The sequence below is a fragment of the Amblyraja radiata genome, chromosome 8, assembly GCF_010909765.2.
Source record: "Amblyraja radiata isolate CabotCenter1 chromosome 8, sAmbRad1.1.pri, whole genome shotgun sequence".
In the NCBI taxonomy this organism is placed as follows: Eukaryota; Metazoa; Chordata; class Chondrichthyes; order Rajiformes; family Rajidae; genus Amblyraja; species Amblyraja radiata.
The window spans coordinates 24,834,374-24,906,462 of record NC_045963.1 but is presented as its reverse complement, the minus strand read 5'-3'; the positions used below and the strand labels follow the sequence as shown (position 1 = coordinate 24,906,462).

Here is a 72,089-nt window from a genome sequence, read left to right as displayed (position 1 = left end):
CTGGGTGCCCGCTCTACCACCCACCCAGGGCCGGTGCTAGGAATTGCGGGGCCCAATTAGAAAATTGATGGCGGGGCCCCTACTCTAGAAAAGTAAAAATTTATGTATGTTTATATTTCGTGTAGTATGCTCGTCTTTAACCAAAAAAAACAATAAATGCTTGATATACTAAAATTTTGAAAAACTATATGAAAGTGTCACACATCTAATAAAATGAGCGGCACTTTGAAAGATTGAATGTGTGTGTGTGTGTGTGTTTATGAGTGTATGCGATGGTGTCTCTGTGACTGAGTGTGTGTGTTTGTGTGTATGCGTCTGTGTGTGTGCGTGCATGGCCGGCCTTAGGGGGTTTAAACGGTTTAGAGATGTTTAGAGGGCTTCAGATGGGTTCAGGTGTGTTTACAATTGTTTAGAGGGGAATAGAGGGAAAGAGGGGGGCTAGAGGGGGTTTAGAGGTGTTCAGAGGGTCCCAGAGGGGTTTAGAGACGTTATAAGCCCCCCGTGAGAAATTGTATTTCTCTGAAATTGAAGATAGACATAAAGCTGGAGTAACTCAGCAGACAGGCAGCGCAGCGACTCTGGAGAGAAGACCCTTCTTCAGACCGAACTGAACTCGCGTCGGTGAGAGTACTTGTGATTGTCTGAAGAAGGGTCTTGACCAGAAACACAACCCTCTCCCCAGAGCCGCTGCCCGTCCCGCTGAGCCACCTTCAACTTCAGAGCCAAACAAAAAACACAGAGTGCTGGAGGAACTCAGCGGGCCAGGCGAATGCCTCACCAGCTGAGTTTCTCCAGCATTTTTGTCTACCGCTAAACATCAATGATTCCGGGAATGCTGATGGGACAGGGTGATAGAGAGGGAGTAGGAGAGCTAGAGAGAGACGAGACGGGGAGCGGGAGAGAGAGCGCGAGAGAAAGAGGGAGGGAGGGAGTGAGCAAAAGACAGAGAGACACAACGTGGGTCGGTAGGTGAATGACTAACCTGCACACCAGGAAGAAGCCCCTTCTCGCGGTCCGGGGCCCTCACTCATGATGGTGAGTTAAATGAAATTCTCAACGTGTCATCGATCTACATTCCTCAGTAATGTAATTGTGTTTTAAACAAGTATTAATGACGCCGCGTGAATTTTATTCAAAGGAACACGGCGTCATTAAATGAGTCTGAAGAAGGGTTTCGGCCCGAAACGTCGCCTATTTCCTTCGCTCCATAGATGCTGCTGCACCCGCTGAGTTTCCCCAGCAATTTTGTGTACCTTCGATATTCCAGCATCTGCAGTTCCCTTTTGAACACGGCGTCATTAATACTTGTTCAAAACACTATAACATTTACTGAGGAATGTGGATAGATGCAGATTCATGACATCGCATAACAAGGTGTTAACTACTTACCGTTAAGAAGTGCTAACAGCACTAGTTAACAAATCGTTTGTGTATGATGGCCGTGCAGCGGTTGTTATGCATGTTCGTTTAAAAAAAATCCGGATGGCGAATTAAAAAAATCTTTATTTAACAAAGAGAATTCGTATTTCCGTACGAAATACTGAACATTAGTGCGGGGCCCCCATTAGGCGCGGGGCCCAATTGGGAGCAATCGGTCAAATCGGCTTAACGCCGGCCCTGCACCCACCAAATGGAGCTCAGGGCCTGGCAGACATTGGCGCAGAGACAACAACCTGGCTGCTCAACACCCGGCTTGAGATCCAACTATTCCTTTGGTTTATGTTTCATCTGTTTCATCTGTGTGTATTGTATTTACCTTCCTGTTAAACTGCAGCAAGTATAAATTTCATTGTTCGTTGGTACAAATTGCAATTTGCCATTCTTGACTTTAAATGCTACTGTATTTAACTACTGTGGCCTTTAAAACAATTCAAATGATTAGATATGTCCTACATTCTGAATAATTTAGAACATGGAGCATAGAACAGTATTAGCAAAAGGACAGGCCCAGCGACCCACAAAGTCTGTACAAAGCCAAGACTATGCACATAACCCATAGCCCTGCACATAACCCATAGCCCTGCACTTAACCCATAGCCCTGCACATAACCCATAGCCCTGCACATAACCCATAGCCCTGCACATAACCCATAGCCCTGCATATCCATGTACCTATCCACAAGTGTTTTAAATCCCACTAATGTATCTGCTTCAACCACCACCCACAGCAGTGTGTTCCAGGCACTCACCACCACGCCGCACATCTCGTTTCAATTAGATTAGATTAGATATAATTTATTGCCACACAGCCAGGCTGGTGGAAATTTGGGTTGTCTGCAGCGATACAATAATTTTGACCCTCTCACCCTCAAGTTAATATTTGACTTTTCCATGCTGGGAAAAAGATTCTGACCGTCAAACCTATCTATGCATCTTACAATTTCATATACTTCCATCAGGTCTCCCTGCAACCTCAGGCATTCCAGAGAAACACAATCCAAGTTTGTTCAACCCCTCCCTGTAGCTAATACCACCTAATCCATGCATCATTCTGGTAAATCCCCTCTGCACCCTTTCCAAAGACTCCACATCCTTCCCGTAATAGAATGAACAGAACTACATATAAATTCCAAATACGGCCTAAACAAGGTTATTTAAAGCTGTAGTTTGATATTATTGTTTTGAGTTTGGTACGCAGTGGTCTTCACAGCTTCTAGGTTAGAGTTTTCATCAGGAGGGCTGGTGGCAGATTGCCTAGCAGTGGTAAATGGTTGAAACAAGAAACTGCAGATGCTGGTTTACTAAATAAGACACAGAGTACTGGAATAGCTCAGCGGATCAGGCAGCAACTCAGGAGAACATAGATTGGAGACATTTCAGGTCGAATCTTCTCCTCTTTATGTCCTGAGAAGCTGCCTGACCCGCAGAGCTTCTCCAGCACTTTGTGTCTTCAGCGGTAAATTGTTTCCTGGTTCAGTTATAAGAAGGAACCAGTTTGTCTGGTTTCTTAACAAGATGTAGAAACAAAGAACTGCAGATGCTGGTTTATACCAAAGATAGACACAAAGTGCTGGAGTAACTCAGCGGGTCAGGAGCAACTCTGGAGAAAAAGGATGGGTGACGTTTCGGGTCAGGATCTTTCTTCAGACTAACATTTCATAGCTCAGATTTGGTCATTTCCAGTTACAAAGCCAAAACAACTATCCTGCAAAATTACAAAATTAAAGAAATAGTTTAGATATACAGCACGGAAACGGGCCCCACAACCTCGTGAGTCACTGTCATCAGTCTGAAGACGTGTCCCAACCCGAAACATCATCCACCATTTTTCTTCAGAGATGCTGCCTGACCCGCTAAATTATTCCAGCACTTTGTGTCTTTTTTTTAATTTAATTTTTTTTAAATTTTATTTATTAGAAGTAAGTACAATACAGTGTTACCTTTTTACAGGTTCCCAAAATTATGTTAACATAATACATTCTCTGTACAACTTCCTTTTCTTTTTTTTTTTCTTTTTTTATTTAAAGAGAGAATTAAGAAAGAAAGAGATAGTAAAGAATAGCGGAAAGTCTAGTGTGTGTGAATAAAAATAGGCACTTTGTGTCAATCGTTAGTTTCTTAACAAATTGTCCAAACCCTCGACAAAGTATTCAGAATCAGAGCGTAGGCCGCGTCTTTCATGTGTGAGCTTCAACGTATACCTTCTCACACCTGACTGCGAATTTACGCAGCTTTTCCATTCTCCAGTCCAGGCACTCATTGACTTCATTCAGTTCAGACGACCGTCATCTTTCAAGGGCGAGGTGTCAGACTCGCCCAGGTTTTGCCTCAGGGTACAGACGCCTTCCGATAGCAGGTGAACAGAATTCATGTTGAAGTGCACAGCTCACATTTGGAAAACATTTCCAGTTACAAAGGCAAAACAACTGCACTGCAAAACTACAGAATAAAAAAATATACTGCTTGGAAACAGATCCTTCAGCCCACTGAGTCACTTCTATGACAATGTTTAAAAAACATTTGGACAGGTACGGAGATAGGAAAGATTTAGAGGGATACGGGCCAAAGGTAGGTAGGTAGAACGAGTGTAGATGGGAAATTCTGCTGGGTGTGGGCAAGTTGGGCCGAATGGCCTGTTTCCACACTGTATTATTTCATGAGGCCATACCAATCTAATTTGTCATTCTAGTTCTATATATTCCCACTCTCTAGGGTCACATTAAGGTTAATTCACAGAGAGCCAATTAATCTACAAACCCGTAAGTCTTTGGGATGTGCGAGGAAACCGGAGTGCCCGGAGGAAACCCACGCGGTCACAGACAGAACATACAAACTCCACACCGACAACACACAAGGTCAGGATCGAATGTAGGTCTCTGGCGCAGTAAGGCAGCAGCTCTACTCTGCAGGAGATAGCAGGGGACGACACAGTGGCACAGTGGCACAGTGGTAGAGTTGCTGCATTACAGCGCCAGAGACCTGGGTTAGATCCTGATCTCGGGTGCTGTCTGTGTGGAGTTTGCACATTCTCCCGGTGACCACATGGGTATTTCTCCGGGTGCTCCGGTTTTCTCTAGCATTTCCAAAAACGTTCAGGTTTGTAGGTTAGAATGTAGAATGTCTGACGAAGTATCCCAACCCGAAACAACACCCATCTTTTTTCTCCAGAGAAACTGCCTGACCCACTGAGTTACTCCAGCACTTTGTGCCCATCTAGATCTGTAGGTTAATTGGCTTCTGTACAAAAATTGTCCCTAGTGTGTAGAATAGAACTAGGGTATGGGTGGTTGTTGGTTGCCGCACACTCGGTGGGCCGAAGGGCCTGTTTCCATGCTGTATCTCTAAACAAAACGAAAGCACTGTAATAACTCTCAGGTTACGCAGGTGGAGGTGAAGGTTGCAGCTGACAGCACCAGTGACGTGTCAGAGTATCAGATACAAGCCTGCTCACCTCTACATATTTGATTCCTTGCACTTCAATAGAACCGAATGCGCAGGAGGCAAGTTTAACTGGCACATATTTATTGATAGCAACTAAAGAGGAGTTTCTCTCCCTTGACCTTACGGTTACCGAGGAAACAGAACAAAAGGAGCTATACGTTGAAATAGGCTGTAAACCGAATGTGGAATAAGAACTCACTCTCTGCTTGAATGACTAAACAAGACTAAGCATAGTTCTCTGATCCCACATTTCAGCTCTAGAGATTTCTGCCATCACGATGCTGGGTTTAGTTCTGTTTAGTTTAGAGATACAGCATAGACACACGCCCCTCGGCCCACCAAGTCCACGCCAACCATTAGTTCTACGTTATTCCACTTTCCCATCCATTCCCTACACACTGGAGGTAATTTACAGAGGGCCAATTAACCTGCAAATCCACAGGTTTTTGGGATGTGGGGGGAAACCCACATGGTCACATGTAGAACATGCAAACTCCACATAATAATAAAATAAATAATAAATATATTTTATTTAATGGGCGCCTTCAGAACATCTCAAGGACACCTTACATAGTAATCGGAATAAAAACATATAATCGGAATAAAATAAGTAATAAAGACATCACAGAGACACAAATTAAAAACAGAATTCAATCCAAAAACAAAATCAAAAACACAGTGTGAAGAGAGAGCAGCGGCAGCCAAAGCGCGCCAGCGTCCACTCTCTCTTCACGGCAGCCATCTTGTACACAGACATAGACAGCGCCTGATGTCATGATCGAACTCTGGTGCTGCGAGGCATCAGCTTTACCGGTTGCGCCACTTTGCCACCCTCCATCACATTTCCTGCTAACGATATTAGGTTAACTATTTCTTTTTTTTCTCTCATTGTGCCATCTGTCATCTACGTTTGTAAGCACTGTAATTATATTTGCCACCCTGCTACCTGCCTGGGCTGTCCTGCCACCTGTAAAACGTTGGAAGATGGCAACACATACCTCAATTAACCCTGCCAATGCGCTGGAATGTAGATCATTAACCTGGGCGATGTACCGGCCTTCAGTCCCATTAATTTCTCAACACCATTTTAGTACAGATTTTGTTTCATTCCTCTGTGCCAATAGCATTTCTGGGAGGCCTCCTCTTCCATGAAGTATTTAATTATTCTGCCTTTGCTTGATCCTCTCGCTCTGGAAATGGCAACATTTGTAATCTAGTTTTATTGATCAGCAAATAATGAGGACATAGGACTATTTCTGCCGGCTAATGAAAGGCCCATTCACACTACAAATCCTGCTCTAACCATTGACTTACAGCTGTGGTGTCTGAGCCCACCTTAAAACCAGGAAAAGCTGAAGGCAAAGTAAGTCAGCCAGCATGTCTGGAGAAAAGGAGTAAGTGACGTTTCGGGTCGGAACCCGAAACATCACCTTTTCTCCAGAGATGCTGCCTGACCCGCTGAGTTACTCCAGCATTCTGTGTCTATCTTCAGTGTAAACCAACATCTGCAGCTCCTTCCTACACAAGGCCGAAGCCAAACTCAATATGCAGGTTCATGAGCAACATGGATAAAATGAACGAATGTTTAAGAAAGAACTGTAGATGCTGGAAAAATCGAAGGTAGACGCAAAATGCTGGAGAAACTCAGCGGGTGAGGCAGCATCTATGGAGAGAAGGAATAGGCGACATTTCGGGTCGAGACCCTTCTTCAGACTGATGTCGGGGGGGGGGGGGAGGAAACAAAAGGAAGATGCGGAGACGGTGTTGTGGGAGAGCTGGGAAGGGGGAGGGGGAGGGCACCAGGGTTTCCTCTATATCCCGCAGCTCCGCTCTTACTCCCCATCCCCCTACTCGTAATAAGGACAGAGTCCCCCTTGTCCTCACCTTCCACCCCATCAGCCGTCGCATTCAACATATAATCCTCGGACATCTTTGCCACCTCCAACGGCCACATCTTCCCATCTCCTCCCCTTTCTGTTTTCCGCAGAGACCGTTCCCTCCGTAACTCCCTGGCCAATTTGTCCCTTCCTACCCAAACCACCCTCCTCCCCGGGTACTTTCCCCTGCAACCGCAGGAAATGCTACACTTGTCGCTTTACCTCCCTCCTAGATCATCCAAGGACCCAATCAGTGAGGCAGAGGTTCACCTGCATCTCCTCCAACCTCATCTACTGCATCTGCTGTTCCAGGTGTCAACTTCTCTACATTGGCGAGACCAAGCGCAGGCTTGGCGATCGCTTCGCCCAACACCTCCGCTCAGTTCGCACTAACCAGCCTGATCTCCCGGTGGCTCAGCACTTCAACTCCCCCTCCCATTCCCAATCTGACCTTTCTGTCCTAGGCCTCCTCTAATGCCAGAGTGAGGCCCAGCGCAAATTGGAGGAACAGCACCTCATATTTCGCTTCGGTAGTTTAAACCCCAATGGTAAGAACAATGACTTCTCTAATTTTAGACAGCCCTTGCTTTCTCCCTCCTTCCCCTCCCCCTTCCCAGCTCTCGCACAAAGCCTACTGCCTCCGCCTCTTCCTTTCTTTTTCTTCCCATCCCCCCCCCCCCCCGTCTTTTAAATGTTGTGATAATACCTGCCTCAACTACAGTATCTCCTCTGGCAGCTCTTATGATATACCCACCGTCCTTTGTGTGTAAAAGTTGCTCCTCAGGCTCCTGTTAAATCTTTCCCCTCTCACCTTAAACCTATGTGCCCTGGTTCTCGATTCCCCTGTGTTGGAAGGAATTGCAGATGCTGGTTTACTCCAAAGATAGATACAAAATGCTGGTGTAACTCAGCGGTTCAGGCAGCATCTTTAGAGAAAAGGAATAGATAACGTTCTGGGTCTCGACCTGAAATGTCACCTATTCCTTTCCTCCAGAGATGCTGCCTGACCCGCTAAGTTACTCCAGCATTTTGTGTCTATCTTGATTCCCTTACCCTGCTTAAAACACATTGCATTTGCTGAAAAAGAGTTCCAAATCTATCTGCTTTGCCAATCAAGGGACTTTCATTTATTTTTTATCTAGAGATACAGTGTGGAAACTGGTCCTTTGGCCTACCAAGTCCGCGCTGACCTCCCGGTCACACTAGTTCTGTGAACCCACTTTCGCATCCACTCCCTACACACGAGGGGCAATTTACAGAGGCCAATGAACCTACAAACCCCAACGTCTTTGGGATGTGGGAGGAAACCGGAGCACCCCTATAAAACCCACATGGTCAAAGGAGAAAGTGCAATCTCCACACATATAGCATCCGAGGTCAGGATCAAACCCGGGTCTGTGGCGTTGAGAGGAAGCAGCTCTATCCGCTGCACCACTGTGACACCCCACATGATTGTGCTGGTTGATAACAGTTCATGTTGTTTACACTCTTTGCATTTGGTAATCACCAAGCTCTTACTGTGCAGTGTTTAATCCTGCATCTGCTGCCCAGAATGCAAACTGGAGCTGTGTGCTACAATTTTAGGGAAAGGTTTTAGTAAATACTAGACGGTTGGGTCTGCTCCCCAACGCACCCGTTCGTGGTCGTCCAACTCAAGCCGTTCCCAAACGCAAGATTCCAGCACTCCCCTTGCCTTCCTCAGCAGTGATCTTTTAAAAAATTCCAATTGCACTTGCCCTGCGTGTTGCAATAGCAAATCGCCGTCCCCCTTCTAGTCGAGCCATTGTGATATCATCATTTGAAGCTGGTCAGTTTGAAATTCAAAGACGTCATCATTTGAAGCGGGTCGGTTTGAAATTCAAGGTAATTAATCAGTAATAAGTCGAGAAATAAAGCATAAAATGTTCATTGAAAGTGATCTCGGCCTCGAGGGGGAAAATGTGAATCAGAATAAGAAAAAATGTTGTGAAAGTTGGCATTTTAAAAATTTTAATCGCGAATAACATGTCAAATATAGGATGAAATCTTCATTCAGGCTGGTCTCTGCTAGCTGAGCCATTGTTTCGTCATCATTTGAAGCTGGTGTTTTTAATTTCAAAGTCTTTTGATGTTTTTAAACTTTAATCAGAAATAAGTCGAGAAATAAAGCATGAAATGTTCAGGTAAGGTGCTCCCGGCCTCGACGGGAAAAATGTCAACCGGAATATGTAAAAATGTTACCGTTACCGTGTAGTTTTTTCACGAAGATGTAAAGACAACCACATATACACACACACATATACACACTAACAAGATCAGAGTTTTAATCAGTATATGATGCAGCAGATAATCAGATATTAAGAAGGATTTTCATGAGTTTAAAGTCACAATACCAAAAGTTTATTTCCCATTTCAAGGCACAAAGTGCTGGAGTAACTCAGCGGTTCAGGCAGCATCTTTGGAGAACATGCATTGGTGATGTTTCGGGTTGGGACCCTTCTTCAGACTATTTCAGTGTTCTGTCTTTATTCCCCATCTGTTAATCTTGGAAGGTAGAATTGAATTGAAGGAGTAGGCAAGGTTATTTTTGGCTAATATACAGGATTGCAGGTGAAATTTGAATTGGAAGAAGGATCCCGACCCGAAACATCACCTATCCATGTTCTCCAGAAGTGCTGGCTGATCCGCTGAGTTACTCCAGCACTTTGTGTCTTCTTTTTTAAACCAGCACCTGCAGTTCATTGTTTCTGATCCATTTGGTTGACGCAATGTAATTGCTTTAAGGATTTTACTAAGAGACCACTCCATTCAGCACCTAAAGGGCCTGTCCCACTAAGGTGACTTTTCAGTGACTGTCTTCGACATTCAAGCTGAAGGGCACTCGCCTGAGGATCGACCGTAAGCGACGCACACGCACACACAAAAAAAGGTGGGGGCCAGGGAAAGCGGGAGAGCGCTGTCTGAAATTCACACCCGTGATGAACAGGAAGGTAAAAGACGTCTGGCACAGTGACGGTAAGTCCTTTAGAGAGCGCGGAGGGGGTGGGGGAGAAGGGGGGGAGAAGGGGGGGAGAAGGCGGGGGAGAAAGGTCAAAAACTTTATTTGCCATTTGTGCTTACACACATAGGAACTCTTGTGCGGTTGTTCAGAGTCAAGTCAAGTCAAATTAAAAAGACATACAGAAAGACACATAATCTATAAAAACATATACCTCTAGAAATAGAAAAGAAAGTGCCTAAAACCCTATATAAAGGGGAAAGTGAGAGCATTGTAAATTGCACAAACCCTATATAAAAGTGTCGATTGCATTGTAAATTGCACAGGCCCAGGAGGCAATATAATATGATATAATATGATATGCTATGAGGTAGGTCAGGACATCAGTTCATTTTGTTTTGGCCAAGAGTCTCACTGTGGCAGGGAAGTAGCTCTTAAAAAAGCGTGTTCTGTTTGTGGCGATGCTGTCCGCTCGTCTGTGCCTGAGGTTGTATGTGCAGTTTTTGTGTTTGAGCAGGGAGTGAGCTGGATGTAGTGTGTCTCTGATGATTCTCTCTGCTCTTTTTTGACAGCGCTGTGTGTAGATTGTGTCCATGGAGGGGAGTTCCGTTCTGATAATCCTCTCTGCAGTCTTTATGACTCTTTGCAGAGCCTTCCTCTCTGTCTGTGTGGTGTTTCCATACCACACCGTGATGCCTGTGGTGAGGATGCTCTCTATCTGTCCTTTGTAGACCTGGGGGGAGAAAGGGGGGGGGGGAGAAAGGGGGAGGGGGAGAAAGGGGGAGGGGGAGAAAGGGGAGGGTGAGAAAGGGGGGGGAGAAAGGGGGGGGGAGAAAGGGGGGGGGGGAGAAAGGGGGGGAGGAGAAAGGGGGGGGAGAAAGGGGGGGGGGAGAAGGGGGGGGGGGAGAGAGAAGGGGGGGGGGGGAGAAGGGGAGAGAAGGAGTGGAGACACTTTTAAGAAGCCAGACAACTTTTAATAAAGTTTAGCGTGCATTTAACATTACCGGTCGGTTTACTTACCTTTTTTTTCTCAATGAGCTTTACCCTCGATTGCCTTCGATTACTACGATCTACCTCGACTAAACCCAAGAGTAAAAAAATATCGATTTTTTTCCATGGCGACCTTTTTTTACTCGCGGGCATTTTACAGCATGTTGAAAAATACTCCGCGACCTAGCTGAGGCCTTGAGTACACGGGGACTACTCTCGAGCATGAAGGAGAGTTACAAAGACCTCCTAGGACCTCGTGTCGACCATGCTGCGAGTATGAGTCGAGGGCAAACTCTTCTAAACTCGCCAATTAGGTTGCCGCAATGGGACTGCCCCTTTAGCCCCTTTACCTCAACAGCAGGATACAAAGTTTGATTGCCTACCCCTTTTCTCCATCATAGAAAAGCTGTTTAATCTCTTGAGTTTAGACCAGTTGAGTTGTGCACCTGATTCATCTGTGGAACAGGTCTGTCAGCACACAAGCCAGCCCTGTTATCCTGCTTTAAAGATCTTGTTTAGAAAGGTGCTGTGGCTGCTCAGGCAATGTAAGGATCAGTGTTCTTTCAGTGTAAGGAGGTAGATCAAAGATCAAGCTTCACAAAATGTCGAGGGAAACTTTCTGCTTTGAGTGCAGCAGTGATCCAAGATCAAATTTAGAGCTTTAATAGATTTATTTAACTCCCACATTTCCACACCTATTCCATTAACTGCTCACTGAGTGCAACTTGATTCGCATAAGCTGAAAATTAATTTATAACAATGAAAACAGTTTTTAATGACTCTGAGTAACCCCATCAACGCTCATAAATTATAGGAGCAGAATAAGGCCATTAATCCCATCGTGTACTCTGGCTGATCTATCTGTCCTCCTCAACCCCTTTCTCCTGCCTTCTCCCCATAATCCCTGACACCCGTACTAATCACGAATCTGTCAACCTTCGCCATCAAAATATCTATAACTTGGCCTCCACAGCCAACTGTGGCAATGAATTCTACAGATTCACCACCCTTTGACTGAAGAAATTCCTCTTCATCTCATTTCTAAAGATATGTCCTTTCATTCTGAGTCCATGCCCTCAGTTCGTAAACTCTCCACTGGTGGAAATATCCCCTCCACATCCACTCTAACCAGGCATTTCACTATTCAGTAAGTTTCAATAAGGTGTCCCCTCATCCTTCTAAACTCCAGCAAGTACAGACCCAGTGCCATCAAACGCTTATCATGGATGCCCTTGGGGTTGCTCCCCTTGCCTAATCATCCATTGTCACTTGTGATAACAACTGCACACCTTCAAGGTTGTGAGGCATCAGAGAGTGTTGTGAGATTGTTTAGCACTGTCCACTGTGTGCAGATTTTGAAGTTTAACACGTAGGTGGTCCTGTGAGGTTGTTTTACAAACCTGGCACCTCATATCCCACCCAGCACCTCCGCATTGACCCTGGGCTGATCCCCTGGCTCTATTGTAAAGGTAGGGTGAGAGTTCATAGAATCATACAACACAGAAACTGGCCATTTGGCCCAACTTGCGCATGGTGACCTAGATTTCCCATCTACGCTAGTCCCACCTGCCCGCGTCTAGACCATATCCCTCTAAACCTTTCCTATCCATGTACCTGTCCAAATGACTTTTAAATGTTGTTATTGTACCTGCCTTAATTAGAATTAGATCCTTTATTTGTCATTCAGACCTTACGGTCTGAACAAAATGTCGTTACCGGCAGCCATACATACAATAATAAACAACAGAACAGACAGTAAACACAAATTAACATCCACCAGTGTGTCCAACAAACACCTCCTCACTGTGATGGAGCCAAAAAATCTTAGGGCTGCTGTCTCTTCCCTCCTCTGCGCTGAGGCGATACCCCACCGGGCGATGGTAAGTCAGTCCCATGGCTCACCGAGCTCCGCGAACGGGCCGGTTCAAACTCCGCGGCCCGGGGGTGGTCGAAGCTGCCGCCTTCCAGTCCAGCGGACGCAGCTGTTGACGATGTCGTCCACTGGCCCGCGGCCGAACCCCGGACTCAGGCCGCCGCCGCCAGAATGCCGTCTCAGCCACCGGAGCACCGTTCCAGCCCCGAGCCGGGTCACCCTCACGTGAGCGCCGTTCCACCCTCGAGCCAGGCCGCCCTCACGGGAGCGTCTCAGCCCCGCGCCAGGCCGCCCTCACGGGAGCGCTGTTACCCTCGAGCCAGGCCGCCCTCACGGGAGCGTCTCAGCCCCTCACGGGAGCGCCGTTACCCTCGAGCTGGGCCGCCTTCACGGGAGCGCCGTTACCCTCGAGCCAGGCCGCCCTCACGGGAGCGCCGTTACCCTCGAGTCAGGCCGCCCTCACAGTAGCGCCGTTACCCTCGTGCTGGGCCGCCCTTACGGGAGCGCCGTTACCCTCGAGCCGGGCCGCCCTCACGGGAGCGCCGTTACCCTCGAGCCGGGCTGCCCTCACGGGAGCGCCGTTACCCTCACCGTTCCAGCCCCGAGCCGGGCCGCCCTCACGGGAGCGAGCCCAGGACGAGTCCTGACAGGCTCTGCCTCCGGAGCCTTGAGGTCGCCAGCTCCGCCATTAGGCCTCAGCGCAGACGGAGGCAGAGAAGGGAGATACAACAAGAAAGTCGCATTCCCCCGAAAGGAGAGACAGAAAGCCCTGTCTAATCTAATCTAATCTGTTTCAACCCCCCGCCCCCCCCACACACATAACACAAACCTAAAAACTTAACTAAACAAGACGAAAAAAACAACACAAAAAAGTAAAAACAAACGGACTGCAGGCGAGCCGCAGCTGTTCACCAGCGCCGCCACTTCCGGTCCTACTACATCTGGCAGCTTGTTCCATATGATGTGTGGAAAAAGTTGCCCCTCAGGTTCCTATTAAATCTTTTCCCTCTAATCTTAAACCTTTGTCCTCTGGTTCTTGATTTTCCCTACTCAGTGAAAAAGACTCTGTATTCATATGATCTGTTCCCCTATGATTTTATAGCAGGCCCTGAAGATACAGGCTGTGGTGGTGGTAGTGGCATTTCTGCTGCTAATGAACTATAAGACCTCATGGTTGCTCAGCTTCAAGGTGAGATTCTATGAATGTACAATAAATGTTGTCTTTGTTGCAGTCCATCCCTGTTAGCTTGATGGCAGTACCACACATCGCAATGCCCTGAGTAGTAAAGGCACCCACAGGCCCAACAACCATGAGGCTAGTCAACACTACGAACGCCAACTAAACTTCGGAACTGCCTGATTGTACTCGCGATTTTGGGCTTTGTTTTTGCACAAAAACATTGATTTTTTTTTAAATGTATTGAACATTTTTGTGTTCTTTATTATTGTATCTACAAAGGACAGGTCCACCACCATTTTTCCAGCAACTGGAGGTCTGGCACCTCCTTTAATCCAGACAAAAGTCCTTTAATCCAGACTTGAAACCCTCCCCACTCCAGAAGTTCCCTCGAAAATGTGCACCCCAGGCCGTGTGAGGCGGCCAATCTCGACTTCATTACGACCTCTGTGGCAGATCGGCAGGTTGAATTTTCCCCCTGCAGCTGGGACTCTGGAACTCCAGCCTGGCTGGAGCTGGCAGATCCATCCCCACAGCTGACTTTGTGGCCAATCTACCGATCCAATTGTCCCCCTGCAGCTGAGGCTCTGGAACTCCAGCCTGTCCAGAGCCAGCAGATCTGTTCCCATAACAGACTTCTGAGGCCAACTTTGCAGGGTAGTATCTCGGCACTCCGGTGGCCTAAGTAGACTGTTCCAGTACCATTCGACTCCTTTTGGAGTCCGTGACCTCTGATGGTCTGGCAAAATGGATAATTCAGAAAGGCTCTGGAAAATTAGCGGTGAACTTGTACTTTGTTTACATACCTGTTGTCCTGCTTCAAGCAAGAATTTCTTTGTTCTGTTTCGGGACAGTAAAATATTCTCTTGACTCTTGTCTACCTTTTGACTGCAAGGTGGCCATTTCTACTAGTACTGCCATGGACAGACGCATCTATTACAGGTAGGTTGGCGAGTATGAAGTCAGGTAGTCTCACGCCTGGTGTTGGCACAGTGAAAAGCTTTGTTTTGCATGTTGTCCAATCAGATTAGATAATACGATACATAAATACAATCAAGTCAAACTCAAGTAGAATAGGTAGAGCGAAGGGGAAGATACAGATTGCAGAATATATCTGCAAGGAATCGACAAATCCCTTCACTGCTGAGGATGGAGGATATCCTTCCTGTTCCCTCGGTGTACGCTTAAAATCTCGTGATCACTTTACTGTCAACGTCCAATTTAGCAATATTGGTGCCACAATTACCTCGGTAGAATAATTAATATCATAATTTTTTAGGCTTTAGAGATACAGCGCAGAAACATGCACTTCAGCCCACCGAGTCCACGCCGACCAGTGTCACCCTGTGCACTAACCTACATACCAAGGACAATTTTACAACTTACCAAAGCCAATTTACCACTTTGGAATGTGGGTGGAGACCGGAGCACCCGGAGAATACCCATGCGGCCACAGGTAGAATGTACAAACTCTTTATACACAGCACGCGTGGTCAGGATCGAACCCGGGTTTTTGGTGCTGCAAGGCAGCAACTCTACTGTTGTGCCACTGTGTCGCCCGACTCTATCTACTCAATACATATTTCCCCATGTGTAAGTGACAGTAGATTGGCACTTTTTCAAATATGGCAAAAAGTTAATTACAAATTTATGTGCACCCCATATTTAGAAACATTTCGGCACCTGTAGCATCCAGCCTATGGCCACTTGATAGATTAACTTTTGCAGGTGTCATTCAGAAAACATTTTGACATACGAAATTGCTGAAAACTAACTGTAAAAAAGCCGTTCCTCATTGAATCTCCAGTTAATTCCCTGAGAAAGAATCCCGCTGTCTGAAGGCTGCTTCAACTCAAACACTTTTCAGTTAGTAGAGAAAAAAACTGAATGAAACAAACGCCAAAACATTGGTCTGCTATTTTCACCACAAATTCATGGTTTATTGATCAAAAAGAATTAGTTAGCAGAGAATTTTAAATTTCTGCAATTCCTTCATTACCAAATATGTGTCTTGTCTCTTCATATCTTCGCAGGTGGCTGACTATCTCTGAACATTTGGCTTCTGTTATTTTCCACATCGCGAAGAAGTACTGCAAAGCAAGTGGGAAAACACTTTAATAATTCACTTTTCTCAAGAAAGGTTCGACTTTGGCATCATTGCATCAGGTCTATTCTCTTAAATGCTACTTACGCTCCACGTGGCAGGCTGCTCTGGAAGGCTAGATCGCATGGGATCCAAGGATAGCTGAATGGATAGCAAATTGGCTCCATGGAAGGAAACAGAGGGTGATATGGTTTTGCAGATAGTGAAGATGGTTGTGGAAAATTGCAGCAGGATCTGGATCAATTGGCCAGGTGGGCGGAGGAATGGTTGATGGAATTTAATACAGAAAAGTGTGAGGCGTTGCATTTTGGGTGGTCGAACAAGAGCAAAACCTACACAGTATATGGTAGGCCTCTGGGTAGTGTTGTAGAGCAAAGGGATCTAGGAAGATGCATGGTTCCTTGAAAGTCGAGTCGCATGTATTGTAGATAAGGTGTCAAAAAGGCACTTTGGCCTTCATCTGTCAGAGTATTGAGTATAGAAGATGGGAGGTCATGTTGCATTTGTATAAGACACTGGTGAGATCGCATTCAGAATATTGTGTTCAGTTCTGGGCACCATGGTATAGGAAAGATATTGTCAAGCTTGAAAGGGTTCAGAAATGATTTACGAGGATGTTGCCAGGACTAGAGGGTGTGAGCTACAGGGAGAAATTGAGTAAGCTGGGTCTCTATTCCATGGAGCGCAGGAAGATGAGGGGAGATCTTATAGAGGTATATAAAATTATGAGAAGAATAGATTGTGTGGATGCACAGAGTTTTTGCCCAGAATAGAGAAATCAAGGACTAGAGGACATAAGTTCAAGGTGAAGGGGAAAAGACTGAATAGGAATCTGAGAGTTAACTTTTTTACACAAAGGGTGGTGGGTGTATGGAACAAGCTGCCAGAGGAGGTAGTTGAGGCTGGGATTATCCCATAGTTTAAGAAACTGTTAGACAGGTACACAGTAAGTACAGGTTTGGAGGGATATGGACCAAGCGTAGGCAAGTGGGACTAGTGTAACTGGGACATTGTTTGCTGCTGAAAGTTGCAACATGAGTAGATAGAGTGGTAAAGCATGCTTGCTTTCATCAGTCGGGGCACTGAATATGAAAGTCAGTTCGTCATGTTGCAGCTTTGTAAAACTTTGATTAGGCTACATTTGGGACATTATGTGCAGTTCTCGTCACCTCATTACAGGAAGGATCTGGAGGCTTTGGAGAGGGGATTCTCTAGAATGTTGCCTGAATTGGAGACTATTAACTACAGAGATTGGACAAACTTGGATTGTTTTCTCTGGAGTATCAGAGGCTGAGAGGTGACTTAATAGAAGTATATAAAATTATGAAAGGCAGAGAGTCAGATTCTTTCTCCCAGGATCGAAATGTCAAATGCTAGATAGCACGGCTTTAAGGTGAGAGGAGGAAAGTTTAAAGGTCGGCAACCTACGGCCCTTCGGGCGAATGCGGCCCGTAACCCGAAACCTCCGGCCCGCAGGCGTATTTTTTTCCCTGTAATCATCCGGCCCGCAGACTTCTGTCATCTCCGGTACCTCTCGAGCCAGAGGTCGCGGCGCCCAAGCGTGGTGATGCAAGGACGCAAGGAGGCCTGCGCTAGGGGCCACAATGGTGGAGACGGTGAGCGCGGCCGCGCACCTTCTGTGTCTGGGCTTCACTGTCGGTATCGGGGTTGTCAATAGGCCGGGGACGAGTGAGTGTGAGTATTTGAGCCACTGCCTTCAGGACAGAGCCAAGGTAATAGTCCGTGGGTGCTCCATGTTCGTGAGCACGCGTAACTAGGGGCGAGTGCTCCGGGTGGCGTCCTCTAAGGGGCAGGATCTATGTGAACACGTGATTTGGTGCCTGCCATCCGGGGCGGGATGGGGTCGGGATCCATGTGTACCAAGAAATTGTGTGTCCCCGGTCCCCCCCATGTTTTGATAGCGATTTCCGTGCCTTGGAACAGTGAGTGCAATATCATTGGGCTAAAGGCCCTGTTCCATTTGCTGCATTACCTATGTTCTATGTTCTAAGAGTAGCCATCTGATTGTTCCTACAATAACATGTTCATAAATTCTAGGAGCAGAATTAGACCATTTGACCCATCGAGTTTACTCCACCATTCAATCGTGGCTGATCTATCTTTTCTTCTCAAACCCATTCTCCTGCCTTCTCCCCATAACCCCTGACATGTTATGGTATCAAGTAGAGGGCAGGCTATTTTAGATCATGCAATGTGTAGCAAGACAGGGTTAATCTATGAACCCAAACACATAATAAATGATACACGCGAAAAGTTTGACCGCGGCATGAAGAATTCCAAAAAATCAGCTTGGGGGTGAGATATTTAAGTTCTCAATTAGTGTTGTTTCTCAGGACCAACAGCCTTAGCAGAGGAGGAGCCAGAACAGTTTTAAAGTTCACGAGCAGGTAAGTGTGTCCTGTTTTTCAGGACTGACAGCCACATCCACAGGAAGTTTGTCCAGCTGCTGTTCCTCTTAGAACGCATGGATCGGTTGGACAGGCTGAGGAGCATACAGGAGGCAGAGAGGGTTTATGAACAGAAGTTACAGTAAATGGCCACACTAAAGGTTTAATCAGAGAGAGGGATGACCACCAGGAGAGGCAGGTAGTGCAGACGTCTCCTGTGGCTATCTCCCCCCCCCACTGTCTTATTTTAGTGTTTTTGAGGGTGATAGCCTGTCAGGGGCAAGTAGTGGGAGCAAAAGACACAAAGTGCCACCAGATAATTACAGGCCAGTGTGTATTACATTAAAGGGAGGGAACCAATTAGAATTAAAAATTCTAAGGGGGCAGCGTTTATCTTCGGTGGGAAAGGTGGAAATTGATCTGCAATATAGAGGCCCAAGAGATTGCAGATGCTGGAATCTGGAGTAAAACAAACGAGAGGCTGGAGGAACTCAATGGGTCAGGCAGGGAAACAGACAAGGGGCCAAATCCCATTTCAGTCAGTCGTGCAGCATAGAAACAGGCCCATTTAACCCAACCCATACAAAATCATGAGAGGAGTACATCAGGTAGACACACAGAGTCTCTTGCCCAGAGTAGGGGAATCGAGAACCAGAGGGCATAGGTTTAAAGTGAGGGGGGAAAGATTTAATGGGAACCCGAGGGGTAACATTTTTACACAAAGGGTGCTGGGTATATGGAACAAGCTGCTGGAGGAGCTGGAGGTAGTTGAGGCAGATACTATCGCAACATTGAAGAAACATTTAGACAGATACATGGACAGGACATGTTTAGAGGGATAAGGGTTAAACGCAGGCAGGTGGGGCTAGTGTAGATGGGACATGTCCCCTAAAGGGCCTATTTCCACTCTGTAAGACTCTAGACTCTATAACTCATCTATGCCGAGCAAGATGCCCATTTAAGCTAGTCCCATGTGCCCGCGTTTGGCCATTATCCCACTTATTAATCCCTTAATTCGGAAAAGACAGTATGGGAAATCCAGTCTCACAAATTTTATAGTGTGTTTTGAAGCGCTAATCGGGTATATCAGTGAGTGCAGGATTCATATTGTCTGCATGGGCTCAGGAAAGCATATTTTTTAATATAAGGTTGTGCATGGCGGGCTGGAGCCAATGAGATCCAGATCAATCTGGCAAAGTAGACCCAAATTTGGCATAGAGATAGGAGGCGGAGCGTGTTGGGAGTGGGTTATTTTTCTGATTGGAATGTATGAGCAATTGTGTACTCCAGGGATCAGCATAGAGGCCTTTGATATTTGTGATATACATTAATGACGGATGTGAATGTTGAAGGTATGATAAGGAAGTTTGCAAATGATACGAAAAGTGGTATTTTGTAGATAGCGAGGAAGGCTGTCTAAGACTACAGTATGATATAGATCAGCTGGAAGGTTGGGTGGAACAATGGCAAATTGAATTTAATCCTGAGAAATGGTAAGGCAAACAAGGGTAGGACATAATGGTAGGGCCAATGGACAGAGGGACAGTGGCAGCAGGGGTGATGTATGGATGTGATGCCCTACAACTCTATGCCCTACAACTCTATGATGGCACATCCTTACATTCTCTGGAGGTTACAATCTCAAAAAAAGCTTACGTTTATACTGCTCAATTATATTATTACATCAAACTGCCATTTTCTCCATGACGGATGTTAACATTTCTCTACTACCGAGGAAATGTTAATAGGTCAAAAGTTTCCCACGTCATCTCCCTCCTTTCTTAAAATGCATATCTCCAGATTCAGGGACAGTTTCTTCCCAGCTGTTATCAGGCAACTGAACCATTCTATCACCAACTAGAGTGTGGTCCTGACCTATTCTTTTCTTCTAGAGATGCTGCCTGACCCGCTGAGTTACTCCAGTATTTTGTGTTCATCTTCGGCGTAAATAAGCATCTGCAGTTCCTACCTACCCATTCTCCTGCCTCTCTCTCTCTCTCTATACCCTTTGACGCTCTTTCCCAAAGACGCGGGTCCCGCTGAGTTTTTATTAATCATTTTGCACTATTGTTTGTTCTTTCTCTTCAATGTTCTAAATATCCTAACAGAAAAATCCATCAACTTAGTTTAAATACATCCACGGCTCTAGTTATTCAATTTGCTGGGGCACTGGTCCCAGCACGACTCAAGGGAAGCCCAAACCCATGCAACAGCTCCCCTTTTTTGCCAATTTTGGATGCCCCATGCAGAGAAATCTATGTCACTCACTGATCTCGAGCCGCTTTTTTATCACATTTATCCTATGCCAAATTTTACATGGTACCGTAACCAAACAGAATTGTTAAAGACCAGGTACTTACTGTCCAACATGGTCCTTCCCAAAATTTTCTTCTCTATCGATTTCTTTACCTCTCCCATCAGCCAAGGCAGGAACACATTCTCCACATCTAATAAAGAGCCAAGAGTGTTTTATTGTCATGTGTTCCAAAACAGAACAATGAAATTCTTACTCGCAGAAGCTTTACAGGTTTGTAAACATAGTATTCAGTAAAAATGAACAGTTATGTACAGCATGTTAGCAGGTACAGAAACAAACCCCAGAGATTAAGAAAATACTTAGTAACTTAAAAAAAAAATCTTAAAAGACACAACTAAAGTGATTATTTGAAATTTGTGTACTTTCAACCGAGGTAAAAATTTAGATGGGCTTTCTCTCAAAGCGTCAGCATTACACTGTCTTATCAGATACAAGAGGTGAAAGATTGGAAGTGGCACACCTTTTTGTACCACTTTTAGCCTTAGGGCATTAAATGCTGCACATCCATCCTTATCTCCCACGTTGGTGAAGGACATCATAATTCACTAATGAATGCAAATTAAAAATATCACTGGCAAAAATTGGGGCTGCACAATGGCGCAGCAGTAGAGTGGCTGGCTTACAGCGCTAGAGACCCGCATTCGATCTTGACCTCGGGTGCCGTCTGAACGGAATTTGTACGTTCTTTACTGTGACTACGTGGATTTCCTCGTGGTGCTCTTGTCTCCTCCCGCATCCCAAAGAAATGCGAGTTTATAGGTTAATTGGCTTCTCTAAAATTGTAAATTGCCCCTAGTATGTGGGATAGTACTAGTGCATGGGATGATTACTGGTCGTTGCTGACAGAGTGGGCTGAAGGGCCTATTTCCACACTATATCTATAAAATGTCTAAAATAAAATAATAATAATAATAATAACTTTATTTATAAAGCACTTTAAACAACTGCAGTTGCCACAAAGTGCTGTACATGAGAACTCATGGACAAAAAGCTATTACAAACCATTAAAAACCGTAAAACGAAGGACTATAAAAAACACACTAAAAATTAAAAGACATTAAAAGCACTAAGAACAGGAGCAATGCCTCAGCCAGTGTCGAAAGCCAAAGAATAAAAATGTGTTTTTAGGGAGGATTTGAAGATGGACAGTGAGGGGGCCTGTCTGATGTGCAGCAGCAAGGTGTTCCAGAGTGCCGGAGCAGCAACAGAAAAGGCTCTATCCCCTCTGAGCTTCTGCTTAGACCTTGGTACCTCACAGCTGACCTGAGGCACCGGGCAGGAGCATATAGGTGGAGCAGCTCAGAGAGGTAAGGCGGGGCGAGCCCATTCAACGATTTAAAAACAAATAAAATAATTTTGAAATGAACTCGAAAGTGCACTGGGAGCCAGTGAAGGGAGGCCAAAATTGGCGTAATGTGCTCCCTCTTTCGAGTTCCGGTCAAAAGGCGAGCGGCAGCATTTTGAACAAGCTGGAGACGAGCCAATGAAGCTCGTGCGACTCCAGAGTAGAGTGCGTTACAGTAATCCAGCCTAGATGTAATAAAGGCATGGATTACTGTTTCAAAATGCTGCCGCTCGAGGATGGGCTTCACCTTTGCCAGCTTCCTTAGGTGAAAGAAGCTGGACTTAACCACCGCGCCTATTTGTTTATCTAGTTTAAAATCACCGTCCATCCTAAAACCCAGGTTCAAAACGGTTGGCTTTACAGATAATGCCAGTGGACCCAAGTCAACAAAGGGAGGTTCACGGCAGCCATTGGGGCCAAACAAAATCACCTCTGTCTTCTCTTCATTAAGTCCCAGAAAGTTTAAGGCCATCCAGGACTTAATGTCCTCAAGACAAGACAGAATTGATTTTAGAGAATAGTCGTCTTCTTTCCTGAGTGGCATATATAACTGGCTATCATCTGCGTAAAAGTGAAAGGAGATGCCATGCCTTCTTAAAATTGAGCCCAGAGGAAGTAGGTATAAAGAGAAGAGCAGGGGCCCTAAAATTGAGCCCTGTGGAACCCCATATACCAAGGGAGTGGAGGAGGATTCAAAGCCAGCAAGGCTTACACGCATGGTTCTGTCTGCCAGATAGGACCTGAACCATCCCAGGGCACTGCCACAAATGCCCACTTGATGCTGTAATCGGGAAATTAAAATTCCATGGTCCACTGTATCGAAGGCGGCAGATAGGTCCAGCAAGACAAGAACCACATAATTACCAGAGTCGTTTGCCAGGAGGATGTCGTTGAAGACCCTTAGCAGAGCCGAATCTGTGCTATGCATAGCCTTGAATCCAGACTGGAAAACCTCCCGAATATTGTGCTCATCCAGGAAGAGTTTCAGCTGAGCATAAACTACTTTCTCCATGATCTTAGAGATAAAAGGCAACTTGGAGATCGGCCTAAAATTGGCCAGAACAGTTTGATCCAGGCCTGGTTTCTTAAGTAGTGGTTGCACTACAGCATGTTTAAAATTTATGGGGACAACCCCAGAACACAAGCTACTGTTTATGATGGCGAGAACCGACTGCCCTATACTCGGGAAAACCTCTTTAAAAAGAAGAGGAGGGACAGCATCACAAGGGGAACCCGACGGCTTAATATGCCTAACCACATCCTCTAGACCCGACAATGTCAGAGGCACAAACTTATCGAATGCCACCAGGCATGGGGCCGGAACAGAGGGGTCAGAGGCAGGAGCTGAGATGAGAGCCCTTATAGAAACAACCTTATTGATAAAGAAGTGCAGGAAGTCATTGCACAATTCGGACGATGCTTCCAAGCAGACAGGCTGTGGGGCATTTAAAACAGAATCAATGGTTTTGAATAACACACGTGGGTCGTGACGCTTAGACACTATTATATTAGACAGGTAATATCTTTTGACCTCTTTAACAGTATTTTGGTAATTTCGCCAGCTGTCCTTTAGGATTTGCCAAGGATTCTGTCACCAATGAATAAATGATCAGGAGGAAGAGTGGTACATGAAGGATATTTCAGTTTTAAGAATGCAGATAATCCCTCAAGGTGTATATCCTTTTATTTTTATATATTGAGAGAGAAAAATATAAAACATTCTCTCAATATTTTATTTAGAGAGAATAAAAGATTGATTATTCTCCTGATTTCTGAACTGAACATTTGCAGGTGGATTTGCATTAAAATTTACATCATTCTGATGGCTTGATTGTGATTATGTATAGTCTTTTCTTTGACTGGACAGCACCCAAACACTGTACCTCGTTACATGTGACAATAATAAATTAAACATTAGAGCAGTGGGACAAGTCAAGATGCTGAGAGAATGGGTGCCCGAGGAGTAAGGGGATAGACCAAAGGGAAAACTAATGCACAGCCTAAATCCATTTCAACTGTGTTATTGCAAAGCTTTGTATAATTGCAAAATAAATCAAGGACAAACCTCTCTCCACTGGGTCGTAGAAGTAACCATTATCCCGAAGCGTACTGAAGACTATGGGGATTAGATCAGCCAGGTAATTCTGGGCAAATGCACGTGCCGCAATCTTATCTGCAGTTTCTTTCTCTTTGTTCAACACTTCTTGTTGTTGTATCATACGATGTTTCTGTAAAATACAACAATGTGAAAGTGAAAACTCTAATGCAGGTCCACCACCGATTTTACGGCACCCATGGTTCCAGAGCTTAGTCGGATTATCAACAGAGATCACAGCTTCCGAGAGGAGTTGAATGCTACTGGAACGATCCGCCTAGGCTGACGGGGGGGGGGGGGCAAGATACCAGCCGCAAAGTCGGCCTCGGAAGTTGGCTATGGGAACAGATCTGTCTGCTCCGACTGTGCCGGAGTTCCAGGGCCCTCGGCTGCAGGGGGAAAATTTGACTCGCAAAATCGGATGTTCGGCCACAGAAGTTGGCAACGGGAACGGATCTGCCGGCTCCAGCAAGGCCATAGTTCCAGCCGCGGTCGTTCCGGTGAGGTCGAGATCGGCCCACTCACCCAGTCTAGGTGCAAAATTCTGGTGAGGGGGGACTTCCGGGGGTGGGATTTTGTAATCTTGTGTGGATTACAGGAGGTGCCGGACCATCAGATGCCGGAAAATCAATGGTTTTCTGGACCTGCACTGAATGTGGGAAATGAAGGGAATGATATTTGTCAGCGTTATCTGAATTTTTACAAATTTTTGTGAAGTTTAGTGGCATAACACTGGGAGCAAGGTGATCTCACAATACTGGGGCATAGATTTACATCACAATTCCCTGATATTGCCATATCAGTGCGTGATATACAGACAGTAGTCACTTATTAAATGCAGAGTAGTCAGTCTTGTGCAGTAGGATTGCTTTAACATTTTCAGCATCAAGTTGAACCCTCATCATATACAGACCACCAGCGGGACATTTACCTCACAAACATACTCAGATAAAAGGAAGAGCAAAATTCCTTGAAAATATTTAAATCTCCTCACCTACTGAAATGAATCCCTGGCTGCGAGTTATCAAAATGGAGAAGAAAAGCTGAGAAGCGTTGTGCACCTCGTTTTTCTTGCCGAGCACATTTGGAAGTCTAGTGAAAACGATAAAAGAACCACACTGCCTCGCATATCACAACCCCATCAGAAATCTCCTGCCACAACTGGGGCAGTTTGTTGTTCCCACATTGGCCTCATCACATGAAAATAGTTTATCTTTGACGCCAAGGGATTAGTTCAGAACATGATTGTTAGTGTCATCTGCCACCAGTCCCTTATACCAAATTACTATTTCTCCTACTTCAACTTCAAAGGTTTCAAGTTCAAGTTCACATTTATTGTCACACCAGACTAAGTGGGACCCGTTTGGTCATCACACGGGAGGCCTGGTTCCCCATTGCAACCCGCTCCCCAACACAATATTCCACCACTCACGCCTATCCCACTTCCCATGAAATCCACCCCTCCCTGTTCCCTTCTGCTTCTACACCCCCGTCTATCCCACCTTGCCCATCACCCTGGACCACTTCTACCCCCTCCCTACCCCCGTGCACTCCACCACCCCTCTACCCCACTCCCTCCCTCTCTCTCCCCTTACTCCCTCCCTCTCTCCCCCCTTCCTCCCTCATCCCTCTCTCCCCTCTCCATCCCCCCCTCCCTCCATCTTCTCTCCTCCCCCATGCTGTGGGCCGTGCTGCGGCGCTCCCTCGCTCTGTAATGGTGTGGTGCGTTAGGGCCGCCCCTGGAGTTGCTGTAGCGTTGCCCTTCCCTGGACCCGCAGTGTCCCTCACCAGAGCATAGACAGCGGGGCTTGGCGCTGCCCACCGCCCCCCCACTGTCTCCCTCTACCACCCCAATTCCCTCCTCCCCATTTCGCTCATCTCCCCTCACTCCCATTCCCTGCCCCAGCACCTACCCAGGTCATAGAACAGCGCCAGGGCCAGGAACTCGGCCTGGTACTCGTACTCGGCCTGGCCATAGGCAGCCGAATCACATGCGGACCTGGGACTCAACGGAGCCAGTCTCGCTGTGCTGGGGGCGGGGTGAGCTGCCCACAGAGCAGGAAGCGGAGGCTGTGCTACAGGATGGCGGAGGCTGGGTGGCCCCCGAGGAGCTGGTACACCTTGACCCAGACCCCGGGCTTGGACTCCACTCTTCAGCTCGGCCGCCGCCTGGGCTCCCATCCACGCCCCGACTTCATCCAGCCGATTGACAGCGGATGCGGCCAATCAGTGCAATGATGGTGCTGGCGACGCCCCTTCCTGACTGACACGAGAGGAGACCAATCTGCGTGGCGGCGACTGACAGCAATCTGCGCGTGCGCGTTTAAATTTTTTTTTTTAAACGTAATAATTTTTACAATATACCATCGATCGGAATGAAACGTGTTACACTCGCAGCACAGGAGAACGGTGAGTAAGTTGGCGAAAAATCGTAGCGCTGTCACATACAATTTTTGTTATCTTCCGGTTTGGCGGTCACCCTATTTGCTCAAAAATGGTTCATGATAGCGCTAAGATTTTTCGCCAGTTCACTCACCGTTCTCCTGTGCTGCGATTGCACCAAGTTGCGTTCCGATTGGTTGAATGTCGTAAAAGTTAGCGAGGTTTAAAAATCTTAAAAACCGTGTGTGCGCAGATTGATCTCTTCTCCTGCCTTCCAGCGCCGCGCGGATTAGTCTCTTCTCCTGTCGCTCCCCGGATGGTCAGCCCCTTCCTGCCCAATCCTCCGGCTGGTCCGGAGGATGGCACAGGACCATCCTGTGCTTCCCCGAATGGTCCGCCCCTTCCACCCCCCTCCTCCCCCCTCCCCCATGATGCCCCCCCTCTCTAACCCCGTCTTTTCTCCGAGCTCACTGCCCCCTGCCCACACACCCTCTCAACCCCTCCCGCTCACACACCCCTTCTCGATTCCTCTACTCGGGTCAAGAGACTCAGTGCGTCTACCCAATCTATTCCTCTCATGATTTTGTATACCTCTTTAAGATCACCCCACATCCTCTTGCGTTCCAAGGAACAGTCCTAGCCTGCTCAACCTCTACCTATAGCTCAGACCCTCGAGTCCTAGCAACATTCTCGTAAATCTTCTCTGCTTGTAGTTTATACTGATTTTCCATTTTCTCCCTCTTAATTGATTTTTCAGTCACCTTTTGCCAATCAATCATTGGTCCACATCAACTCAGACTAGTAGAGTTAACAACATTCCAACTTAAAAACCTTACCGGTTAACTACAAAGATAATTAATTTCCAAATTATCGGCATGCCTTGATCAACAGTGACAGGATATGCATTCTCTCTATGAGTTTCGACTGGAGTGAGCAATACCTTTTCTTCTCGGTAACGTCTCTCCCTCTCTTCCATGCGCTGCACTTCTGCAAGCTCTGCATTGCGAATCTCTTCAAAATCACGTTGGAGAGCACGCAGATTCGCCAGCTCCTCCTCCTCCAAAACCTCCAGCAGAGCTTGCTCAATGGTTTTCCCCACCAGCACTTCCAGCATTGGTTTCACTTCAATGTCAAAGTCAAAGAGCTGAAAAAAAGAAGAGCGTTCAATCACCTTTAGCCTTTAGATATACAGCGCAGAAACAGGCCCTTTGGCTACCAAGTCTGCGCCGACCAGCAATCACCCCGTACCCTAGTGCTATCCTACTCAAACGAGAGACAATTTACAATTAATAGAAGCCAATTAACCTACAAACCTGCACGTCTTTGGAGTGTGGGAGGGAAACCAGAGCACCCGAAGAAAACCCAGGCGGTCACAGGGAGAACGTACAAACTCCGTAGAGACAGAACCCGTATTCAGGATCGAACCCGGGTCTCTGGCGCTGTAAAGCAGCAATTCGACCACTGCGCCATTGTGCCACCCAAAATAAAGCATCAGTAATTAATGCAAAACTCTGATTATTTAATCGGAATGAGTATTGTACGTGCAGCCAGCAAGCCCACAATGATGGCATAACCTTCGACAAGATTTGAATACTGGTTGCCTATCCGGTCAGATGACCTGGCATGCTTCTTGACTCCATTTCAAGGCTATGTTCCCACTGGCAGTTTCAAAGCTAAGAAATTCATAACTTCTATGAGCAGAATTAAGCCATTCGACCTATCAAGTCTCCTCTGCCATTCAATCATGGCTGATCTATCTTTCCCTCTCAACCCCATTCTCCTGCCTTGACCCCTAACACCCTTACTGATCAAGAATCTGTCAATCTCTGCTTTGAAAATATCCATTGACTTGGCCTCCACAGCCGTCTGTGGCAATGAATTCCACAGATTCACCACTCTCTGACTAAAGAAATTCCTCATCTCCTTTCTGAAGGTACATCCTTTTATTCTGAGGCTATGGCCTGTGATCCTAGACTCTCGCACTAGTAAAAGCATCCTCTTCACTATTTGGCAAGCTTCAATGAGGTCCCACCTCATCCTTCTAATGTGCAGCGAGTACAGGCCTAGTACTTTGAGACGCTCATCATCTGTTAACCCATTCATTCCTGGGATCATTCTGCTACATCTCCACTGGGCATCCTGTAGCTTTTGTCCACTGCTTTTTATCCAAATTACCTGACAATATCACGACACAAAATGCTGAAGTAACTCAGCAGATCAGGCAGCAACTCTGGAGAATTTATTTTTATGTTTCGGGTCTGGACCTTTTCTCCGGATTGATTGGAGAGATGGGAGGGGGGGGGGGGGGGAGAAACAAGAAAAGACCTGAACAAATCAGGGCCAGCAACACATGACCTCAGGCAGGGAGGTTCTCTGATCGACTGATTGTTGGCTAGAGAGGGTGTGATCCCAAGAGGGATACATCATTGCATGCTGTGGAACTGGTTAACTGACTTTAATGGAGGAAGGGTATTTTTAATTCCTTTCTTCACTACCAGTCATCACTAACTGGCCATTTTAACGTGATTACGTGCTGACAGGCAGGATACCAGGATGATGACCCAGAACTAGTGCAATCGTGGATGCATTGGAGATAATTTTCCAATGTTCTCTCGACTCTGGATCAGTTCCTGTGGACTGGAGGGTAGCCAATGTAACTCCACTTTTTAAGAAAGCAGGGAATTACAGACCAGTTAGCCTTACATCGGTAGTGGGGAAGATGCTGGAGTTGATTATGAAAGATAATGTAGCAGCGCATTTGGAAAGCAGTGATGGGATCGGTCAGTCAGCATGGATTTATGATGGGGAAATCTTACTTGACTAATCTTTTTGAATTTTTTGAGGATGTAACAAGTAGACTGGATAATGGAGAGCCAGTGGATGTGGTGTATCTGGCCTTTCAAAAAGCCTTTGACAAGGTCCCACATAATAGATTAGTGTGCAAAATTAGAGCACATGATATTGGAGGTAGGGTGACATGGATTGAGAGCTGGTTGGCAGACAGGAAGCAAAGAGTAGGAATTAACGGGCCCTTTTCAGAATGGTAGGCAGTGACTAGTGGGGTGCCGCAAGGCTCGGTGCTGGGACCCCAGTTGTTTACAATATATATTAACGATTTAGACAAGGGAATTAAATGTAACATCTCTATGTTTGTGGACGACACAAAGCTGGGTGGCAGTGTGAGCTGCGAGGAGGATGCTATGAGGCTGCAGGATAACTTGGATAGGTTGGGTGAGTGGGCAGAAGTATGGCAGATGCAGTATAATATGGATAAATATGAGGTTATCCACTTCGGTGGCAAGAACCGCAAGGCAGATTATTATCTGAATGGTGTCAGATTAGGAGGAGGGGAGGTGCAACGAGACCTGGGTGTCCTTGTACATCAATCACCGAAAGTAAGCAAGAAAGCCAATAGCATGTTGGCCTTCATCGCAAGAGGATATGAGTTTAGGAGCAAGAATGTCCTATTGCAGTTGTACAGGGCCCTGGTGAGACTGCATCTGGAGTATTGTGTGCACTTTTGGTCTCCTAATTTGTGGAAGGACATTATTGCTATTGAGGGAGTGCAGCGTATGTTCACCAGTTTAATTCTCGGGATGGCGGGACTGACGTATGATGAAAGAATGGGTCGACTGGGCTTGTATTCGCTGGAATTTAGGATGTGAGAGGATCATATAGAAACATAAAATTCTTAGAAGATTGGAGAGGGTAGATGCAGGAAAAATATTCCTGATGTTGGGGGAGTCCAGAACCAGGGGTCACAGTTCAAGAATAAGTGGTCGGCCATTTAGGGCTGAGATAACCATATAACCATATAACAATTACAGCACGGAAACAGGCCATCTCGACCCCTCTAGTCCGTGCCGAACACATAATCTCCCCTAGTCCCATATACCTGCGCTCAGACCATAACCCTCCATTCCTTTCCCATCCATATAACTATCCAATTTATTTTTAAATGATAAAAACGAACCTGCCTCCACCACCTTCACTGGAAGCTCATTCCACACAGCTACCACTCTCTGAGTAAAGAAGTTCCCCCTCATGTTACCCCTAAACTTCAGTCCCTTAATTCTCAAGTCATGTCCCCTTGTTTGAATCTTCCCTACTCTCAGTGGGAAAAGCTTTTCCACGTCAACTCTGTCTATCCCTCTCATCATTTTAAAAACCTCTATCAAGTCCCCCCTTAACCTTCTGCGCTCCAAAGAATAAAGCCCTAACTTGTTCAACCTTTCTCTGTAACTTAGTTGCTGAAACCCAAGCAAATTTCCAGATGAGGAAAAACTTTTTCACCCAGTGAGTTCTGAATCTGTGGAATTCTGCCACAGAAGGCAGTGGAGGCCAATTCACTGGATGTTTTCAAGAGGGTGTTAGATTTAGCTCTTGGGGCTAAGGGAATCAAGGGGGAAAAAGTCGGAATGGAGTTCTGATTTTGGATGATCAACCGTGATCATATTGAATGGGCCGAATGGCCTATTCCTGCACCTATTTTCTATGTATCTATGATGGTGACCATTCGGTCCATCGTGCTCAACTAACTTCCAATACTGAAGTGCGCTTCTGACCAACACTAAACCAACATTCTATACGCTATGTATATCATACCTCTCCTTCCTCGATCTGTGTTGCTACATCCTTGCCTGATTTTCCAGGGATAAAAAGAGGTGTCGCAGGCTTATCCAAAAAGGCATCTGTTTGAGTATCAACATCGACTTCCTCTATCCGATCGCTGAGTTCTTCCAGGTACAATTCTGATCAGTACAGATATGAAAATTAACTTCAAACTTTTTTATTAAAGTTAATAATGAGGCAAACTTGATATTCATATCAGACCTGTTTTATATCAGTCTCCTCACTTTGATTATTTTAAATTGCATTTTGGCATTGAAGAGACTTTTGGATAGGTTAATGGAAATGCTGGGAATGGAGGGATATGGATATGTGCAGTTAGATGAGAGATGGTCTTGACATGTTCAGCACAGTCATGGTGGGCCAAAGTGCCTGTTCTAGTGCTGCACTGTTCCACGTTCTACGTTCTATTTCCTCAGGTGCACATCACCTAATTATCAACTGATTAGGAATAATCAGAGGTAGGACATCAGGGGGTGTGACTATTCTATGGAACAAGAAGCTTGACTCATCAATAAATTGATGCTGACTGGTGTATTGCAATACACTTTGTTCATAACGACAAGGAATTTATTATCCTGAATGTGTATGCACCCCATGAATGCCATCAGAATGAGGATGAATATTAAAATAGGCTTGCTTTCATCTATTCCTTTATTCAAAACAATAATTAATCTAGTGTATATGTCATTTGGGATATGAATGCAGATATCTCAGACAGGAACTCATTATTTGCCAATCACATGGCTCAATTCTGTCAAGATAATAATTTTATATTGTCAAGCAAATTGCTTTTACCTACAGATAGTTATACTTATATTAGTGAGGCCTGGCACACTACGTCATGGCTGGATCATTGTATTAGTCCAGCTGATGCACATGCCTCATTGGGGTGTATGAGCATTCTGTATGGTGCAGCAATGACTGATCATATACATGTTGCTATGTCAATAAATGTTGAACATCCACCTGTGGTATACAGAGATGGAAATAGTTTTAACACAGAAAAACTGGACTGGTCAACCCTCACAAAGGAAGACATCGATTATTATGCTCATACAGATAAATCCTTAAGCAATATTCATCTACCTAAAGATGCAATAATGTGTAGCAATGTTAATTGTAAGGATATGAAGCAGAGGAGAGATATCTGCTCCATGTATAATGATATAGTAAGTGCTTTATACATAGGCAGTAAGCCCTACTACAAGCATAAAAATAAGACACATAACATCAAGCCTGCCTGGAATAGATTGTAGCTGAGTATCATGCTGAAGCCCGTGAAGCCACTAAATCATGGGCTATGGCAGGTAGACCTAGACAGGGGCCTGTGTTTGAGTACAAGAAGCTCACTAATGCAAGATATAAGTATGCTGTTCGCTTCATCTGTAAAAATGAGCAAGCTATGGGGGCTGATTCCATGGCTAAGAAGCTGCTAAGTAACAATTATATTGATTTTTGGAAAGAAGCGAGAGCTCTTAACAGCTGCAAAACATCTCTACCATGCGCTGTAGATGGAATCTCCGGAACAGCTAATATCGCGGAGTTATGGTGACAACATTATAGTATTTATTCAACTGTGTCCAAGGTGATTTGTATAGGGTGGACAATATTGAGAGTAATGACTCAATGGTGATTATGTCACACGTCAGGCCTTGAACAAGCAATCCAACAACAAAGCAAGTGGCTTAGATCATGTTTCTGTTGAACATCTTAAGTATGTGAGTATGAGGTTAGCTCCTCTCCTTGCTATTTGTTTTACTGGCTTGATGATTCATGGCCTGTTACCAGACTCAATGTTGTCTGTTCTGCTCGTGCCGGTCATTAAGGTCAAAGCTGGTAAAGTAGGCAGCCTAAATAATTACAGGCCCATAGCTTTAGCCTGCATATTGTCAAAAGTCCTATAAAGAATTCTGCTGGATAGAGTGAATGAGTTTGTTAACTCCATAGATAACCAGTTTGGTTTTAAAGCTAAACATGGCACTGACTTGTGTATATATGCCCTAAAGGAGATTGTAAACAAATATAGAGGTAAAAACTCATCAATTCTTATGTGCGTTATTGATGCTTCCAAAGCCTATTATATTGATGATCTGCCCAAGCAATTGAAAGCCTGTAATACTGGGTGCATGATTGGTAATATTTTAGTGAACCATATTATGTATGCAGATGATCTTGTGGTCTTTAGTCCATCTAGCGCTGGTCTCCAGCAGCTCCTTACTATATGTTCTGTGTATGGTGTGGAATATGATATCAAATATAATGCTGGTAAGGGTGCTGTTATGATCTGTAGAACCAAAGAGGATAAATGTCTAACATTTCCTGATTTTAAATTGTCTGACAATAATCTTAGTGTCTGTAATAAAGTAAAATATCTTGGACATTTTATTACAGAACGACAGATGATGAGGATATTTATAGGCAACGACCTATGCTGTATGTACAGGCGAATATTCTCTTACGTAAGTTTGGTGTGTGTACAGATGTGGTGAAGATGTCTCTGTTTAGAGCATATTGTACACCACTGTATACTGCACACCTGTGGTCATACTACAGAAATACAAGTTTACAGAGACTAAAGGTGGCTTATAATGATACAAATAGAATACTGCTAAGGAAACCTAGATGGTGTAGTGCTAGTGAAATGTTTGTGGCTGCAAGAGTCAGAACTTTAGAAGCTATCCCAAGAAATCACATGTATAAATTTATTTGCAGGATTAATGACTCTGAAAATGTAATTATCTTGGTCTTATCTTGCTCCGCTATAGGATCTTTGCTACACGCTACCAATCCCAGTTGTGGAGGCATTGGTATAGTTGTCTCGTTGTAGGACACTGATCTTTCTTTTTATTCTGGATTTTAAATCATGTATTGTGTTTTTGTATATAATTTATGATGCTCTTATAAGCAATTTACTTAGCTTTTATATGTATTTTATGGTGTTTTTATATGCAATGTATTTTATGTAATGTCGTCTCTTGTCTGGACCTTGAGTCTGAAATAAAGTTTAATATTTATACCTGGAGTTAGAAATAAACCTGTCCTTGTCAACCAACATGAACCAACATGAACTTATACTGTGTGCACCTCCAGAAGCCACTGGGTAGCTCGCACAATAGTCCACAATAGTCCAGTGAAACCTCCTCTTTTTTAAATCTGAATTATCGATTTCAGTTGTATTGTTGATGCTGCACTGAATCAGTTAGTTTAGTTTACTGTTCTGTGTACCGAGCTTTGTTGCGTGCTAACCAGTCAGTGTAAAGACTATACATTATTACAATCGAGCCATCCACAATGTACAGATGAAGGGAATTGCAGATCAATTACTATTGCTGATTTGATCCATGTCTGGTTTTGCTATTGCTGACCCGATCTGTAATCCATGTCGGGTTTCCACTATGCCATCTTGTGGAATGTGAGCAACCATACTTCTCAGTTGAATGTACGACTTTGAGCCTACAGTACTTATGTATATGGTTCCTGTATGTATTCTTATTAAAGTAATGATGAAGTTTTATGATTCAGTATCAATAGTACTTTATACAGGAATAACATTACAGATCAGCACAAGCACAGGACTGAAACTCAGATCCGCTCACGCATTAGTAGAACCAGACCAAATCAGGAGGTACTAATGTTTAAACAAAAATATGAGGGAAGTTGCTAGGCTTGTGAGAGAAAATAAAGGCATAAGTAAATAAGGGGAGGTGGCACACTGGCCTGCATTTGGCCCTTATCCCTCTAAACATATCATATCACTTTATCTGTCCAAATGATTTTTAAACATTGTTATTCTACTGGAAAAGGAGGACAAAAGAGAAAAATGAAGGGAGTGTACACAGTAGATTTGCAGGACTGGTGGTAGAAAGCAATTAATACACACGGGTATTTTTTTTGGCTCTGACTATGATGATTGACATGTTTATAAAAAACCAGTATGAATGAATAAATGATACTGTCATTAAAGATACTGGTCACTTTAAACAATCACTTTAAACAAGAAAGGTCCAGACCCAAAAAGTCACTTACGCATGTTCTACAGTGATGCTGCCTGCCCTGCTCAGTTACCACAGTACTTTGTGTCTTGTTTCCAAACAATTTCCCACCTGCTGTAGTTGTTGGATGTGCCACTACATGGTGCTGCAGCACCACCTCCACTGCCCATCCACTCCACTACAGCTAACTAAACCTCTATTCATGCTCACCACAATAGATGCACCATCAATGTTTTACACTTACTGCGTTCTCAGATTCCACTCATTTCACAGTAAGTCACACTTCAGTTCCCAACTCTCCGAAATCCATCTCTCTGGATAGGGTAGACAGATCATTTTTCTCCAGGTTGGAAATGTCAAAGACTAAAAGGCATATGTAAGTGTCTGAAGAAGGGTCTCGACCCGAAACGTCACCCATTCCTTCTCTCCAGAGATGCTGCCAGACCCGCTGAGTTACTCCAGCATTTTGTGTCTACCTTGGCATAACGTTAAAGTTAGAGGGGCAAAGTTTAAAGGAGATGTGAAGGGCAAATATTTTTAGACAAGGTGGATGCCTGGATCATGCTGCCGGGGTTGGAGGTGGTAGCAGATACGATAGTGGCATTGAAAAACTTTTAGATAGGCACATGCATATGCAGGAAATGGAGGGATATGGGCAGGTAGAGGACATTAGTTTAATTTGGCATAATAATTGGTACAGACATTGTGGACCAAAGGGCCCGTCTCAGTGTGCACTGTTCTATGCTCTATGTCCCCTCGACCATTCGAGCCGTCTCCAACCTGCCAACTCCCTGATTCCAGGTTGCCAACATACAACTCATCTTAAAATTCAAAATATGCCCTCAATGTTCCAAGACTGAAATCTCTCCTCATATTGTCTCAAATCCAGCACAGACCTCAAATGCCAACGTTCCTAGTATCTATAAATTAGCCTCTCCAGTGTTCCAGGAATTGTCCACCAACCACTCTGGTCCTAAGACCCCGGGGCAGTTTTGAGGTCCTAGCCGTTCCCAGGTTTGCTACAAGACTTGCAATTCACAAACAATTTTGGAGATCTGCTGGTGTCTTGAATGAAAATTCACGTTTTGCAATGTTTCTCATCCTTGTTTTTCAAGAAACAGACACAGAACGCTAGGCAGGCGGCACAGCGCCAGAAAACCAGGATCGTTCCGACATTGCAACTTCTAGTTCTGTACTCTCCAGCCATCCATACATCTAGTTAGTCTGTATCTGATAGAATCTTATTTCTATGAGATCTACCCTCCTTCTGTGCATGTGAATGTTGGCCTAACTCACCAAACTCTATCCATACGTCAGGTATGCCATCCCAGCGGACCTTTCTTCGTCGACTGAGCAGAGCAAATTGCACATAAACCTTGGGTAAAATCTCAGCAAGACACAGTAAGACAGATCTACCAAGACCCTCTTGCAACGAAGGCTATTGTACCATTTGCCTTCTGAAATGCTTACCACACCAGAGCACTTGTTTCAGTAACCAGTGAACAAGGATGCCCAGAAGTTATTGCACATCCTTCTTTTACAGTCCATTATCATTCAGATAATAACCGGGCTTATGTCCTAAGAACTGAAGTGAATAACCCAAACATTTATTCTTGTCGAAACGATGTCTGCCCACTCACCTGACCTGTCTAAACTACATGGGAGCCTTTGTCCTTCCTACTCACAACTGACATCCTTCTTCCACCATGCATCCTCCTACTCCACCAGACTAATATTTTCCATTTGAAACACACACAGTGTGTGTAAATCTTTCATAATACCAAAGAGTAAAGAATCAAGAAATTAAAATCTGTAGTTCAGCATGAAATGTATTACTTTATACTCAGAGTGAAGTTAACAGCAGTAGCCAAGCCAGTAAGGAAATAAATGTTATTTTGAATTGATCCTTCCCAGTCATACCTGTTTGTACCTCTATATGTATCCTTCCATCCAGAGGGAGTGGAGTTGTGGTCCGCAACTGTGCTTTAGCTCTTCTCCGGGCAACTGCCCTCCTCTGTATTTCTTGCTGTCGCTGGATCTCAATAGGGTCAGGCTGGGCTGTCTATTGGTGTAGAAAAATGGGAGAGAGTACAATTTTTACAGCAACACTGTTACAGTACACATTAATGGAGCTCAGTGACACTGAGCGTATCTATGACCTTAAAATACATTTCTCAGATATTTTCGGTTCAGGTTTATTATTGTCACGTGTACCGAGATATATCCTTGCAATAAACTAGCATCTGCAGTTCCTTGTTTCTATAACTTAGATATACCATACATAAATACAATCAAGTGAAACTCCAGTACAATAGGTAAAGCAAAGGTGCAAATATTGAGATATAGTTCTCAGCATTGTAGCGCATGAGTTCCATAGACAAAGTCCAATGTCCGCAATGAGGTAAAGGTGAATCGAACGGTAACCTAGCTTGCGGAAGGACCGTTCAGTGTGGAGCAGAGGGGAAGAAGCTGTTCCTGAGTCTGGTGGAGCACATATTTTAACCACTCAATATTAATTATTCCTGTTTGTCTTAAAATTGTGCCTTACTGATCAATGGAAGCATCAACACTTTACAAACCCGAGGATCCACATTGGGATCATTTAAAAAAAACCCCACAATTATTACCAAACCATATCACGCTGAAATTGTACAAGGCTTTTCTACCAATTTGTTTAATTCTTCAACGGCCTCAGCTCACTGTGTAACAGAGATTTGATTGTGGCCGTTTAACACAAGGGGCGGCACAATGGCACGATGACTAGTGTAGCTGGGACATGTTCCACGCTACATCATTCTATGACTCTATGATGGCGCTGCGGTAGAATTGCTGCCTCACAGACCTGGGTTCGATCCTGACTACAGGTGCTGTCTGTATGGAGTTTGTACATTCTCCCCATGAGCACGTGGGTTTTCCCTGGGTGCTCTAGTTTCCTACCATATTTCAAACACACACAGGTTTGTAGGTTAATTGGCTACGGTAAAATGGTAAATTGTCCCTCGGGTGTAGGATAGTGTTAATGTATGAGGATCACTGGTTGGTGCAGACTCGGTGGGGCAAAAGGCATGTTTCCGCATTTAGTTTAAACTCATTAAAAACGTTAATAAATAAGTGTAAGATAGAAACAGGGCGGCATGATGGCACAACTGCTGGTGCTGCGACTATACAAATGCAGACATTAAAAACAGAAAATACTGTAAATCCTCAGCGGGTCGGGCAACATCTGTGGAAAGAGAAACAGGATCAACTTTTCAGATCAATATCCCTAGGTTACTGAGCTGATCTAGACAAAATAGATAATTCTGGATTGCAGAGAAAGTGTGGGAGGTGAAATTATTTTTGAATGCAGAAGATGGAAATACTCAGCAATCAGGCCACAACTGTGGGAACAGAAATAGAGTTAATGTTTTAGTTCAAATAAACTATTTTTCTTTGCACAAGAGATGGGTTTGAACAGCATCTCAGGTCTGACTGGAGCTTGCACATTCCCCCTGTGAAGCTGAGAGTTTTCCCTAAAGGCTTCAGTTTCCTCCTAACATTTAGGATTGAGATAGAGACAAAAAGCTGGAGTAACTCAACGGGACGGGCAGCATCTCTGGAGAGAAGGAATGGGTGATGTTTTGGGTCGAGACCTTTTGAATTGGAACCCTTCGTCAGGCCACTTAAATCAACGTTAGATCAATTGTAGTTTTTACTGTTAAGTCTTTCTGAGCTTGCCTTAAATCTGTCAGCTATCAGTGGCAAAAGAATCAAAAAGAAGTTAAGCCTCGAGGTGCTGGAGGAACTCAGCGGGTCAGGCAGCATCCCTGGAGAACATGGATTGGTTTCAGGTTGCAACATCTGAAGAAGGGAGTCTTTCCTTGGTCAACCAGCATCTGCAGTTCCTTGCCTGAAGAAGGGTCTCGACTCGAAACGTCGCCCATTCCTTCTCTCCAGAGATGCTGCCTGTCCCGCTGAGTTACTCCAGCATGTTGTGTCTATCTTTGATTTAAACCAGCGTCTGCAGTTCTTTCCTACACATCTGCAGTTCCTTGTTTCCAATCAAAAATGAGTTGTTGGGTGGATGTAAAAGAATACGTTGCAGGGATATATGAAAAAGAGGGGAATGCGATTAATGGGAATGCTCTGCAAGAACAGCTTGATTCTTTGTTACCCATGTACCCAGAAAATAGTTACTATTTTTCTTTACATTGATGTTCTCAATCCATCTGTAATTATCGGACTCGTACACAATTAAGGTACAGCACATCTTTATTAAACTCCACAGTATTGGATATGCAGTACATTACATGTTCAAGCTGCTGCATCTGTAGTGGCCATTTGGCCTGCTTTGCATGTCACTGATGATGGCATGTGCCTTTAAATTTTAGACTGCCCGTTATATTGTGGGTGGGATTTATGACGTGTTTTTGGGCGTGTTTGGAGCTTGGATGCTTGCACAGAAGTTTCGTTTTTAGATTAGTTTGGAGAGACAATGGAGAAGGCCAACCCTTCGACCATGCCAATGTTAGGGAGACACAAGGAGTTTTGTAATGTTGCAAGTCGGAATTCAAGGAAGATTGCAGTAACGAGTCGGAAGAAACTTGGATGTATCTTACTGTTTACCATCAACAATAAAGCATTTATTCATCAAAAGACTGTGTTGAAGCTTTATGAGTGAAGATGCTCTGAAGGTCTCTGTGGAAGCTTGCATGCGTATCGAAGATATTCCCCTTATCCATTCTCATCCAAATAGCGGCTATAGAATTAGTTTCTCGAAAGATAAGAAAAATCTTCCGCTACAGCATCTACTGTCTGATGTAGGCGAGTTCCTAATATTATAAAACATGTACTAGGCGGGGCTACTACTAACAAACACTCTAATTGGCTAACATGCAATAGCCAATCTACACCATCTTTCCACTACTTTCCTAAACCCATTCATTATATTATAGTTATCATCCTGATCCGTTTATGTGGTTTCTCTCTGAAATGTATGTTAATTTCCTCTATTTATTTATCCATTCATGGCAAGTTTGTTATTTTTAGAAACATTTCTCCAAACAGATTTCCCTATTGAATGCTGCCCACTGTTCTGCATCTGTCAATTTTCTTGTTCACTTCTGAAAAGATGAAAGAGAGAACTCAGCTTAAATTCACACATGATAATACACACATGCTGGTTTTAAACATGGCTTTGAGCACTAGTTGTGGAAGATGGAGATGTTATTTGGAATTCCCTGTACTGTGAACAGAATTCTATTTAATCAAAATTAAAATTGGCAACTGTAATAAGTGATACTAACTATAAAGCCATAGTACTAAAAAGCTATGGACTACTCTAATATTTACTCTGCCATTTGATCATGGCAGATCTACTCAACCACATTATCCTGCCATCTCCCTGTAACCTTTGACGCTCTTACTTATCAGGAACCTATTAATCTCCACTTTAAAAATACCTACCAACTGTATCACAGTATGGTATGGCAACTGCTCTGTCTCCGACCGGAAAGCACTGCAGAGGGTGGTGAAAATTGCCCAACGCATCACCGGTTCCTCACTCACCTCCATTGAGTCTGTCCAAAGCAAGCGTTGTCTGCGAAGGGCGCTCAGCATCGTCAAGGACTGCTCTCACCCCAACCACAGACTGTTTACCCTCCTACCATCCGGGAGGCGCAACAGGTCTCTCCGTTGCTGGACCAGCAGGTCCAGGAACAGCTTCTTCCCTGCGGCTGTTACATTACTCAACACTGTACCTCGGTGATTGCCAATCAACCCCCCCCCCCCGGACACTCCTTCCACCAGGAAAAAAATAATTGCACTACTATGACTGTATGCACATAAATATATTTATTTATTGCTCATATTCTATGTCGCTCTTCTAGGGAGATGCTAACTGCATTTTGTTGTCTCTGTACTGTACACTGCACAATGACAATAAAGTTTGATTCTGAATCTGAATCAATGTCTTGGCCTTCACAGCCGTCTGAGGCAATTAATTCCACAGATCACCACCGTTAAAGTATGTTCAAGTTCGCGTTTATTGTCATATGCACCAATTAAGGTACAGTGAAATTTGAGTTACCATACAGCCATACTAAGTGAAAAGCAACAATACACATAGCCACATAAAATAAAGTTTAACATAAACTTGAATCCACATTCCTCACTGATGGAAGGCAATAAAGTTCAGTCATCTTCCTCCTTTGTTCACCTGTGGTCGGGGCTGAACCTTCCACAGTTCGCCGCTGCCGAGGATCTGATGTTCAAGCCCTCGCGTCGGGATGAACAAAATTCTGGCGTCGGGACGGATCGAACACTCCGTGGCTTGGAGCTCCCGAGTCGGCCTCTTCTTACCGGAGAACGCGGCTTCACGGTGTTAAAGTCCACAGGCCCCGCGGTCAGAGCCCTTTCACTGGCGTTCCTCGGCAAAGGATCGCAGGCTCCACGATGGTAAGTCTGCGAAAGGCTGAAGCTCCGAGCTGGTCGTCAGGAAAGGCTGCACCACTCCACGTTGTTAAGCCGCAGGGGGGATGGAGATGCGACTCGGAGAAAAATTGCATCTCCGTCGAGGTGAGTGACTGAAAAAGGTTTCCCCCGATTCCCCCCCCCCCCACCACCTCTCACATAAAACAAACCAAGAAACACTAAATCATACTTTTAAAACATACTTAAATTAATAAAAACAGAGAGGGGACTGACAGACTGTTGGCGAGGCAGCCACCACGGTGACGCCAACCGATAGATAGAAACTGTTGAATTGTAAGCTGGAATCATGCTCTACAAGCTTACCACAGGGAGGGTATGCTGTGCGTATGTGTTTCCTCGCACCACCCTTCTGTCGTACATGATGTTTCCATAATATCCTGCCGTACATCTGAAAAATAAAGGATTGAGTTGTTAGCACGAGCTTAAAATCTTGGCGCCGACCTGTAGGGGGTATGGCTGCCTAGCCTGCAGCTGTCTGTTTTTCATTTCTTTTTTCTTATTTTTAGTTAGTTTAGTGTTTTGTTTTTAAGGAGTTCTAGCTTTTTTATGTGTGGGGAGGGGGGGGGGAGGGGGAAACTAATTTTCAGGGTCCCTACCTGGTCGGAGATGTAGCTTTTCTCCGGGCTGCACTTTCGACCCGTCCTCGCGGCCTACCAGCGGGTCTGGAGCGGCATTTCCTGGGGGGACCGTCCGGAGCCTCGGCATCGGCATCGGCATCGGCGGCGGCGGCATCGGCGGTGGCTGCGGGTCCGAGGAGCGAGGGGACCGCCCGGAGCCTTGGCGTCACCGGCATCGGCATCGGCATCGGCGGCGGCGGAGCTGCGGGTCTGAGGACGGCGGTGCAGCGCTGGAGCGCCATTGCGGGGCGGGCGGTGCCTTGCCTGGGTCGCTGAGCTGGAACTCCGGTGAGCTGGGTCCGTTGCGGAGCTGCGGGTCTGAGTAGCGGCTGCGGGCGGCGGCGCTGAACTTTCCATCGGGAGCCTGGGATCTCTCGACGAGATCGCCAGTTGAGCTCCATTCGGCGCGGCCTTGTCGGCTCCGGAAGCCACGGTCTCGAGTAGGGAGGCGGCCGTTCCAGGGTTCCCATGCCGCTGAGAGGACTCTCCCGACGCCGGAACATCATCACCCGGCGAGGACGGCCTGGAACATCGGGCCTCCGTGGAGGCAACTGTGGAGGCCTCAATAGGCCCGACTATGGGTGGACATTGGGGATGGGACTGGACTTTGTGCCTTCCCCCATAATGGGAACCGTTGTGGGGGGATGTTTTTATGTTAAAGCTATTTATTATTGTTATGTTTGTATTCTTTTTTATGTGCTGCATTGGCAAAAAGAATTTCACTACATCTAGGTGTATGTGACAATAAATCAACCTTTGAACCTTTGAGAATGACATGACATTCCATAAATTGTATTCAGAATTTGTTACAAATAGAAAGAACAGTAACTAAACAATGACAGTGGCAGAATGTGATATGTAGTTAAAATAAACCATGGCATTGGGATGACTAGGGAGCTTCAAACCAAATTGTCATGGTTGGGTAAGCCAGCAGTTTTACATTTTATGGCAATAGGAGGGACACAAGGCACTGAACAATGGAGAATAGCTTCAAAGTAAACTTCCACTGGTAGGAGGACAGTACAGTAGGTGACAGTACAGTGGTGCGGTTGGAAGAGGCATTGTCTCACAGCTCCAGAGCTGGTTTTGATCCTGACCTTGTCTGTGTGGATTTTGCACATTCTGCCTGTGACTGTGTGGATTTTGCACATTCTGCCTGTGACTGTGTGGATTTTGCACATTCTGCCTGTGACTGTGTGGATTTTGCACATTCTGCCTGTGACTGTGTGGATTTCTTTCGTGTGCTTTTCCACATCCCAAAGACGTAGAGTTTTTTGGGGGTAATTAGACTCTCAAAAATTGCCCCTAATGTGCAAAATTGGGATAATATGGAACTAGTGTGAATAGGTGATTAATGCTTGGTGGCACTCAGTGTGCCAAAGAACCTGTTTTCATACTGTATCTAAAAAAATGTTTTAATGCCTCATAACTTTTGTAAAAAGGGCCACAATAAACCATGGACATGGGTAAACAGACCCAGGTGCAAACTGAAACATGACAACAAGAAATGGGGACAATTTCTGTGTTAAATTAACATCTACCTAAACCACGAGTGTAGGAACAGGGATATTTTTTTTAAAATTTAGTTTAGGTTAGTTTTGAGATACAGCGTGGAAACAGTCCCTGCGGCCCACCGAGTCTGCGTCAATCAACTATCACCCGTACATCCAACATTCAAGCGACAATTTTTACAGCAGCCAATAAACCTTTAAAACATAAAATCATGTGATAGGAGCAGAATTAGGCCATTCAGCCCATCAACCACACACCACAGGGACACAGAGAATCAAAGTAATTTGCAAGAGCAGGGTAGGTCATTCTATTGTTATAATGTTGTAAATGTTTTAAATGTTGTTATAGTACCCGCCTCATCTACCCCACTCCCTTTATCCCTTCACGCCTCCATCCTCCACCCTTTTCCCCTTACCGCTTCTATGCCTTCACCCCTCCATCCCTCACCTCTCCTCCATCCCTTCTTCAGCTTCCTCCTCCCCCCATCCCTCACCCCTCCTCTCCACTCCACTCACTGATCTTCCTGCCGGTATTTCTTCCTCCCTTGCAGGGCCCTGGGGTGGCTGGAGAAAGTGTAGGTGCCACTGCCGGTGCCGCCGGTGCCGCCACCAGTGCCGCCGCCATCCTGCTGCGCTACCACGCTCGTCATGTCGCTGAGGAGCCGCCGCCTGCAGCCCGCAGCCCGGCCCCGGCCCTTGGTAACCACCACTCGCCTGTCGCCCTGGCAACCGTTGCCATCGCCGACCACGACCGGACGTGACGTCGCGTTCTCCAGCGGACGAGAGGCTGCGGCCTGACGTCACCATACATGTGTACCAAAGATCTTTGATGTGTACAACCAAAGATCTTAGAGCTCTATGACCTTTGTGTACAACTTCCACAAGGTTGGACACAACATAGATACATAGACACATAGATACAAATAGATAGATACATAGACACATAGATAATATGTGCAGGAGTAGGCCATTCGGCCTTTCGAGCCAGCACCAACATTCACTGTGATCATGGTTTCACTAGCCCCAAGTATCTAACTCTCTTTTGAATGCATCCAGTGAATTGGCCTCCACTGCCTGAGGCAGAGAATTCCACAGACTCACAACTCTCTGGGAGAAAAAGTTTTTCCTCATCTCAGTTCGAAACGACCTACGCCTTATTCTTAAACTGTGACCCCCTGGTTCTGGACTCCCCCAACATCCGGAACATGTTTCCTGCATCTAGCGTGTCCAATCCCTTAATTATTTTATATGTTTCTATAAGATCCCCTCTCAACCGTCTAAATTCCAGCCCAGTCGTTCCATTCTTTCATCATATGACAGTCCTGCCATCCCAGGAATTAACCTCGTGAACCTACATTGCACTGCCTCAATAGAAAGAATGCCCTTGTTCAAATTAGGAGACCAAAGCTGCACAGGTGTGGCCTCACCAGGGCCCTGTACAAGTACAGAAGGACCGCTTTGCTCTTATACACAAATCCGCTTAATATTAAGGCCAACATGCTATTAGCTTTCTTCACTGCCTGCTGTACCTGCATGCTTACTTTCAGTGACTGATGTACAAGGACACCCTGTTCTCATTGTACTTCCCCTTTTGCTAATCTGACACCATTCAGATAATAATCTGCCTTCTTGTTCTTGCCACCAAAGTGGATAACCTCACATTTATCCACATTATACTGCATCTGTCATACATCTGCCCACTTACCTAACCTATCCAAATCACCCTGCATCCTCATGGCATCTTCTTCACACTTCACACTGCCACCCAGCTTTGTGTCATCTGCAAATTTGCTAATGTTACTTTTAATTCCTTCATCTAAATCATTAATATATATTGTGCATAGCTGCGGTCCCAGCACCGAGCCTTGCGGCACCCCACTAGTCACTACCTGCCATTCTGCAAGGGAACCGTTAATTCCTACTCTTTGTTTCCTGTCTACCAAACTATTTTCTATCCATGTCATTACCCTACCCCCCCCCCCCCAATACCATGTGCTCTAATTTTGCCCACTAATCTCCTGTGTGGGACCTTATCAAAGGCTTTCTGAAAGTCCAGATACACTCCATCCACTGGTTCTCCCTTATCCATTTTACTTGTTACATCCTCAAAAAATTCCAGAAGATTATTCAAGCAAGATTTCCACTTCGTAAATCCATGCTGACTTGGACCGATCCTGTTACTGCTATTCAAATGCACCGCTATTACATATTTAATAATTGACTCCAGCATCTTCCCCAGGCTAACTGGTCTATAATTACCTGTTTTCTCTCTCCCTCATTTCTGAAAAAGTGGGATAACATTAGCTACCCTCCAATCCACAGGAACTGATCCAGAATCTATAGAACGTTGGAAAATGATCACCAATGCCCAGCACTTCAACTCCTTTTCCCATTCTGAATTTGACCTTTCTGTCCTGGGCCTCCATTGCCAGAGTGAGGCCCAGCGCAAATTGGAGGAATAACACCTCATATTTCGCTTGGGTAGTTTACTTTTCTCTATAGATGCAACCTCACCAGCTGAGTTTCTCCAGCATTTTTTGTCTACTTTCGATTTTTCCAACATCTGCAGTTCCTTCTTAACCAATGCATCCACAATATCTAGAGCCACCTCCTTGAGAACCCTGGGATGTAGACCATCTGGCCCTGGGGATTTATCAGCCTTCAGTTCCATCAGTCTACCCAACACCATTTCCTGACTAATGTGAATTTCCTTCAGTTCCACCATCACCCTAGATCCTCTATTCCCTAGTACATCTGGGAGAGTGTTTGTGTCTTCCTTAGTGAAGACAGAACCAAATTACCTGTTCAACTCATCTGCCATATGAATACACAGGAGCTCTGAACAAGGCTCTCTCATTCCTTCTCTTCAGAGATGCTGCCTATTCCTGTGTCTATTTATAGGCAAGGTTTGGAAGGATTTGAGGCCAAATGGAGGCAAATGGGGCCAGCTCAGAATGGCACGGTCAGTATGTGTAAAAAGGAACTGCAGATGCTGGTTTAAACCGAAGGTGGACACAAAAAGTTGGAGTCATTCAGCGGGACAGGCAGCATCTCTGGAGAGAAGGAATGGGCGACGTTTCGGGTCGAGATCCTTCTTCAGACTGGTTAGGGATGAGGGAAATGAGAGATAGAGACGGTGATGTGGAGAAATAAAGAACAATGAGTATGCAAAAAAAGTAATGATGATAAAGGAAACAGGCCATTGTAAGCTGATTGTAGGGTGAAAATGAGAAGCTAGTGCGACTTGGGTTGGGGAGGGATAGAGAGAGAGAGAGAGAGAGAGAGAGAGAGAGAGAGGGGGGGAATGCCGGGACCACCTGAAGTGAGAGAAATCAGAAATCATACCACGGGGCTGTAAGGTGCCCAAGCAAAATATGAGATACGGTCAGTGACTGTCCTTCAAAGTCCTCCTTTAAAGTTTAAAACAGCTCACATCACCTTTAAAGTTTGTTCCTCGCACCTTACAACTATGCCCACTGGTCTCTGACATTTCCAACCTGAAGAAATTCTGACTGTCTACCCTATCTAAACCACACGCTCCGATGATAACTATTCGTCCGTGCAACCTCGCTTAATAACATGCTCCCTAATCCAGACAGTATTCTGATAAACCTCCTCTGTACCCTCTCCCACACCTCCACCTCCTTCCGGTAATGGAATGACCAGAATTGTTGACAATACTGTTGCAGCGTCACCTGCTGGTGGTGTTCGCAAGTGTCGAACCCTGCGGTCGGAATCTGCGCGCACGTGACTGGGAGGGGTCGTGTTTTCGCGCGGTTTTCAGGGCTCTGCCCTTCAGTCGTTGAGAGACTATTGTTGTGGTCAGTTGTATTTCTGTGGCGTTGTCAAGACTGCCATCGGTAAATCAGAATAAATTTGATTTGAACCAACTGTCTTTGTCTTGATCCACCAAATTATCAAGTTTAACAGGTGAGGGAGAGAGCTGAGAATGCTCTTGCTTTCCAGGTAGCACTTGACTGATTGTGGGAGCAAGGAGCCCAGTAGAATTAGCGGGAACAATGCCTAGCACAAAGGGAGATGACCGGGCTTGATATCAAGAAGCATCACAAAAAATTTGTAAGAAAGAAAATCAAGAACCTGAAAACTAATGTCCAGGTTCAGGAACAGCTTGTTCGTAAAAACCATCAGGCTATCGAACACTACGAACTCTAACTAAACTACAAACTGCCTTGATTGCACTAGGGACTTTGGGGTTTGATTTTGTATTATATTGTTTTTTTAATTGTAGTGCTTTTTGTTATTTATACTCTACTGAGTACTATGTTTGCATATCTGTTGCGCTACTACAAGAAATAATTTTGTTGTTCCATTTCAGACGTATCACTATAAAACATTCTTGAAATTGCAGGAAGTCATGAGCGCAGCCCAGTCCCATTACACATGTAGATTACTCTGGCAGCAAGGTTGGCACAGCAGTAGAGTTGTTGCACTTACAGCGCCAGAGACTCAGGTTTGACCCTGACTACGGGTGCTGTCTGTATGGAGTTTGTACATTCTCCCTGTGACCCACGTGGGTTTTCTCTGGGTGCTCGGTTTCTTCCCACACTCCAAAGACGTACAAGTTTATCGGTTAATTGGCTTCTGTAAATTGTCCCTAGAGTGCAGGATAGTGCTTGTGTGCGGGGTGATCAGTGGTCGGCATGGCCAAAGGGCCCGTTTCCAAGCTGTATCTCTAAAGTCTAAAGGCAGTCCTGATTTGCGGCATCTCCCACCAATATGAACAAGTCTGCCTGACAACACCAACAACGCTGAATACTCTTATCAAACTTCTATCAGCACACGGTTTGGTTGCAAAGTTCGGTAACTTGAATACCCAGAAACGAAGGAGGCTGCAAGTGGTGGTGGACACTGCCCAGCCCATCATGGGTACTGACCACCCCACCGCCAAAGTGATCTACAGGAAGCCATCAAAAAGACAACTAATATCAAAGACTCACATCAACCTGGCCACGCTCTCATCTTGTTACTATGCTATTTGTTTACATATTTCGGCCTGCATTATTATGGTTTAGATACCAAGTATTACTAATAATTTATTATATTATTAATTTTGCATATTTATTTGTTGTGGTTGCCTGTAAAAATGCACCAATCAGAATGTCATTGTTCCGTTCCTAGTGCACATGTTAATTGAACACTCTTGACACTCGACTTGTTAATCATTCATTACTACTGTGTCCAAATCTTGGAAGTCCCCACTGCATACTTCTGGGGGAGTACCTTCATCAGAGGTATGGCAACAGTTCAAGATGACATCTCGCTATTACCTTCTCAGGGGCAATTAAGAAATGGTCAATAAGTGTCAGCCTTGGCTGCGGTCCCCACATCCCAAAGAATTAATAAATGAAAACAAAACTGCCTTGAAGTTTCCTCACAGGAATCTATCAAGGATAGTTGGCAGAGTTCGCCTACTGTGTGCTTCTGACCTGAAGGAGCAGCACATGGGCTAGCATCCTTACCTCAGAATTAAAGGAATTTTTAGGAAGATGAGAAATTTCTTTAGTCAGAGGGTGGTGAATCTGTGGAATTATTTGCCACAGAAGGCTGTGGAGGTCGTCAGTGGATATTTTTAAGGCAGATAGATAGATTCTTGATTAGTACAGGTGTCAGAGGTTATGGGAAGAAGGCAGGAGAATGGGGTTAGGAAGGAGAGATAGATCAGCCATGATTTAATGGCAGAGTAGACCTGATGGGCTGAATGGCCTAACTCTATTTCTATCACTTATGACCTTACCAATTATTGAGGCACCTATCGTACAATACGAGGTGGCCCAGTGGCGCAGCGGTAGAGATGCTGCCTTGCAGCACCTGAGATCCGGGTTCGATCGTGACTATGGGTGCTGTCTGTGTGGAGTCTGCACGTTCTCCCTTTAACCACGTGAGTTTCCTCTGGGTGCTCCAGTTTTCACCCACATCCCAAAGACTTGCAGGTTTGTAGGTTAATTGGCTTCTGTAAATTGTCCCGAGTGTGTGGACAGAACTAGTGTAAGGGTGATCGCTGGTTGGTGGGGACTCGTGGACTGAAGAGCCCGTTTCCATGCTGTATTTCGAAAAAACTACCCCATCAATGTGATCATTCCCTTTTTATTTCTAAATACTACTCGTATAGCCTCCGTTAGTTTTAGTTTTAGAGATACAGCATGGAAACAGGCCCTTTCATCCACCGAGTCCACGCTGACTCATTGATCATCCGTTTGCACTAGTTCTATGTTATCCCACTTTCTCATCCACTGCAGCAGCCAATTCACCAAAGAACCTGCCTATCTTTGGGATGTGGGAGGAAACCGGGACACCCAGAGGAAACCCACATAGTCATGGCAGAACGTGCAAACTCCGCATAGACAGCATCCAAGGACAAGATTGAACCAGGGACTCTGGCTCCATGAAGCTACAATTGCACCACTGAACTATACGAATCCCCAATCAGAAAATCTCAGAGGCAATGTTACTTAATGGTTCTATTTTATTCCATTAGACTATATACAACCATAACGGAAGACATCATGGAACATAACAGCTTTTATGTTGTCCTAGTGCATTAACAGAATATTAACAACATGGATTATAGTTTGTGCAAATGTTACACATAAGACTCTTTAGCATGCTGAAAGTCTTTGTAGCCCACAAAGGCTTGAGTGGACCACATTTGATGCGTGCTTCTGCCTGCAGACTCTGACATAGCTCTCCCTCTGTAACATTGTGCTTTTTCAGGTCTTGTAAGATGCACAATATGCTCAGAACAATTGTGCAGAGCTTGAGACTGATAAAAAACTGTGGTTTGTTCATCACAGGAATCAAGATCAAGCTGATGTTCATGTGAAGGATAGAGCAGCTCGTCTGTTAACGAACAAGGTCTGTCTCTCTGTCCGGCGACTAACTTGCCACCAAATCTCATGTGTTCTTTCCGCTGCAACTGACTTTTCATGTTTCTCACTGTCATTTGCTTCGTTGAAGGAATAGATGGATAACTTTCTTCAATAGCTTGAGTATAAGAAGGGGGGCTGCGGCGTTTTTTACTGTCAACCTGTTGAAACACTTCATCTACAGACATGAAGCGAGCCCTGAATCTGGCAGTTCCACTGTCTTCAACTTGGGCCTCAGGGACCGTCTGACAGGTCGGCACCTTCTCTCTCAGCGTGTTATCCTTGAATGATTCTTGGTTTGTATGAAGTGTCCTCGATGGGCCCCAGCTGTAAGTCTTTGTTAGAGGTTTCTTGGCTCTTTCTTTAGTGCTTTTAACATAACTATTTGAGTCTGGCATTGCATTAGTTTGAAGTTTAGTTGAATGGTCTGGAAAGACATAATTCTCCTGACAACAAGTAGGGGAAACAAGCGGGGAGCAAATAAAAACAGAGTTCTCTGACATGTTTGAACATGAGCTAGCCAGAGAAGAAACTGAAGAAGCCTTTGAAGAGGAGGCAGTAGAAAGCTCAGAGTGTGAACTGACATTAAAGTTGCCCGGCCTGGTGTGAATGACATGTCTCGTAAAGCTTTCCTCAGATACCTGTTTGTTCATTTGATGCTGATTGAAATCCACGTCAAACGGTACTGAACAATCATCATGGCTTCTTGCAAGTAATCCCTGCCCGTTGATCTTTCTCGGGTTGAAGGCAACAGCTAATGTCGGCTCAGAGCTGCGTCTATTAACCCTCATGGTTCGCTGTCCAGTTGCAAGTCCGGATGGATGGGCTGTTACGTTTGGTCCAAAGGTTGCTCTGCCATCAATTGATTCATTGCTACAAGAAGCTGTGGCCCTAGCGGTTACGTCTGTTTGACAGTCCTGCCTTCTCGCCATCCTCAGCATTTCCTGGCTCATCGACAGTCGGCAAGAGCTGGAGTTTGCTCTTTGCCATTTTTCATTCTCTCCCTCTTTCCAGTCATCCTGGTCAGTGCTGTCGTAGGCAGAGTCGTTTTGGTGAGATGGGGACATGTCTGTAAAGAAAGTGACAATCACTTCAGTCACGGTACCCACATTGGACTCACCCGTCACCTCAAAGCCCACATAGCCGGCCGGAGTAGAGACAACACATCCTTGATCAGGAGGGCGTCAGATAAATTCACACGAGACGCGAGTGACAGTTCACTTCTTTATTATTTGCAATAACTTGTCAGATAAGGAGAACAGTCAAGCAAGAGACTGTTCTCCAGACTGAATAGCGTGCAGCTTTTTTATATCACTTTTGATAGCATAAATGTAAGGTCAGTGACGTAAACTTGTTTGCAGGGTTAACTATTCTGAGGCAGAATCTACGGCACTGAAACCATGTCCACACTGTGCCCATCTGTATTAATCCCATCACCTGATCATTAAATCTGCTTTCACCACCTCCACTGGTAAATTCCAGATATCAGCCACTCCATGTAAAATAACAATTTCCCCTCAAATCCTCTGAACTTCTTCCTTTCGCCTTAAACCTCTTGTTGTTGATACAGAAGATTGACTATCTACCCCATTATTTCTTGGCTTTGTCCAATCCCTCCTCTCTTCCAGTTCCGCCCCACAACAATCAGTCTGAAGAAGGGTCCAGACTCAAAACATCACATAGATTCATAGAAAATAGTTGCAGGAGTAGGCCATTCAGCCCTTCGAGCCTGCACCGCCATTCAATATGATCATGGCTGATCACCCAACTCAGTATCCTGTACCTGCCTTCTCTCCATACCCCCTGATCCCTTTAGCCACAAGGGTCACATCTAACTCCCTCTTAAATATAGCCAATGAACTGGCCTCAACTACCTTCTGTGGCAGAGAGTTCCAGAGATTCACCACTCTATGTGTGTGAAAAATGCTACCTATCCATGTTCTCACTGAGAAGCTGCCTGACACGCTGAGTTAATCCAGAACTTTTTGCCTTCTATCTCTCTTGAATGCTATCTTCCTATATCTGATCATGAGTCATATGGCCATGAAACAAAATTGTTCTTCAGGCCTTGAGCATACAGCCTAGGTTAACAATTGAGTGGGGATAATGAATCCATGTTACAATGTGAATAAGGAGTGAGATATTGAACAGTGTCTGAGGGAATTTAAACAATATATAAGCATTGATCAAAGAAAAATAAAAGCATTTCTTTGAAAGAGGAGTCCTTGCAAGAGGCAAGATGGGAGGAGGTGTAGTCCAAATAACTAGCTAACATTTCTGCATTGGGAAGCAAAATCATTGTTTTCTCTGTAAAGTCTGACTGTGAGGTTTGCCCAATGCATGTTAATAGCTACCCTTGATGTAACTCATTGGTTGTAAACTACTTGTAAGATCTTGAAGTATATAAATGCAAGTTCATTTTAAATGTGATGCAGATGCATGTTCTACTTACCCAGGTTGTCGGTGTTTTCAGATAGCCCTTGTGCTGGTTCACCCAGAAGTGTGGTTGTCTCATTACCAAATATCGAGCAACAGTTCTCGATCAGAAACTGCGTCAGAGACACAACCTGTAGTGAAAATGGATTTGATCACTGCGTGATAGTTGCGTCAGAATCAATATTCAGAATAAATGTTACAAACTTTCAAATTGTATTTTTTCTGTTCATAAGATCATATGTTACAGGAACAGAATTAGGCCATTTGGCCCATCACGTCTACTGCGCCATTCAATCGTGGCTGATCTATCTTTCCCTCTCAACCCCATTCTCCTGCTTTCTCCCCATAACCCCTGACACCCTTACTAATCAAAAATCTGTCAATCTCTGCCTTAAAAATATCAATTGACTTGGCCTCCACAGCCGTCTATGGCAAAGAATTGCACAGACTCACCACCCTCTGACTAAATAAATTCCTCCTCATCTCCTTTCTAAAGGTACATCCTTTTATTCTGAGGCTGTGCCCTCTGGTCCTAGACTCTCCCACTAGTGGAACCAACCTCTCCACATTCACTCTATCCATGCCTTTCACTATTTGCTAATCTCAAAATCTTCTCCACCTTTCTCTGGAACGTCAGAGGTTTTCTCTGGAACGTCTGACGTTGAGGGGAGACTTGATAGAAGTTTACAAAATCATGAGAGGCATAGATAGGGTAGACAATCCGAACCATTCCTCCCAGGGTGGAAATTTCCAACACCAAAAAACAAAGCTATAAGTTGAGAGTGGGGAGGTTTAATGGAGATGTGCGGATCAAGTTTTTTTACACAGAGTGGTGGGAGCTTGGAATGCATTGTCATGGGTGGTGGTGGAGGCAGATACGATAGTGCCATTTAAGAGGCTTTTAGATAGACACATGGAAATGGTAGGGAATATAAGGATATGTACAGGCAGATGAGATCAGTTGAACTTGGATCATATTGAGCATGATCATTGTGGGCCAATGGGCCTGTTACTGTGCTGTACTGTTCTATGTTCTATCCAGAGAGGTTAACAGCATGCAAGGTGTATTTATTTACCTTTGCAGTTACTTCTTTCTGCAGTGCATCCAGTGGAGGTTTGTTGGGCCAGAGCATATTTGGGCCAATGCAAATAGCAAGATTGTAGGCATCCATCCTGTTCACCTCCGAGTGCTTATTAATGTAGTGGAGCAGACAAAACACATAGCGAAGTAGGAGGCAGTTGTGGGTTGGAAGTTTTGCCAGTAGCCTAAAGCAAAAGTAAAAAGTTCCTGTTATATTAGTTACCGTTACAATTTCTTCATTACTCAATTCAGTACTTCCTCCAAGACACGAGTTCTCTAAACTTTTTTTTTTTTGGCAGGAAATCCCCCAGCAATGGACTTTCAGCTGCTCTGAACAAAGTCATCTTAATGATGATTTTAAGAGTTAGGTAGAACATTTGGTATCAGGAGAAAGAATGTGCAGAATGACATCTACATTTGTATCATGGTCAACACACACAACGGCTTTAGTGATTGTGTGATTTCTTCAAGAAAATAATGAGCCGTTATCTATAATGCTGTTGCTTATTTTTGGAAATATTTTAAAATTTAGCAGATGTCTTTGGTTTTGGTTGTTGCAATTCAGATAATATGCCGGTCTTACAAAGATCTTTTTTTTAAAAGTGTCTCTTTAAGTTGTATTGCATATCATGCTGCTGTTTTATTTGATGCCAATCAACAAAATATAATGATTACAACATGAAACATTACAGTTATATTCATGGACAGCCAAGATTGACTTGAAATATATTTTGGTATCACAGACACATGAACAAATGATAAAAGGGAAGCAAATTAGTAGACCCTAGATGATTTCACTATTAGAACACAAAATACCCGAGGATTGAGTTAGTGCTCCTGTTTTGTTCATGTTCATAAGTTCTAGGAGCAGAATTGGGTCATTCAGCCCATCAAGTCTACTCCTCCATTCAATCAGGCTGATCTATCTTACCCTCTCAACCCCATTCTCATGCCTTCTCCCCATAACCGCTGACACCAATACTAATCAAGAATCTGTCACTCTCCGCCTTAAAAATATCCATTTGCGGCCTCCACAGCCATCTGTTGCAATGTATTCCACAGATTCACCACCCTCTGACTCAAGAAATTCATCCTCATCTCCTTTCTAAAGGTACTTCCTTTTATTCTGAGGCTATGGCCTCTGGTTCTTGACTCTCCCATTAGTGGAAACATCCTCTCCTTATCCACTCTATCTAGGCCTTTCACTGTTTGGTAAGTTTCAATGAGGGGGTCCCCTCATCCTTCTAACTTTTAACTTCTAACCTTTGTAACTGTAAACATTCACTGAGAGGTGCAGCATACATCAGGATGATACTCACTGTTTGATCTCTGCAATTCTTTCTTCAGAGGGCACTTTTTCCATAGCCACCATCCAGCTATCGTATAGTTCGGTCGCCAGGACGCTGTTTGGGATTCTCCGTAGGAAATTCTGCATTAGACACATTCAGAATTAGTCAATGAGGCCGCAAGTAACTGATATTAAATCGTCAAACGCTTCCCAGCTCTGCAAACCCTGTTTAGAGTTTGAATTTATTCTACCTTGAAGACAGCAGCCAACTGGTTGACGGGTTCCTCCTCCAAGAACACTTCCTTTCCCGTGTTTAGTTTTTCAATTAGTTCCTTGCAGGTCTTTACATTTGCCGACTTTCGAAATATTCCAACTGATGAGGGTCCTTTCTGGAGCAGGACAGTCAGGATATCCTAGAGCAAAACACAACACGAAAAGGAAACTATTATTACAAGAAATTATTTGCTCAGAAAGGCAGCTTTCGATAGACTATTTCTCAATCTCATGACTCTCTAAAACCATGTTTGCAACCAAGCAAACAGTACATGGGGGAACAGTCCATAGGGGAAAAGCGATTCTTTACAACAGTTCCACTATCACTATTACTTTAAACATATTAATTTTGTTTCTCTGTGGAACCATTTCTGATACACAAAGTCCAACCTGAAAATTGCATAGAATGGAGAGATTTGAACCATGTGCAGGCAAGATGAGATTAGATTATCTTGGCATCATGTTCGGCATGGACATTGTGGGCTATGGGACCTGTTCCTTTGCTGTATTGTTCCACCGAGTTAGAAGAAAGGATCCCGGCCTGAACCTTATCCGTGAACTCTAGAGATGCTGCCTGACATGCTGAGTTACTCCAGCACTGTGTCCTACGCAGGATTGCAGCACCTACAGTCTCTTGCGTCTACACTGTACTGTTCTATGAATATGTAGCTGGTGCCAATCTTTAGTAGTCATACCACATGGTAACAAACCATTCAGCCCAACTTGCCCACACTGACTAACATGCCCCATCTACACTAGTCCCACCTGCCCGTAATTGGTCCATAGCCCTCTGAACCTATCTTATCCATGTAACTGGCCAGACGTCTCTTAAACATTATGATAGTCCCTGCCTCAACTATCTCTTCTGGCAGCTCATTCCATATACCCACCATCATTTGTGTAAACAAGCTACCCCACAGGTTCCTATTAAATCTTTCCCCTCTCACCGTAAACCTATCCTCTGGTTCTCGATTCCCCTACTCTGGTCAAAAGACTGCATTTACCTGATCTTTTCCCCTCATGTATGCTGGGCCCCAGTTCTTGGCATGAGAATTTGGGAGGGAGGGTTACTGTCAACTTACCAGGATTGGCTTGCTGAGAACATCTTTGTGATCACAAACGTCTTTAAGAGGCCGATCAAAAAGGCCGTCATTCTTGGAAGAATGGGATTCACTGCGTGCTGAGTTTTTACGGAAAGGCCACGTTCCCTTTGGTTTGTTTTTCTTGCAGTGCTTCAATCTGGCATCTGATTCAAATGAAAGAAAAGGAAATGTCATCATAGCCGTGAATGAAATATAACAGGGAGGGTGTAATTTTAACAACTGAGTTCAATAGCAATTTTAGTTTCGTTTAGAGATACAATGTGGAAACAGGCCCTTCAGCCCACCGAATCTATGCCAACCAGCGATCTCAGTACACTGGCACTATCCTATACACTGGGACAATTTTTAAAACAATTTTTACCGAAGTCAATTAACCTGCAAATCTGTGCGTCTTTGGAATGTGGGAGGAAACGGGAGTACCCAGAGGAATCCCAATGCGGTCACAGGGAGAATGTGCAAACTCCATACAGACACCACTCATAGTCAGGATCAAACCCAGGTCTCTGGCGTTTTAAGGTAGCAACTACCTCTGTGCCACTCCATTAATTTTATTCCAACCTGCACGGCAACATACAAACTAACCTGAGGAAAGGTACAGGGCAGGATGGATTATGGGGAGCTCATAGTGATGCTGTGCCTCTCAGTAAATGTTTACCATTTCAAAACCGGAGATTAAGCTCAATCCAGGTACTTTCTTACATAAGAAGCTTAAAACAGAATTGTTCTGAACCACCAATCGTATAGAATAAAATGCTGCAAATTTATTTCTGCAATGCATGTATTTATCAAACTTCCACATGTTTGCAATGGTAGAACTCCTCTTAAAATTGCTTCTGCTTTTCAAAAGCAGCGTCACCCAACGTACCTCAAGAGTGACACAGTGCTGGAGTCGCTCAGCAGGTCAGGCAGCATCTCAGGAGAATATGAATAGGTGAGTTTCGGGTCAGATCGTTCTTCAGACTTTACCAGTCTGAAGAAGGGCCCTAACCTGAAATGTCACATGTCAATTTTCTCCTAAGATGCTGCCTGACCCGCTGAGCTACTCCAGCACTCTGTCTTCTTTTGTAAACCAGCATCTGCAATGCCTTGTTTCTACATCTCTGATGGTACCTTGAGAGTGTTGGACTTGACAGCAAGATTTCTCTGATGGCTTGAAAGGCTTTCTTTCCATGTTGCCTGATGACAAATCACACTTTGCCTGTTCTTTGCGCAATTGGTTTGTCTTGGTGCTGAATGTACACTGATGATCTACAAAGGCAATAAAAAGTATGATTAGAATACAATGCCACAATCTAAAAGAACAAGTTTCTTTTTTTTTTTCTTTCCTTCTGCCCACATCTGCATTTTGGAACAATCTGTGGTACAATCTACAGAGCTGTGCACATGCCAGCCTTAGCTCGAATGTAGCATTTCCTAGAAAAGAAATCTGCTGATAAGCTAATTATGTCTAATTCTCACCACATTAGAGAGGAAATGAACAATAGCAATAAAAATTCAAATAAAAGACACTTCATTTTTAAAATGCATGCCCAATCAGCTTCTGTTTGAAATGGGAACTTGTGCATTGGAACCAGGAAGCTGATCTTAATGTAATTGGTAGCATTTGCACGTGAAGGGGGATTTCGACCACAAGCCTAAGCATCTGAATATGTGAAAGTAAAATGAAAAAATAGATGTGAAAGTATGTCTACATCATCCAAATACATGCAAAAGCACAGACAGAAAATAGACGGGGAAAGTACATGGGGAATAGATTCGGGAAAGTACGACCCCCAAATATTAAAAAACGTATAAAATATTTCCATTGTTCTCCTTTGTTAATTTCTATTAACAAATGGAATAACAAAAACATACTATAGGATAAAGATACCAATCTCTAAAGACGTACAATGTTGTATTTAAAATTCTACTCTTTCTTAGCGAAACAAGGAACTGCAGATGCTGGTTTACAAAACAATGCCGCAAAGTACTGGAGTAAATCGATGGGTCAAGCAGCATCTCTGCAGAACATGGATAGGCGACGATTCGGGTCGGGAAGAAAGAAGGGTCCCGACCCGAAACATCATCTATCAATGTTGTTCAGGGATGCTGCCTGACTCATTGAGTTACTCCAGCACTCAGTGTCTATCTTTGATAGTTGTTTTCAAGCCAGTAACCAAGTACCCACTCTCACTGATAGATTAAAAATAATTAATTAAAAAAGAGGCGGCATTCTGGCACAGCGTGTAGGACTGTTGATTCACAGCACCAGAGACCCAGGTTCGATCCTGACCTTGGGTGCTGTCTCACAGTTTTCCCTGTGACCACGTGGGTTTCCTCAAGGTGCTCCGGTTTCCTCCCACATCCCAAAGTTGTGCGGGGATTGTAGGTTAATCACATCTGTAAAGAAAATTGCCCCTAGTGTGTAGGGAGTGGATGCAAAAGTGGGATAACATGGAAATAATGTTAACGGGTGATCGATAGTTGGCATGGACTCAGTGGGCCGAAGGGCATGTTTACATGCTGTAACTTTCAATCAATCTATTTCAATGATACGTTAGCTTAAAGGAGAGGTTGAGGAGGCTCTTGACGGTCTGTTTGTAACTGGCTAAATCACAGGCTCATACATCTGGCGGGAGAATACGCTGGTTTACTTTCAAACTCACCAATCAGGGAAGAAGCCAAGTTCTTGCTGTTTGACAGCACCAGTTGGAGGTTCTCAGTATCTCTCTAAAAATACAAACAAGATGCAGTGAGATACTGGCCTGACTCATCACAAGTACAACTAGTCATTTAATAGTAACGCCAATCTCTTGTTTTCACATGTAGTTACATTTACACCTCAGTTTCATTCATCAAAGTTTAATCAACATTACTAAAACATAAATGTATCAAACAAATTCTAAAATGATCTAATTACAAGCCAGGCATATTGCCGGCAATATTTCCATTCCCCGCTGCAAAATAATAAGAGAGTGGTCTTGAGCTACCATCTATCTCATTGGAGACCCTCGGACTATCTTTAATCGGACTTTACCTGGCACTAAATGTTATTCCTTTTATTCAGTATCTGTACACGGTTCAATTGTGACCTTGTACAGTTTTTCCACTGACTGGACAGCACGCAACAAAAAAGTATTTCGCTATATCTCGGGACACGTTACAATAATATAATAAACTTAACTAAAAATATCTAAATTATTTTCATCATAGACAAATGCCTGTCCATTCCAGGCCCTGCAAGAGATATTTATTACATTTATTCCACTGATTACTCACCAGCTCTGCTGGTTCTGTTAGTAGTGTCTTTATCACCTCACCAGGTGGTTCCATGTTGCTTACGGTTAGTGTTTTAGACTGTGAAGATAAAAGTAATTTAGTCACGAATAAGCATGCATTCAAATACATCTGAAAACCCAGAAACTAGAAAACGGCAGGTGCTAACTTTCAATTTTGTTTCCACCCCCTCATATCTATCTCCCCACTACGCAGCTGGCTTTGCCTCATTGCTGGCTGCCCCACATGGCCCACTGCTACTGTGTCAAGCCTATAAGTAGCACAAACGTGGGAAAGTCAATGTTTCTCTACTTGTTGGGATCAATCCTTAAAGATCCATCTATAATCGCAGCCACACACATACATGCACCATCATACCTGCATACATTAACACATGGAATAACAGAAACATACTATACCATCCTCCTTAGACTGATAAGGTTTTCTACAATTGGCCTTTAAAATATATTTAATCATACATCAACCTCCACTATGTGTAATACATTATCATACATCTGCACGTTGTGTAATATACGATCATACATATACACCATGTGTATTGCACTCATACATATACACTGTGTGTAATACACTGTCATACATCTACACTATGTATAAACCTTTTTATACATCTACACTACGTATAATACACATTCATCTATACTATGATAATACACTATTATTAAACATCTAAAACCCTTGTTATACATCCACACTACATCTACGTGCAAACACACATAATCTTACTTCTCACATAATACACCATTAAATGTCCAAATTACAAACCAATATAGGTCCCACATATCTGTGAAAGACTATCAACCTCTATTTCTCTCTCCACAGATGCTGCCTGATCTGCTGATTATCCCCAGAATCTTCCAAGTTCACATTTCTGGCTTCCACATACAATGCATGATATAATGACTCCCATTTACACAAGTACACTTTACTGGATTCACACCATTACACAGCTAATACAATGCTACGCTCTCATACACTAAAATCATGACACGCAGGCACTATTATCCCCACATAAATGCACATGCATGTTCACATTGCTATGTCCAATACATACTAAAAGTGGATTTACACACCCAGTTATGAACCTACAATCCACGTGTACACGTACACGGACACACGCACACACTAAATGTCTGTCTTTCAGCTCAGTAATGACAATGGAGCAATACAATCTTAATCCCACAGCGTACATTATGAATTTATATTGTTGACCATATTTGTTTGGCTTTTCAGATAAAATTACATTTCAGAAAATTGCAGCGAGCTGGCATCTATAGATTTCTTAACCCGTAAGAAAACTTCTAGTTTGTTATTTTAGAGCCAAAGGCATATCTTCCAAATGAGCCACTCAGATTTACTTCTTCCTGTTACATTGGTTCAGTGTGACCCTTTCATAAGCATACACTAAAATCACTTTTACTTCAGTTACCAAGAAAATATCGTACATTTGCAGCAGGATAACTCTGCAGCTAAGGCTGAAAGTCAGTTGATTCAATTTAACAGTCTGATTATATTTATTTAAACATTTACAACTCACCAGAACAGAGTTACTTAAAACCTTCATTAATCCAATCAGCAGTGCAAATTTAAGGTCTTTGTTTTCTTTTTTTGTTGTTGTTGTTGGGTCACCTAAATACAAGAAATCAAAAGCTTTCATCCTCAGGCTTCATACACCCATTTGTTTTCAATCAAAATGATGGTACATAAGAATAAAACACAAGCTGACGTACATGGTCCCATGCTTTTTATTATCTAAATACATGCTCCCCGCCACCCCCTCGGCAGCTAAAATGCACCACGTAGAGACTATTAATATAGAGGACTCATGGGTTCAAGGATAAGGGAGCTCTTGGTCAAGTTTTCTTTACCATTTGGACATGATCAAGGTATTTCAGCAACAACGGCAAAAACAATATTTAGTTGGCGCTTTTAAACATCCTTGGCCACTTTACAGGACAGATTATAAAATCTGATAAACAAGACACGCCAAAAAATATTGGTAGGAAGGAACTACAAATGCTAGTTTATACCAACGGTAGACACAAAATGCTTGAGTAACACAGTGGGTCAGGCAGCATCTCTGGAGAAAAAGAATAGGTAACATTTTGTGTCTGAAGAAGTTTTCTGACTTGTTTCTGACCCGAAATGTCACGTGTTCTTTTTCTCCAGTGATGCTGCCTGACCCGCTGAGTTACTCCAGCATTTTGTGTCTATCTTCCAAAGAACTATCAGGACAGATGGCCAAAACTTGACCAAAGATGCAGGCATTAAGAAGGGACTTAAAGGGGCAAGTAGAAGAGGCAGGCAGGTTTGGGGAGGAAAGAGTGAAAGGTCCAGGATCTTGGAGTGTTTTCCAACCATTAGTTAAGTAACTAATCTGCAAATGGGCAGGACTGCCAGCAGTAACTAATTGTGTACCACAATTATTTTACAGAGTTAAAGTCATGCAGCATGAAAGCAGTCCTTCTGTCCCAACTAATCTATGCTGAACATGTTGTCTATCTGAGCTAGTCCCATTTGTCTGCGTTTGGCGCACACCGCTCTAAATATTTTCTATACATGTAACTGTTTAAATGTTGAAATCGTACAGCTTCCTCTGGCAGCTCATTTCATATACCCACTACTATGGGTGATAAAATTGCCCCTCAGATGCCTTTTACATTTTTCTCCTCTCGCCTTAAACATATGATCTCTAGTTTTAGAACACAGGAACAGCACAGGTACAGCACAAGAACAGGTCCATCAGTTCACAATATCTATGCCCAACATGATGCCAAGATAAACTAATCTCATCTCATCCATATCCCTCCATATCCATGTGTCCACCTAAAAGCCTCTTAAACACCACCATCGTATCTGTCTACACCACCAGTCCGCAGTGTATTCCAGGCACCCACCACTCTCTGTTTAAAAAGACTTGGGCCTGCACATCTCCTTTACATTTTGCCCCTCTCACCTTCAAGCTGTGTGCTCTAGTCTTTGACATTTCCACCCTGTGAGCAAGGTTCAGACTGTCTACGCCTCTCATAATTTGATACCATTCTACCAGGTCTTCCTTCTGATGTTCCAGAGAAAACAATCCGACTGTCCAACCTCTTCTCATAGTTCTCTGGAGAACATGGATAGGTGACGTTTTGGGTTGGGACCCTTCTTCAGACTATTTCCCGATCTGAAACGTCACCTATCCATGTTCACCAGAAATGCTGCCTGATCTGCTGAGTTACTCCAGCGTTTTGTGTCTGTCTTTGGTATAAACCGGCATCTGCAGTTCCTTTTTATTACACTCCTTGTAGTTAATACCTCAAACTCCAATATTAATCAAATAATAATTCTATGACTGTGGACTTAATGAATGTAAATGTGCTTACCTGTGAAGGTTACTGTGCCACAGTATCAATACTCCAGGTGAAATGCATGTAAAATGAGCGCCATTACCAACCACACATATACAACTCCAATGAGCAGAGCAATTTTATCAGCACATCTACTCCACACACACACTATATAAAGAGGCTGTAGGCAGGTGGAAACACTCAGGGAACGGAAATTGCATCACGGCATGTTTGCACAGTTTTGACGAGAAAATAACTTCCTCTTTCCAAATAAGGCCAGCACCCTGTGACATTCTCTCCCACGATGACTGGAAAAAGTGAGATGTAATGGCACTGTGTATTTAAGAGCCAGTTATTAACTAGCAAAGATGAAACAAAAAACCACCTCTGAGAAACTACATTGATACTTTGTACTGCCTGTCAATTCACTGACACGGTGGCTGGAAATTTCTGCAAGGCTGCTGCTGTCCCACTCTAGTGACTTCGAGAGGAGTCCTTGCAAAAACATAGGAGTAGTTCCCAGAAATGTCCTGGCCCCGTTGCATTAAAAACTTATAGTTAAAAGAATAACACGGCTGCAGTTTTAACACGGGTGTCATAACCTTGTTATTTGCAGGTCCAAACTCTATTAAGGAAAGCTGTGAAAATAAGTTGTCATTTCGGTCATTTGTGAAAAATGACCATAAATACTCTCGGCTGGGACCTAATAACTAAGTCATCTACACAATAAAGGGCTATGGGATATTCTCAGAGCAAGAAACAACGCACCATCAGACTCAGGACAGCTTCTTCCACTCTTTATCAGGCCTCTGAACAATCCTTCCATAAGCTACGGTACTGTCCAATACACCTGGGCGTGCATATTTCCGAAGATCTTTCCTGGTGCCAGCACTGATGCAATCGTAAAGAAGGCACATCAGTGCCTCTACTTCCTGAGAAGATTATGGAGAGTCGGTATGTCAAGGAGGACCCTCTCGAACATCTACAGGTGCATCGTGGCTTGGTTCGGTAACTTGAACATCTAGGAGCGGAAAAGATTGCAGAAAGTTGTGACTACTGCCCAGTCCATCATCGGCTCTGACCTCCCCACCATCGAAGGGATCTATCGCAGTTGCTGCCTCAAAAAGGCTGCCTGCATCATCAAAGACCCACGCCCACATCCTGGCCACACACTCATCTCTCCGCTGCCATCGGGAAGAAGGTATAGGAGCTTGAGATCTGGAACATCCAGGTTCAGAAACAGCTTCTTTCCCACAGCCATCAGGCTATTAAACGCGCCATCAAACAAACTCCGAACGATAACAGCCTATTGCACTTTATCTGTTTATTTACTGTATATATATATATATATATGGTCTATGGTATATAGACACACTGAACTTTTATCTCCTGTTCCGTATTATGTTTACATATTCTGTTGTGCTGCAGCAAGCAAGAATTTCACTGTCATATCTGGGACACATGACAATAAAACTCTTTTGACTCTTGACCTCTACCTCATTGCGGACATTGGACTGTGTCTATGGAACTGGTGCGCTACAATGCAGAGAACTATACCGTACTCACTAATTAGAGAGCGATCCTTACCGCCCATCTTTGGAAACCTTCGAACAATCGTCAATCGGACTTTACCTTGCACTAAGCATTATATCCTTTATCCTCTATCTGTACACTGTGGACAGCGTGATTGTAATCATGTATAGTATTTCTGCTGACTGGGTAGCATGGAACAAAAAGCTTTGCACTGTACCTCGGTACACGTGACAATAATAAATAAACTATATTCTGCACTCTGTATCTTCCTCTTTGCTCTATCCATTGTACTGGAGTTGGACTTGATTGTATTTTTGTGTAGATATTATCCGCTCTGATTGGATAGCACGCAAGCTAAGCTTTCCACTATACATGTGACAACAATAAATCTGAACCTTGCGTGTGTTGGGAGTGAGATTCTGACCATCCAGGCAGGATCTGACAAGGAGGGATCCTCTCTCCGCCAAATTAAGCCACACATGGGTTTCTGGTTGTTTGGGTGTCATGGAAACCAGTAAGCAGCCAGCATGGGCGTGGTACATGTGCCATGTTATTGTGCAGCTGGGCACGAAATGAGGAAGGGCGCTAAATATTCACCATGATTAAGTGCCGCAGGGTGTTTAATCAATGACATCACCAGACATAGTAGTTTAGTAGTACAGATGGTTAAAAGAAGTAGGCTTACAGGGCCTAATCACACTTATTCTTTGGAGAGCAGGTAGATGAGAGGTGATCTTAAGAGGAGTAAAAGATCATGAGGGAAATAGATAGGGCAAATGAATAGAGTCCGGGATTCGAGAACCAGAGGACAGAGTTTTAAGAAGTGGGGGAAAATTATTAATAGGAACCCGAGGGGCAACTTTTTCACACAGGGTTGTGGGCATATGGTTTCATTTATTATTGTCACATGTACCGAGGTACAGTGAATAGCTTTTTGTTGTGTGCTTTCCAGTCAGCGAAAAGACCATACATGATTACAATCAAGTCATCCACAGAGTACAGATACAGGATAAAGGAAATCATGTTTTGTGCAAGATAAAGTCCAGTAAAGTCCGATTAAAGAGAGTCCGAGGTCTCCAATGAGGTAGATGGGAGGTCAGGACCACTCTCTAGTTGGCGAGTATAGTATAGTTCTCAGCATTGTAATTATTAGTTCCAAAGACAAAGTCCAATGTCCGAAATGGGGTTGGAATGAGCTGCCAAAGGAGGTATGCGAGGCACGTACTATAACAACATTTAAAAGACATGTGGCCAGATACATGGATAGAGAAGTTTAGAGGGATATGGGCCAAACACAGGTAGGTGGCATTTGTGTATATATGGGACATCTTGGTCTGCATGGGCATATTGGCCAAAAGGCCTGCTTCCGTGCCTATGACCCTATCACCATCTTGCAGAAAGAGAGTGAGGTAGCAGCTCGACAGATGTAGTCTTCTTCTTGCGTATGGCGTGCACAGACTAAAGTTGTGTCAACCTGTTCTATTTGATCTATTTGTTTGTGCACGTCGGGTTGATTTCATCAGTCGAAACAGGGTGGACCACTTGAAGGTTGCAATCTCCCACCCCGACAGATGTAGTGAATTATGTCAACTGCCAGATGTTGACAACATCTGGTTTTAGGACAGCCCTGCCAAATTGGACCTGGGTGATGGAGCTAATGCCATTTGTAAGGCAGACAAGGAGAGTCAAGTGTTAAGTGTTAAATGCCACTGAAAGCATCTTTGCCCCAAACTAAATGGATAGTGTGACCCTTCCAAGGCAGTTGCTAATCTTTTACCTATGTGTATGCAGACTTTAAGAGGTGATGAGATTCTACAGGGAGTAGCATTCTTGGAGTCTGTGTTGACTTAAAAGCCTCAGCAATGCCCTATTGCTGCAACAAATATGCCTCAGATGTCAGAATACAGCAGGAATTAGAGAGGGTGGGTGGAAGGATTGAATAGGAACCTGAAGGGTAACTTTTATTTTTACACAAAGGGTGCTGGGTATATGGAACAAGCTACTGAAGGAGGAAGTTGAGGCAAGTACTATCATAACTTTTAAGAGACATTTGGACAGGTACATGGGCTGGACAGGTTTAATGGGATAAGCCAAGCTCCGGCAGGTGGGACTAGTGTAGATGGGCATGTTGGTCATCGTGGGCAAGTTGTGCTGAAGAGCCTGTTTCCTCGCTGTATGACTATGAAAGGCAGATGGAGTGGTCGAGACTTGGAGGAGAAAGTAGGAGGTGTGTGGTTTACACCATCTGCAGCTCATACCAGAAACATGCGTGGGACGAGGAGCTGAGTGATATGAGGAGGAAGATCAGATACCTGAGAATGCCATGAATGGTTTCATCCTCACTGTTGGACCAGGCGTAGCCTCAGCAGCGATGGACGGTCCCAGCACCCCCGCAGTGGGAGTGGGCTGAGGTGTTTGTGCTGCCTCCATCGACTTGTGTGGTGTTTTGAGTGACGTGTTGCTGGCAGTGTGCACGCAGTGTGGGTGGGAAGCTTGCAACAGTGTGTGTAGCAGAGGTATCTGAACGTTGGAGGTATGAGTGTGACTGATAGACATCATTATTAGTTAGCAGCTTAGTAGGGTGACGAGAGAGAGAGAGAGGGGGGGAGGGGGGGGGGGGGGGAGGGGTTGAGGGGTGTACGAGCAAAGCAATTATTTCCATTCTCTGCCTTTCCCCCGTGTATCTTTCCACCCTTCCCCCTTTCCGAGTATCGAAGTTGGGAGGTCATGTTGCCATTATGCAAGATGATGGTGAGGCTGCAATTGAAATATTATGTTTAATTTTAAGCACCATGTTATAGGAAAAATGTTGTCAAGTTGGAAAGGGTGCAGAGAAGATTTACAAGACTGTTGACAGGACTCGAGGGACTGAGCTACAGGGAGAGGTTGAGCTGCTGGGACACTATTCCTTGGAGCGCAGGAGGATGAGGGTTGATCTTATAGAGGTGTACAAGATCATGAGGAATAGATCAGGTAGATGCATAGACTCTCTTGCCCACAATTGGGGAATCGAGAACCAGAGGACATAGGTTTAAGGTGAAGGGGGAAAGATGTAATAGGAATCTTAGGGGTAATTTTGTTTTTTAAAAAGGGGTGTTGGATGAATGGAATGAGCTGCCAGAGGAGGTAGTTGAGGCAGGTACTATTGCAATGCTTGAAACATTTAGTCATGTGCATGGATAGGACAGGTTAAGAGGGATATAGGCTAAAGGTGGGTAGGTGGGACTAGTGTAGATGGGGCATGTTGGTCTGTGTGGGCGTTAGGCTGAAGGGCCTGTTTCCACACTGTATGACTCTACTACAACGCACAGATTTTCTCAATTTGCATCAAGCTCATCGCCAGAATTTGCAATTATTAAAGGTAACACATGGAAAATTTAGTAATGGTCAGATATGTTCTCAGACAAGTTTTCATCTCAGCCTCAAAATGTGATTATTGCTTTAAAATCACTGTGCAGCATGAATTTTGTTCACAGTATAGATTGTCATTTGCTTTTTTACTACTATTGGAATCAAAGGCGGCACTTTGGCACAGCTGACAGAGTTGCTGCCTCACAGCGCCAGAGACCTGGGTTAGATCCTAATCTCAGTTTCTGTCTGTACCGAGTTCGCACATTCTTCCTGTGACCACATGGGATTAGAAACATAGAAACATAGAAAATAGGTGCAGGAGTAGGCCATTCGGCTCTTCGAGCCTGCACCGCCATTCAATATGATCATGGCTGATCATCCAACTCAGTATCCTGTACCTGCCTTCTCTCCATACCCCCTGATCCCTTTAGCCACAAGGGCCACATCTAACTCCCTCTTAAATATAGCCAATGAACTGGCCTCAACTACCTTCTGTGGCAGAGAATTCCAGAGATTCACCACTCTGTGTGAAAAAAGTTTTTCTCATCTCAGTCCTAAAAGATTTCCCCCTTATCCTTAAACTGTGACCCCTTGTTCTGTACTTCCCCAACATCGGGAACAATCTTCCTGCATCTAGCCTGTACAACCCCTTAAGAATTTTGTAAGTTTCTATAAGATCCCCCCTCTATCTTCTAAATTCTAGCGAGTACAAGCCGAGTCTATCCAGTCTTTCTTCATATGAAAGTCCTGACATCCCAGGAATCAGTCTGGTGAACCTTCTCTGTACTCCCTCTATGGCAAGGATGTCTTTCCTCAGATTAGGAGACCAAAACTGTACGCAATACTCCAGGTGTTGTCTCACCAAGACCCTGTACAACTGCAGTAGAACCTCCCTGCTCCTATACTCAAATCCTTTTGCTATGAATGCTAACATACCATTGGCTTTCTTCACTGCTCATTCCTCCGGGTGCTCCGGTTTCCTCCCACATCCCAAAGATGTGAGTGTATGTATGCTAATTTGTCTCTGCAAATTGACCCATAATGTGTAGGGAGTGGATGTGAAAGTGGGATAACAGAACTGGTGTGAGTGGGTGATCGATAGTTGGCGTGCACTCGGTGGACCGACGAGCCTGTTTCCATGCCTTATCTTTGAATCAATCAAGGCAGCTCCCAGCGAGCGCTGTGCACCTATACGGTACCGGGGCAGGCCGCTGGCATGGAGCCCACCTGGACTGGGGCCGGCTGAGCGAGGAGGAATGTCGGTGAGTGGAGGGCCGGAAAGCGAGGAGGGCAGTCAGAGAGGAGGGAGGAGATGAGTGGAAGGCCGGAGAGCGAGGGGGGCCAGAGAGGGAAGAGGGTCAGAGTGTGAGTGCCGAGGACGGGCCCACATTCACACCAGTTCTGTTATCCCACTTTCACATCCACTCCCTACACATTAGGGGGCATTAGGAGTCCCGGCAGTCGGTCGAGGACACGCTGCCAGCAACAAAAAGGGACCGGGCGTGGGAGAGCCGCTGAAAACAAAGGGGGACCCGGCGTGGGGGGGAATCCCCTGAGAACAATAAAGGACTCGTGATGGAGAGAAGGACGAGGGACAATCTGGGCTATAATTAATACTCTTGTAACTTAGTCATCATCCTTTACGTGACGACTCTGCATATTTGTGTACTTGGCACGAAAGAAACAGCGAATTTCACTGTGTCAAATACATGTGACTAAAGTATCAATTAATCAAATACAAAATTAGCTGAAAACACAAGGATCCGCATAATCTAATTTACAAAAAGACACAAAGTGCTGGAGTAACTAGCGGGTCAGGCAGCATCTCTGAAGAATTTAGATAGGTAACATTTCGGGTCGGGACCTTTCTTCAGACATTTTGCCCTGACTTGAATAACTTTTATATATCTAACGGTTACATTAATTCAATGGATTTCTGGGAAGTGATATTTCAATTATTATCACTGTTAACTTTCAGTTTCCCATCCATGAAATTACCCTCAACAAAAATTTCTCTTCCGTTTTTTACTCGGATTTAACATTCAGACACGAGTCTTCTGATTTCTGGTATAGACAGACATCGTTGGTGGTTTTTATTGCTGCAACAGTTTTCCTTCCCCATTTAACTCATGCCTGTCTTATGATGAGTTGGTAATTCCCAGAGATCTACATATAATCAGATTATTATTATAATCTGAATTCAATTTAGGAAAAAAATGTAAATGAGCCCGCATGAGTCCCGACGGTCAGTCGAGGGACCGCCGCGGCCTGGGGGGGGGCCGCTGAGAACAAAGAGGGATTTAAAATTTCACATTATATGGCTACACAGAGAGGACCCTTCATGTTACGCAAAAGATCTGATTTGCCACTTTTATCTGAACTGTAAACTATTTACTTTTCAATTCTGCACTTGGGAATGAAGGGGCGACATGGTGGCTCAACAGTAGAGTTGCTGCCTTACAGCGCCAGAGACCCGGGTTCGATCCTGACTACAGGTGCTATCTGTACGGAATTTGCACGTTGTCCCCGTGACCGCGTGGGTTTTCTCCCGGTGCTCTAGTTTCCTTCCACACTCCAAAGACGTACAGGTTTGTAGGTTAATTGGCTTCGGTAAAATTGTAAATTGTCTCTAGTGTGTAGGATAGTGCTAGTGTACGGGGTGATCACTGGTTGGTGCGGACTCAATGAACCAAAGGGCCCGATTCCATGCTGTATCCCTAAATTCTACATTTGATGTAAGGTCTACTCATTTGTGGCATGTTCCATAGTAGAGGCCACATTTAGAGTATTATGTTCAGTTTTGGTCACCATGTTATAGGAGAGATGCCAAGCTGTAAACGGTACAGAGAAGATTTATGAGGATGTTGACAGGACTCAAGGGCCTGAGGTATTGGGAGAAGTTGAGCAGGCTAGGATATTCCTTGGAGCACAGAAGGTTGAGGGATGATCACATAGAGGCGTAGGAGGATGAAGGATGATCTTATAGAGGTGTATAAAACCAGATCGGGTAAATGCACAGAGTCTTTTGCTCAGAGTAGGAGAATTAAGAACCAGAGGACATAGGTTTAAGGTGAGGGGGGAATAATTTATTAGGAGCTTGAGGGGTAACTTTTTTAACACAAAGGGTGGTGGGTGTATAGAACAAGCTGCCAGAGGAGGTAGTTGAGGCAGGTACTATCACAACATTTAAGAAACATTTCGACAGGTACATGGATAGGACAGGTCTAGAGGGAAATGGGCCAAAAGCAGGCAGGTGGGACGAGTGTAGATGGGACATGTTGGTCGCTGTGGGCAATTTGGTCCGGAGGGCCCGTTTCAACGCTGTATGACCCTATCTTACCGAGTTATCTGAGCAGTACAGGTGGTAACACTGCCAGCTATATGCCAACATACTGACTATTTCATCATGGTCTGGTTCGGAAACTCGAATGCCCAAGAACGAAGGAGGCTGCAGAGAGAGATGGAAATTGCCTGGTCTATCATGGGTACTGACCTCCCCTCCATCCAAGGCATCTACAGGATCTCAAGAAGGCAGCTAATCTTATCTAAGTCCCACAGCACCCTGTATACGCTCTCACCTCACTGCTGCCACCAGGAAGGTGGTACAGGAGCCTGAGAATTGTTACCTGCAGGTTCAACAACAGCTCCTTTCCAACAACTATCAAGCTGTTGAACACGGTACACTATTATGGTTGGTTTACCTCATATATATATATATATATATATATATATATATATATGTTGCATTTAATGTGCCTGTAAAGTTCCAGCAAGAATTGTATTGCACTGATCCTAGTGCATATGGTAATGAAACGCTCTTAACAGTTCAAGGAAACTCTCCCACTCTGTAATGGTCAGTGTCCATCTATTCCTTGTTGGTTAA

General features: G+C 44.4%; 2 protein-coding genes across 2 annotated transcripts; both read right to left on the bottom strand.

Annotated features, from left to right (window-relative positions):
- Positions 1-15,688: 15,688 nt before the first annotated feature.
- Positions 15,689-44,382, bottom strand: rsph3 (radial spoke head 3). Its single transcript, XM_033025395.1, has 8 exons — positions 44,166-44,382; positions 41,825-41,909; positions 36,971-37,112; positions 31,032-31,177; positions 27,367-27,570; positions 24,015-24,177; positions 20,648-20,734; positions 15,689-15,865 (listed from the first exon to the last, which is right to left on the bottom strand). The coding sequence occupies exons 1-8, from the start codon at positions 44,297-44,299 to the stop codon at positions 15,795-15,797; spliced, it is 1,032 nt and encodes a 343-aa protein (XP_032881286.1). The 5' UTR covers positions 44,300-44,382; the 3' UTR covers positions 15,689-15,794.
- A 5,737-nt stretch (positions 44,383-50,119) lies between these two features.
- LOC116975957 (T cell activation RhoGTPase activating protein) lies at positions 50,120-63,467 on the bottom strand. The gene is made up of 11 exons (XM_033025393.1): positions 63,359-63,467; positions 61,528-61,619; positions 59,973-60,050; positions 59,360-59,423; positions 57,825-57,962; positions 56,694-56,857; positions 55,590-55,751; positions 55,370-55,479; positions 54,046-54,235; positions 52,986-53,100; positions 50,120-51,602 (listed from the first exon to the last, which is right to left on the bottom strand). Exons 2-11 carry the CDS (start codon positions 61,552-61,554, stop codon positions 50,251-50,253), a joined length of 2,400 nt encoding a protein of 799 aa, XP_032881284.1. The 5' UTR covers positions 61,555-61,619; positions 63,359-63,467; the 3' UTR covers positions 50,120-50,250.
- Between the last annotated feature and the right edge of the window lie 8,622 nt (positions 63,468-72,089).

Excerpts from the sequence above, each read along its gene's own strand:
- rsph3 (XM_033025395.1), bottom strand. The coding sequence starts at position 44,299 with ATGACGAGCGTGGTAGCGCAGCAGGATGGCGGCGGCACTGGTGGCGGC. Across the intron at positions 37,113-41,824 it reads CACAGCATACCCTCCCTGTG|ACAGCCCAGCCTGACCCTAT; the intron begins GTAAGCTTGTAG and ends CTACACCAATAG. Across the intron at positions 20,735-24,014 it reads CTACGACCCAGTGGAGAGAG|ATGTGGAGAATGTGTTCCTG; the intron begins GTTTGTCCTTGA and ends GCTCTTTATTAG.
- LOC116975957 (XM_033025393.1), bottom strand. The coding sequence starts at position 61,554 with ATGAAGGTTTTAAGTAACTCTGTTCTG. Across the intron at positions 55,480-55,589 it reads AGTTGGCTGCTGTCTTCAAG|AATTTCCTACGGAGAATCCC; the intron begins GTAGAATAAATT and ends TGTCTAATGCAG. Across the intron at positions 54,236-55,369 it reads AGAATTGCAGAGATCAAACA|GCTACTGGCAAAACTTCCAA; the intron begins GTGAGTATCATC and ends CTTTTGCTTTAG.